This window comes from Lepidochelys kempii, chromosome 6 (assembly GCF_965140265.1).
Source record: "Lepidochelys kempii isolate rLepKem1 chromosome 6, rLepKem1.hap2, whole genome shotgun sequence".
Lineage (NCBI taxonomy): Eukaryota > Metazoa > Chordata > Testudines > Cheloniidae > Lepidochelys > Lepidochelys kempii.
This window is the reverse complement of record NC_133261.1, coordinates 73479585-73550467: the sequence shown is the minus strand read 5'-3', so window position 1 is coordinate 73550467 and position 70883 is coordinate 73479585. Positions and strand designations below refer to the sequence as shown.

Here is a 70883-nt window from a genome sequence, read left to right as displayed (position 1 = left end):
GAGGGATGACCTCTCTGGGTAAGAATCTAATTCAGACTCCAGAGACCATGTTGCGAAATAACTGCCTAGGAAGGAGTACTGCGGAAAGGGATCTGGGGATCATAGTGGACCACAAGCTAAATATGAGTCACAGTGTAATGCTGTTGCAAAAAAAGCAAACATCATTCTAGGATGTATAAGCAGGAGTATTGTAAGCAAGACACGACAAGTAATTCTTCCTCCTCAACTGGAGTATGGTGTTTGGTTCTGGGCGCCACATTTTAGGAAAGATGTGGACAAATTGGAGAGAGTCTAGGGAAGAGCAACAAAAATTATTAAAGGTCTAGAAAACGTGACCTACAAGGGAAGATTGAAAAAACTGGGTTTGTTTAGTCTGGAGAAGAGAAGACTGAGAGTGGACATAACTTTTCAAGTACATAAAAGGTTGTTACAACGAGGAGGGAGAAAAATTGTTCTTCTTAACCTCTAAGGATAGGACAAGAAGCAAGGGGCTTAATTTGCAGCAAGGGCAGTTTAGGTTGGACATTAGGAAAAACTTCCTAACTGTCAGAGTGGTTAAGCACTGGAATAAATTGCCTAGGGAGGTTGTGGAATCTCCATCATTGGGGATTTTTAAGAGCAGGTTGGACAAACACCTGTCAGTGATGGTCTAGATAATACTTAGTCCTGCCTTGAGTCAGGGGACTGGACTAGATGACTTTTCAAGGTCTCTTCCAGTTCTATGATTCTATGTTCTCTTGCTTGACTCCACTCCCTTTCCTCCACTCCTGCAGCACCAGTGCAATGGAAAGCTCCTATATCTGCCCATCTGGAGATCCATTGGGACTTTAGCTAGCTGGTGTAAGTTATGACAGCCCATGAGTTACTCTGCTGGGCCAGGGCTGGCTTAGAAAATCAGGGAGATGCAACCAGTTCCCTGACATCCCTGTGTGCATCTTGGTGCAGGAGAGAATCAGGGTGCAGGCCCATTCAGTTGTCAGCACTCTATTGATTCACCCAATGTGAATGCCAATTGTGAAAGCATTTTTGTGATAGGCATTCTGGTGTACATGAATGAAAAATAATGGTGAATGTTTTCTGTGCCCCTGTTTTGGCCAGCTGTGGGCCCCAGCAAACCCATACATGCAGCTTCTTTGTACCAGAAGCACGCGTAATCCAAATGAAGGAGGATGCAGTGGCCAGTGACAGACATGAAAAGTCTGTACTAAAATATGCAGATCAGGGATGCCCTCAGACCTTGAGCCCTGTCCTGCAACACCCCTCTTGAGAGGATGTGTAGAAGGCCTGTGTAGCACGAATGGTACAGGTCTGGGAGGAGATGAGAATCAGGGCAAAAGAGATGCACCTGTGTTTCTTTTCTGTTGTTCCATCCTTGAATTCCTATTGCCACTTTTAATTTCTATTACTACCAAGTAGACAACCTTTAAAAAAACAAAAGAGAAAACTTTTGGGGCTATACTTCAGCCCATCTTCCGTTAGGACCAAATCATCACCCCCGCACCCACCTCAAGGAGCTGAGCTGTGTGCTGGGAGGATGGGTAGAGGGAAGTGGGTGAGGCCTCCATTGAACTTGCATTAGCTCCATGCCAGAAGTAGCCATGCCCTTCCCTACCATGGCTCTATTGTGAAAAGAGAGCTGGAGGGTCCATATAGTAGCAAATCCTTGCACAGCGTGCAGCATGGAGGACAATTGTGAGTGGAGACTGTGTGGGTGCAAGAAAGGTTAAGCACTAAGATTCGTCTGTAACACCTGGAAATGAATCTCCATTCCCTTGTACAACTTCATCACTCCAAAGAGATTCTGCACAGGGTAAAAACAGGCTAGGATATGGACAGAGGAGGATTATTTCTGAGAAGATGTGGGCATAAGAGGATCCTCAGCATGAAATCACTCCCTGCTTTGGCCATTCTCGTACTACTAGGCATGAGGAGCTTGCTGGCCGTGCAGCAGCATTGCCCTTAATGCAAGATCAGGTTTCCCTGCACTCTTTATTCTGATCATCATTTTTTTTATCTTGCATTTCCACACGCAGTGCACATGTGTTGTCCAGCGTGCAGCAGACATTCGGAGCAGGTAGATTAACAGATGCGGCGCATGCTGTAAGTGCTGCCACTGGAGAGCTAGCTATGTTTATTACCATTCCTCACCCCTGCTGAGGGGAAGCTGAACACTGTATGTGACATTCCCTATAATGGAAGGCTAAAGTGGCCCTACCTTTGGGGATCTATATTGAGTCACTTCAGGAAATAAAAATAGTAATGGACTGAGTGGTTTTTTTGCTCTCACCTTCACAAATCATACATTGTATTGAATTCTAACCACTCCAGATTAACACATTTCCATTTTTAAAGCTGTAGGGAAGGAGTTCAGATCATACAAGAGGAAAAAACATTTCAGAACATTTTTTAAATGTTCGCAAAACATAGGAAAAGTTGTCAACACTTGAAATATGTGCAAAGTCTAGTGACTAATCCCCAGTAACAATCATAAAGCTTTAGGAGCCACAATTTGCTAGAGCCTGCCTATTCTTTTCTTTTGAGATGTGTGTGGATTCATTGATCAAGCTTCATTTTCTTATTTATCTTCCCTCTCTCCCTTTTCAGTCACCTCTCATTTGGTCCAAACTTAGCTCCTCTCTGGCAGATGAGAAATAAACAGCTTTGTCACCCAGGCTTTCATTTGTGAAGCAACTTTCACTCTTTTCTAACATTTTCAAGGAAGAAGAGGTAATCTGTGATGGTCATGCAGTTTGCTGGTGTGTGGCTAAAGATTTTTAGAAATGTGTGGGTTTAGCCGGAATTAACTCAGATTATCCCTAATGAGAATTAAAGCAATTTAGTTATTCAACATGATTAAAGAGAGGCACAGACCTCTTCTGCTGCATTGATTTCAGTTGTTTGCAAAGGTAAATCTAATCTTAAACCTTGATTGGGCATTGAATGGTTGCTGAATGATAATATTAATGCCACTGATTGTGCTAATTAGTCTCTTTCATTAAATTACACGTTGTTAAAACAAATGTGGTGGTAATGGGAGATGAAATGCAACCAGGGCATAACTGGTCTCTTGACCTGAAGGATGGACTTATGCTAAGGTACTGCAGAGTCCTCAGTTGTGCACTGACTGTGACTGATCCAAGGCCAAATTGTTTGTGTATGTGTTTGGGATTGGGGTTGTCCTGAAGAATGGCTAGTGTTTCTGAATAACTGCTAAGTAGCCGTGGCCAGATCACTGGCTACCCCAGAGAAGAGAGATCACGCTTGCACTCCCCCCAAATCTGGGCTAAAAGAGCAGATAGGAGCTAGGCAGGGACTCTCCCCTTCCCTACAGACCCTGGATGATGCTGTGGCAGATCTTTGCTGCCCTGGGAAGAATCCCCACACACAGGCACTTCATAGGACTACCCTAGCTTGGCCTCCAGAGGCCTCTTGCAGGTGCCCATGTAGGATGAATACTAGGTGTCAGAGGAAGTGAGACAGTAGCACAAGTGCTATAGAGATTCTGGAGCAGCTCTGGGTTTCAGAGTTGCCCATAAACAGCCTTGATAGGGTTGGTGTAACTTTGAGCAGCTCTCTGGATTGCCTAAATTATGCTGTTACCTAACAGTCCAGAATCCAAAGGGCCCTTTCTCCTCTTGGCCTGTTCCTGTGTGTGCTGAATTTCTTGGAAACCCAAAGCACAATCTTACCCCTAACTTTTAAGATCCTATTGGAAAGACCCATGATCTGCAAATTGCATGGAACTCAGTTTATTTACTTCAGAAGGATGATGGGATGAGTTGTTTGGTGGAATTTAAAATTGGGGTTTCAGGAAGTCTATTGCTGAAATCATGGCCCCACTGAAGTATATGGGAGTTTTGATGCCAGGATTTCACCCCTAGACTCCCTGGAACCACAAATTTAAATTCCACCATACTCTTTCTGATATAGGAAACAATTTTTAAGTACCTCTACATGTACCACATCATATTCTCCCATTATATTGGTTACATCATAAGATTTAGAAAGTTATCAGCAACAATTAATGACTTGCCTGGCTGATATTCTAATTTTAAGTTATACAAGTACAACTGAAAAAATAAGCTTTGTATCTGAGGTGGTATGTTTGTCATATTCCTTTTGAAAAAAGAAAAGGAGTACTTGTGGCACCTTAGAGACTAACCAATTTATTTGAGCATAAGCTTTCGTGAGCTACAGCTCACTTCATTGGATGCATACTGTGGAAAATACAGAAGATGTTTGTTTTTATACACCCAAATCATGGGAAAAATGGGTGTTTATCACTACAAAAGGTTTTCTCTCCCCTCACCCCACTCTCCTGCTGGTAATAGCTTATGTAAAGTGATCACTCTCCTTACAATGTATATGATAATGAAGGTGGGCCATTTCCAGCACAAATCCAGGTGAAAATATTAACTAATGGTTTATGACCTGTTTCTGCCAGTACAGATCTACCAGATGTAAATATGTGAAATTTTTTTGCATGCAAAAACTAATGCCAAAGCCTCTTTTTCTATTTAAACATACTGAAATTCCATTTTTTACGTAGCTTGAGATGTATAAGCAACAGGTTTCCTTGGATCACCATACTTTTTAATCAAACTGCTCCTGGGCCTTGTTTGGATGCATCTGAAGACAATTTTGTAAGTCTGTTACTATAAAATATTTTAATACTGGAGGTGTTTTTATTAGTTAGTTAAGCTGCTTAAATTCTTGTTGATGTTGACAGTCCCATTTCCACTGATTATTTTTACAAAGTAAAGCCCTTTAATTTTTTTTTTGCTAGTTTAGGTATGTGTTTTTTCCTACAAAATTAACCAGAGCCAAAAATTTCTGTAATGACATCTGTATACAGTGTTGTTATAGACGTGTTAGTCCCAGGATATTAGAGAGACAAGGTGGATGAAATAATCTTTTATTGGACCATCTTCTGTTGGTGAGAGAGACCAGCTTTTGAGCTACATGGAGCTCTTTAGGTCTGCAAGACATGTATGTTCTGGGAGACCTGAAGAAGAGCTCTGTGTAAGCTTGAAAACTTGTCTTTCTCACCAACAGAAGTTGTTACAGTAAAAGATATGACCTCACCCTTTTTGTCTCCATAACAACTCCTTATCTTTTGGGTAAGCAATATTATCAATGGTTTGTATTCATTATTGATCACTCTGCAATCCCTGTCTAGTCAGTTTTTCTCCTAGAAACATTAATTCTTGCACTCTAAATTTACATTTATTTTTGTTAAGTTTCAGTCCTGCTTCTTTAGCTCTAGATAATGCTTCAGTTAATCTTATATCATGCTTTTCTAAAGTTCTTCCCCATATTATTATGTCATCTGTGTGCACTTGGGCGCCATCTAGATTTTCAAAATTCTTTTGTATTGCTCTATGAAACACCTCTAGAGCTGTACATAATCCAAAAGGTAATCTTTTAAAACACAAACATCCAAAAGTTGTGCTAAACTTACACAGCAATTGACTTTCTTGCTCAAATGGCATTTGCCAAAATCCATTTGAAGCATCTAAAGTAGAAGAGTGCTTTGCTCCTGACATTTGTCCAAGTATTTCTTCCCTGGTAAGTATTTTTAAATGTTCCCTATTAATATACTTATTTAAGTCTTTTGGATCTAAACAGAAATGCAAGGATCTATCTTCCTTTTCTATTGTTACTAATGAATTCACCCCACTTAGGCCTGGTCTACACTACAAACTTAGGTAGACAGAAGCTGCCTTATGTTGACCTGATAATGTAAGCATCTACACTACCAGGTCCATTCTGCTGACCTAACTCACCTGTTACATGTACTTAATTACTCCACCTCCACGAGAGGCATAGTGCTTAATTTGATCTTCATGGGTCAACAGAGACAGTGTAGATGCAGTGTTGTGCAAGTTGACTGAATTGGCCTCTAGGAGGTATCCCACAATGCTCCGCTGTGACTGCTCTGGAGATCATTTTCAACTCTGTTTCTGAGCAGCCAGGTACACAGGAAACAGCCCCTCTCCTGTAAAAGCCCCAGGAACTTTTGATTTCCCATTTCCTGTTTGATCAGTGTGGAGAGCTCTCCAGCACAGCTGATTATGGCAACTCGGTGCCCCAAACGTGCCGGGAGTACATAGGAGGGGGTGGGCCTTATTGGTGTGTGGGGAGAAGAGTCTGCACAGGCACAGCTCTGACCCAGTAGAAGAAACACCGACCTCTACGAGGAGATCACACAGGGCATGGGGAAGAAGGACTACAGTAGGGACATGCAGTAGTGCCGTGTGAAAATCAAAGAAGTTCAGCAGGCATACCAGAAGACAAGGGAGGAGAACACTGGTTTTGGTTCTGCACCACAGACATGCTACTTCTACAATGAGCTGCATGTAATTCTCAGCAGCGACCCCCACCACTACCCCCCAAATGCAGTGTGAACACCTCCCAGGAGTCTGATTCCTAGGCCACCTGAGGCAACAATGAGGAGGACATTCTGGACAAGGAAGAGAATGGGAGACCGGTGAACAGTGGATCCATTCTCCCCAAGAGCTGTTTTTAACTCTGGAGCCCAGTCAGGTGCAGGACAGCATGATGCCAAGGAAGGCACCTCTGGTGAATATGCAATCCCAATCAAACTGTAGGGGTTACATGCTATTATAGTGTATGTATAATCTGAAGAAAATGTGAGATGCAGTGTGTATCTGCTTCCCAGTGGCCACTCCAGCTACTCAGAGGCTGCCCCCTGGAAAAGACTGTTTATGTGCACAGGGATGGCTTGGGAATCTTCCCTGGAGATCAGTAGGAAGCTTTCATGGAGGTACTCTGCAATCCTTTGCAAAAAGTTTCTGGGGAGGGCTGCCCATTTCTTCTACCACCGTAGGACACTTTCCCACGCCACTCCAGTATATTAACTCTTCTGGCATCATTACAGCACACAGCATGGTAGCATAAGGACCAGGTCTGTACCCAGAACCTTGCAGCACCTGTTCCCTTACCACTTCTGTTATCAGTCTCCAGAGGCTATCACATAGCATCACCTAGGGGAAACAGGAAATTTTCATTACAAGTGCTCATACCAGAAACAATAGAGTCTTTGATCTCCCACCCATGGTGACTTCTAGGTCTCTCAACCATGCTTTCCCTAACATGCTGGTGGTTTGGTTGGCATGGATTGGCATTGACCACAGATTCTGCAAGTCCAGGGTGACTATTACCAGCAGCGTTAAGGGAAGGAGGTGGATGGGCTTCCTGTGTTCTTTTGTAGCCGCAAACCCCACCTCCTGGAGTCACCTGGGACAAAGACCACAATTTGGGAGTCTTAACGCTGGTCCGTGGTCTCAAAGCAACGTATTGCTAGGGGGAGGGGGCATTGTCCACCTATGCTCCCAATGCAGATTTCCCCAAGTTGTCCACCATGGCTGGAACAGCAAACCTGTTAGTTGAATAGCTTAGGAGTCTGATTATGGCCTGGCTTGCACTTTAGTGTAATAAGGGGAATATTTTTTAAATAGGAACCTTGCACTAGACCCAGGGTATGTGCTGACAATGGTTGCCTTGTGCTTTGCATGCCTTACAGTGGAAACCTTGTCCTTCAGCACATCCTTCACGCCAGCACAGAGGTTTTCGCAGATTAGAAGATAGGGAAAAAAAGGACAAGTGGTGACATATTCAGCAAGATAATGAACACCTCTTGGACAGCTGAGACGAAGCTAAGAGCCTGGAGGATTTCATTGTCTGAAAAACTGGATATGGACGTGGAAAGCAGGAGAGCATCCCAGGAACATGAGATGCTGTGGAATATGAAGGACCAGTCAGACATGTTGAGCTTCAAGAAAATACACTTGAGGCTAGACTCCCTCTGCAGCTCCTGCAGAACTGCCAACAAGCATCATCCTGTTCCAAATTCCCCTCCCCTAAACATTCCAGGAGGTGGGGGAGAAGTTCAGCATCCTTTCCACTCAACACCAGGGGAGGGTACCAAGAACAAAAGGCAGCCATTTGAAGGCGATTGATGGTCAAGACTACTCTGCTGTCACAGACAAGCTGACTTGGTTTCTCCCCTCCCAATTTTATCACACCATTTGCCCCAGGTTAAATTATTTTAGTGTTCTTTAAGTTTCTTTGTGTGTGCAATAAAAGTAAATGTTTCAAGAATGAAATGCTTTCTTTATTCCAATCAAGGGGATTTGGGTGTGGGGAGGAGGTATAGGGAAACTGATGTAACTGAGGGGATGGTATGGGAAGGCACAACACAGATAAGGGGCGCACGTTACTGTGGTGGCCGGCGTACAGCTTCATGAGTCATGGGAGCAAGGGGAAAGCTGGGTCTCCCAGGATCATGATTGGCATGTCAACATCATCAATAGTTATTTTGCAGTCTGGAAAGCAAGTCCCAGATTGTGGCTTTCTGAACAGACCAGTGTTCCTAAAGATACCCGCGTTGTGCACCTTTCCTGTCCATCCCATGTTGATGTCTGTAAAATGCCCCCTGTGATCTGTTAAGGAAAAGTTGGCACATGTGACTCCATTTTGGTTTGGGGCCCACTATTGTCTAAAAGCAAGCACATCATGCACCAGGAGGAGTGTTCCTTAGATACTGCAGTCCTGTGAAAATCCTCCTCCTCCTTGTCTCCAGCCTGCCTTGACTCCCGGTATCTGTTCTTTGTCAGTCCCTAAACTCCCTATCTCCTGGCCTTTGATGTGAGGCCTCCCATCCTGATAATAAAAGTTACTGATGCATGGCTTTAGGACCATGCTGTGTAATTAACATACTAGTTTAGCACCGAGGAATGCACCAAGCAGGGATAGGTGGTAGATAAGAAAAGGGTTTGTTTATTGGCTAAGGTTTCCGATGCACGAGGGCAACATGCTTTGCTAAAAAGTATATAACCTTTGTATAATCTGTATTCGGGGTCCCCTCCTGGCTAGCAGGGGGGGCACCACGCTCGAGCGTAATAAACTTAGTATTTTTTGGGAACTCTGCAGTTGTGGACTTTGTTTATGTGCCTCAGGGTATGTCTACACTATGGAATAAGGTCGAATTTATAGAAGTCGGTTTTTTATAAATCGGTTTTATATATTCAAGTGTGTGTGTGTCCCCACAGAAAATGCTCTAAGTGCATTAACTCGGCGGAGTGCTTCCACAGTACCGAGGCTAGAGTCGACTTCCGGAGTATTGCACTGTGGATAGCTATCCCACAGTTCCCACAGTCTCCGCTGCCCATTGGAAGTCTGGGTTGAGATCCCAATGCCTGATGGGGCTAAAACATTGTCACGGGTGGTTCTGGGTATATATCGTCAGGCCCCCGTTCCCTCCCTCCCTCCGTGAAAGCAAGGGCAGACAATCATTTCGCGCCTTTTTTCCTGAGTTACCTGTGCAGACGCCATACCACAGCAAGCATGGAGCCCGCTCAGGTAACCATCACCCTATGTCTCCTGGGTGCTGGCAGACGCGGTACGGCATTGCTACACAGTAGCAGCAACCCCTTGCCTTGTGGCAGCAGACGGTACAGTACGACTGGTAGCCATCATCGTCATGTCCCAGGTGCTCCTGGCCACGTCGGATGGGAGCGCCTGGGCAGACATGGGCGCAGGGACTAAATTTGGAGTGACTTGACCAGGTCATTCTCTTTAGTCCTGCAGTCAGTCCTATTGAACCATCTTATGGTGAGCAGGCAGGCGATACGGATTGCTAGCAGTCGTACTGTACCATCTTCTGCCGAGCAGCCATGAGATGTGGATGGCATGCAGTCCTTCTGCACCGTCTGCTGCCAGCCAAAGATGTAAAAGATAGATGAAGTGGATCAAAACAAGAAATAGACCAGATTTGTTCTGTATTCATTTGCTTCCCCTCCTCCCCCTCTAGGGGACTCATTCCTCTAGGTCACACTGCAGTCACTCACAGAGAAGGTGCAGCGAAGTAAATCTAGCCATGTATCAATCAGAGGCCAGGCTAACCTCCTTGTTCCAATAAGAACAATAACTTAGGTGCACCATTTCTTACTGGAACCCTCCGTGAAGTCCTGCCTGAAATACTCCTTGATGTAAAGACACCCCCTTTGTTGATTTTAGCTCCCTGAAGCCAACCCTGTAAGCAGTGTCCTCAGTCACCCCTCCCTGCGTCAGAGCAACGGCAAACAATCGTGCATCTGAGAGTGCTGTCCAGAGCAGTCACAATGGAGCACTCTGATGGGGCTAAAACATTGTCGCGGGTGGTTCTGGGTACATATCGTCAGGCCCCCGTTCCCTCCCTCCCTCCGTGAAAGCAAGGGCAGACAATCATTTCGCGCCTTTTTTCCTGAGTTACCTGTGCAGACGCCATACCACGGCAAGCATGGAGCTCGCTCAGCTCACCGTCACCCTATGTCTCCTGGGTGCTGGCAGACGCGGTACGGCATTGCTACACAGTAGCAGCAACCCCTTGCCTTGTGGCAGCAGATGGTACAGTACAACTGGTAGCCGTCCTTGTCGTCTCCGAGGTGCTCCTGGCCACGTCGGCTGGGAGCGCCTGGGCAGACATTGGCGCAGGGACTAACAAGAAGAGTTTCTTCAGGTATGTTGGCAACAAGAAGAAAACCAAGGAATGTGTGGGCCCCTTACTGAATGAGGGAGGCAACCTAGTGACAGAGGATGTGGAAAAAGCTAATGTACTCAATGCTTTTTTTGCCTCTGTCTTCACTAACAAGGTCAGCTCCCAGACTGCTGCGCTGGGCATCACAACATGGGGAATAGATGGCCAGCCCTCTGTGGAGAAAGAGGTGGTTAGGGACTATTTAGAAAAGCTGGACGTACACAAGTCCATGGGGCTGGACGAGTTGCATCCGAGAGTGCTAAAGGAACTGGCGGCTGTGATTGCAGAGCCATTGGCCATGATCTTTGAAAACTCGTGGCGAACGGGGGAAGTCCCGGATGACTGGAAAAAGGCTACTGTAGTGCCAATCTTTAAAAAAGGGAAGAAAGAGGATCCTGGGAACTACAGGCCAGTCAGCCTCACTTCAGTCCCTGGAAAAATCATAAAAAGAAAAGGAGTACTTGTGGCACCTTAGAGACTAACCAATTTATTAGAGCATAAGCTTTCGTGAGCTACAGCTCACTTCATCAGATGCATATCGTGGAAACTGCAGCAGACTTTATATATACACAGAGAATATGAAACAATACCTCCTCCCACCCCACTGTCCTGCTGGTAATAGCTTATCTAAAGTGATCATCAGGTGGGCCATTTCCAGCACAAATCCAGGTTTTCTCACCCTCCACCCACACCCCCCCCCCCCCCCACAAATTCACTCTCCTGCTGGTGATAGCCCATCCAAAGTGACAACTCTTTACACAATGTGCATGACAATCAAGTTGGGCTATTTCCTGCACAAATCCAGGTTTTCTCACATCCCCCCCACCCCCATACACACACAAACTCACTCTCCTGCTGGTAATAGCTCATCCAAACTGACCACTCTTCAAGTTTAAATCCAAGTTAAACCAGAACATCTGGGGGGGGGGTAGGAAAAAACAAGAGGAAACAGGCTACCTTGCATAATGACTTAGCCACTCCCAGTCTCTATTTAAGCCTAAATTAATAGTATCCAATTTGCAAATGAATTCCAATTTAGCAGTTTCTCGCTGGAGTCTGGATTTGAAGTGCTAATAAACAATGGTCACATAAACACCACCCTATACTGGAAACCTACTGACCGCTATTCCTACCTGCATGCCTCCAGCTTTCACCCTGACCACACCACACGATCCATCGTCTACAGCCAAGCTCTGCGATACAACCGCATTTGCTCCAACCCCTCAGACAGAGACAAACACCTACAAGATCTCTGTCAAGCTTTCTTACAACTACAATACCCACCTGCTGAAGTAAAGAAACAGATTGATAGAGCCAGAAGAGTTCCCAGCAGTTACCTACTACAGGACAGGCCTAACAAAGAAAATAACAGAACGCCACTAGCCGTCACCTTCAGCCCCCAACTAAAACCCCTCCAACGCATTATTAAGGATCTACAACCTATCCTAAAGGATGACCCAACACTCTCACAAATCTTGGGAGACAGGCCAGTCCTTGCCTACAGACAGCCCCGCAACCTGAAGCAAATACTCACCAACAACCACATACCACACAACAGAACCACTAACCCAGGAACTTATCCTTGCAACAAAGCCCGTTGCCAATTGTGCCCACATATCTATTCAGGGGACACCATCACAGGGCCTAATAACATCAGCCACACGATCAGAGGCTCGTTCACCTGCACATCCACCAATGTGATATATGCCATCATGTGCCAGCAATGCCCCTCTGCCATATACATTGGTCAAACTGGACAGTCTCTACGTAAAAGAATAAATGGACACAAATCAGATGTCAAGAATTATAACATTCATAAACCAGTCAGAGAACACTTCAATCTCTCTGGTCACGCAATCACAGACATGAAGGTCGCTATCTTAAAACAAAAAAACTTCAAATCCAGACTCCAGCGAGAAACTGCTGAATTGGAATTCATTTGCAAATTGGATACTATTAATTTAGGCTTAAATAGAGACTGGGAGTGGCTAAGTCATTATGCAAGGTAGCCTGTTTCCTCTTGTTTTTTCCTACCCCCCCCCCCAGATGTTCTGGTTTAACTTGGATTTAAACTTGAAGAGTGGTCAGTTTGGATGAGCTATTACCAGCAGGAGAGTGAGTTTGTGTGTGTATGGGGGTGGGGGGGATGTGAGAAAACCTGGATTTGTGCAGGAAATAGCCCAACTTGATTGTCATGCACATTGTGTAAAGAGTTATCACTTTGGATGGGCTATCACCAGCAGGAGAGTGAATTTGTGGGGGGGGGTGGGTGGGTGGAGGGTGAGAAAACCTGGATTTGTGCTGGAAATGGCCCACCTGATGATCACTTTAGATAAGCTATTACCAGCAGGACAGTGGGGTGGGAGGAGGTATTGTTTCATATTCTCTGTGTATATATAAAGTCTGCTGCAGTTTCCACGATATGCATCTGATGAAGTGAGCTGTAGCTCACGAAAGCTTATGCTCTAATAAATTGGTTAGTCTCTAAGGTGCCACAAGTACTCCTTTTCTTTTTGCGAATACAGACTAACATGGCTGTTACTCTGAAACCTGGAAAAATCATGGAGCAGGTCCTCAAAGAATCAATCCTGAAGCACTTACATGAGAGGAAAGTGATCAGGAACAGTCTGCATGGATTCACCAAGGGAAGGTCATGCCTGACTAATCTAATCGCCTTCTATGATGAGATTACTGGTTCTGTGGATGAAGGGTAAGCAGTGGATGTATTGTTTCTTGACTTTAGCAAAGCTTTTAACACGGTCTCCCACAGTATTCTTGTCAGCAAGTTAAAGAAGTACGGGCTGGATGAATGCACTATAAGGTGGGTAGAAAGTTGGCTAGATTGTCGGACTCAACGGGTAGTGATCAATGGCTCCATGTCTAGTTGGCAGCCGGTGTCAAGTGGAGTGCCCCAGGGGTCGTTCTTGGGGCCGGTTTTGTTCAATATCTTCATAAATGATCTGGAGGATGGTGTGGATTGCACTCTCAGCAAATTTGCGGATGATACTAAACTGGGAGGAGTGGTAGATACGCTGGAGGGGAGGGATAGGATACAGAGGGACCTAGACAAATTGGAGGATTGGGCCAAAAGAAATCTGATGAGGTTCAATAAGGATAAGTGCAGGGTCCTGCACTTAGGACGGAAGAACCCAATGCACAGCTACAGACTAGGGACCGAATGGCTAGGCAGCAGTTCTGCGGAAAAGGACCTAGGGGTGACAGTGGACGAGAAGCTGGATATGAGTCAGCAGTGTGCCCTTGTTGCCAAGAAGGCCAATGGCATTTTGGGATGTATAAGTAGGGGCATAGCGAGCAGATCGAGGGACGTGATTGTTCCCCTCTATTCGACATTGGTGAGGCCTCATCAGGAGTACTGTGTCCAGTTTTGGGCCCCACACTACAAGAAGGATGTGGATAAATTGGAAAGAGTCCAGCGAAGGGCAACAAAAATGATTAGGGGTCTGGAACACATGACTTATGAGGAGAGGCTGAGGGAACTGGGATTGTTTAGTCTGCAGAAGAGAAGAATGAGGGGGGATTTGATAGCTGCTTTCAACTACCTGAGAGGTGGTTCCAGAGAGGATGGTTCTAGACTATCCTCAGTGGTAGAAGAGGACAGGACAAGGAGTAATGGTCTCAAGTTGCAGTGGGGGAGGTTTAGGTTGGATATTATGAAAAACTTTTTCACTAGGAGGGTGGTGAAACACTGGAATGCGTTGCCTAGGGAGGTGGTGGAATCTCCTTCCTTAGAAGTTTTTAAGGTCAGGCTTGACAAAGCCCTGGCTGGGATGATTTAATTGGGGATTGGTCCTGCTTTTGAGCAGGGGGTTGGACTAGATGACCTCCTGAGGTCCCTTCCAACCCTGATATTCTACGATTCTATGACTAAATTTGGAGTGACTTGACCAGGTCATTCTCTTTAGTCCTGCAGTCAGTCCTATTGAACAGTCTTATGGCGAGCAGGCAGGCGATACGGATTGCTAGCAGTCGTACTGTACCATCTTCTGCCGGGCAGGCAAGAGATGAGGATTGCTAGCAGTCGTATTGTACCATCTTCTGCCAGGCAGGCAAGAGATGAGGATGGCTAGCAGTCGTACTGTACCATCTTCTGCCGAGCAGCCATGAGATGTGGATGGCATGCAGTCCTTCTGCACCGTCTACTGCCAGCCAAAGATGTAAAAGATAGATGAAGTGGATCAAAACAAGAAATAGACCAGATTTGTTTTGTACTCATTTGCCTCCTCCCCTGACTAGGGGACTCATTCCTCTAGGTCACACTGCAGTCACTCACAGAGAAGGTGCAGCGAAGTAAATCTAGCCATGTATCAATCAGAGGCCAGGCTAACCTCCTTGTTCCAAAAAGAACAATAACTTAGGTGCACCATTTCTTATTGGAACCCTCCGTGAAGTCCTGCCTGAAATACTCCTTGATGTAAAGACACCCCCTTTGTTGATTTTAGCTCCCTGAAGCCAACCCTGTAAGCCGTGTCGTCAGTCGCCCCTCCCTCCGTCACAGCAACGGCAGACAATCATTCCGCGCCTTTTTTCTGTGCGGACGCCATACCAAGGCAAGCATGGAGGCCACTCAGCTCACTTTGGCAATTAGGAGCACATTAAACACCACACGCATTATCCAGCAGTATATGCAGCACCAGAACCTAGCAAAGCGATACCGGGCGAGGAGGCGACGTCAGCGCGGTCACGTGAGTGATCAGGACATGGACACAGATTTCTCTGAAAGCATGGGCCCTGCCAATGCATGCATCATGGTGCTAATGGGGCAGGTTCATGCTGTGGAACGCCGATTCTGGGCTCGGGAAACAAGCACAGACTGGTGGGACCGCATAGTGTTGCAGGTCTGGGACGATTCCCAGTGGCTGCGAAACTTTCGCATGCATAAGGGCACTTTCATGGAACTTTGTGACTTGCTTTCCCCTGCCCTGAGGCGCATGAATACCAAGATGAGAGCAGCCCTCACAGTTGAGAAGCGAGTGGCGATAGCCCTGTGGACGCTTGCAATGCCAGACAGCTACCGGTCAGTTGGGAATCAATTTGGAGTGGGCAAATCTACTGTGGGGGCTGCTGTGATGCAAGTAGCCCACGCAATCAAAGATCTGCTGATATCAAGGGTAGTGACCCTGGGAAATGTGCAGGTCATAGTGGATGGCTTTGCTGCAATGGGATTCCCTAACTGTGGTGGGGCTATAGACGGAACCCATATCCCTATCTTGGCACCAGAGCACCAAGCCGCCGAGTACATAAACCGCAAGGGGTACTTTTCGATAGTGCTGCAAGCTCTGGTGGATCACAAGGGACGTTTCACCAACATCAACATGGATTGGCCGGGAAAGGTACATGACGCTCGCATCTTCAGGAACTCTGGTCTGTTTCAAAAGCTGCAGGAAGGGACTTTATTCCCAGACCAGAAAATAACTGTTGGGGATGTTGAAATGCCTATATGTATCCTTGGGGACCCAGCCTACCCCTTAATGCCATGGCTCATGAAGCCGTACACAGGCAGCCTGGACAGTAGTCAGGAGCTGTTCAACTACAGGCTGAGCAAGTGTAGAATGGTGGTAGAATGTGCATTTGGACATTTAAAGGCGCGCTGGCGCAGTTTACTGACTCGCTTAGACCTCAGCTAAACCAATATTCCCACTGTTATTACTGCTTGCTGTGTGCTCCACAATATCTGTGAGAGTAAGGGGGAGACGTTTATGGCGGGGTGGGAGGTTGAGGCAAATCTCCTGGCTGCTGGTTACGCGCAGCCAGACACCAGGGCGGTTAGAAGAGCACAGGAGGGCGCGGTACGCATCAGAGAAGCTTTGAAAACCAGTTTCATGACTGGCCAGGCTATGGTGTGAAAGTTCTGTTTGTTTCTCCTTGATGAAACCCCCCGCCCCTTGGTTCACTCTACTTCCCTGTAAGCTAACCACCCGCCCCTCCTCCCTTCAATCACCGCTTGCAGAGGCAATAAAGTCATTGTTGCTTCACATTCATGCATTCTTTATTCATTAAATAGGGGGATGACTACCAAGGTAGCCCAGGAGAGGTGGTGGAGGAGGGAAGGAAAATGCCACACAGCACTTTAAAAGTTTACAACTTTAAAATTTATTGAATGACAGCCTTCTTTTTTTGGGCAATCCTCTGTGGTGGAGTGGCTGGTTGGCCGGAGGCCCCCCCCACCGCGTTCTTGGGCGTCTGGGTGTGGAGGCTATGGAACTTGGGGAGGAGGGCGGTTGGTTACACAGGGGCTGTAGTGGTAGTCTGTGCTCCAGCTGCCTTTGCTGCAGCTCAACCATGCTCCAGTGTATGGTTGAGCTGCAGCAAAGGCAGCTGGAGCACAGACTGGTTTGGTCCTCCAGCAGCCTCAGCATTGAATCCTGCCTCCTCTCATCACGCTGCCGCCACATTTGAGCTTCAGCCCTCTCTTCAGCCTGCCACTTACTCTCTTCAGCCCACCACCTCTCCTCCCGGTCATTTTGTGCTTTCCTGCACTCTGACATTATTTGCCTCCACGCATTCGTCTGTGCTCTGTCAGTGTGGGAGGACAGCATGAGCTTGGAGAACATTTCATCGCGAGTGCGTTTTTTTTTCTTTCTAAGCTTCACTAGCCTCTGGGAAGGAGAAGATCCTGTGATCATTGAAACACATGCAGCTGGTGGAGAAAAAAAAAGGGACAGCTGTATTTAAAAAGACACATTTTATAAAACAGTGGCTACACTCTTTCAGGGTAAACCTTGCTGTTAACATTACATACATAGCACATGTGCTTTCGTTACAAGGTCGCATTTTGCCTCCCCCCACCGCGTGGCTACCCCCTCAACCTTCCCCCCTCCCTGTGGCTAACAACGGGGAACTAATTGGAGCACCCATGGGGAAAAAATGGTGGGTGCTGAGCACCCACTGGCAGCCAGCTTCCCCACCCGCCCAGCATCTCCTTCCTGCCAGCGGCCCCGCCAATCAGCACCTTCCCCTCCCTCCCAGGGCCTCCCGAAGCTGTGATCAGCTGTTCTGCTGCATGTAGGAGGTGCTGGAGGGGCAGGAGTAAGGGTGGGGTGAGCTCAGGGGAGGGGGTAGAAAGAGGTGGAGTGGGGGTATGGTGGGAAGAGGCGGGGTGGGGATGCGGGCTTGAGGGAAGGGATAGAGTGGGGTGGGGCAGAGTGAGGGTGGGAAGAGGTGGGGCGAGGGTTTGGGGAAGGGATGGAGTGGGGGTGGGGGTCTGGTGCATAGCCAGGACGGGTTAAGCACCCACCACCAACAGATTAGAAAATCAGTGCCGCTGTTTCTTGCAGCTATGACAGGTTTGACCGTATCCTGGACGTTGTTTAGGTTGGTGCCTCCTTCCACTTCTAGAACATTCTTTCACATGATCATATGTTTTAACTTTAGTAGTTTCATTCTATTTTTCTCCAGAGACTTGTTTTTTTTTATTTTTTCTTATTAAGTCTATATTCACATCAGTTTGTTTTCTTTCTAAAATGTTCAATCATTGTTGATTAAGTTCAGCAGTTTGGCAAATTCTCACTGTTTATTCTAGATTTAGATCTGGCTTTTCAAACAGTCTATTACACTGATATCTTTTTTTATGTCCATCACAATTTGATCTTTTATCATTAACTCGGATTCTGGACTTCTTATCTTTAGATCTCAAAAGTCTCATTCTCCATCTGACTTCTTGAGTGAAAATGAAATCTTTCAAATGTTACTTTTCCTTTTGATAAACAGAATTCCTCTTTTTTTTTTTAGACAAACTCATAGTCAGCTCATTCTCTAACATTAAATGCCGATGCATTATATGCTGAAATTGTTTCATTACCTGCAATATTCAAAAAAAAATAGGAATCTTTTATTCATTTTCCTTATGAGTAGATCCTGATGGCCTCAAAAATAAATCAAATTCTTGTTTAAACCTTTTCCAATTTTCTGCAGCATTTCTCAACATTTTTGGAAATGTAGGAACTCTTTATTGATCCATCTTATTACATTCAAACTTGCTTTTCACTTCTGAGTAACTTTTACTTCAAGTTTTCTTCTGGGGTTTGGTTTTGTTTTTTTAACTTCTTCCTTCGCTCCTGGTACTACTTGTTGTTTTATATTCAAGTAATCCACTAGTCTTAATAATATTTCAGTGCTAGTAATTTAACAATCTTTATTAGATACATAGTTAACATATATACAGAGCATCTTAATTCAGGTCAATCTTTCAGTCTTATCTAAAACCAACTGCCTGCTCCCACTGTCAGCTCCCACACCCTGGAGACTCTGTTCGTTCTCTGAATGCCACAGAAACACCACACCTAGTACAATGCCAGATCTGAATCAGCAGCATGGAGTCAGCCCAGGTGGCCAACATGGCAACTTCACTTTTTCTCTCCAGCCTGCACCCCTCTCTCAACAGGGTGTCAGTGACAGTAATACAGTATTTCCACTGAATAAGAGAAATCGTGGTTTCAGGCAGAGGGAAAGCTGAGAGAAGCAAAGCTGGAAATGCTGTTAAGTGCAGAAGAAATGTATTTCCGGCAAGACAGTACAGTTGAATTTCCAGAGGACTTTATGGGGGTTTTATCATTTCTTTTAAATCAGTGGATCATTAATAGTGTGCACATCCCTAAGGAATCCATTTAAAACTTTCACCACACAAACCTACCTCCTGGTAGACTTCCAAGTCCCAGGCTGAGAGAGCAGGCAAAGCCACGTGAGAATGAGAAAACACCATCTCTGACCAGTTCCCGAGAATACTAAATTCAGACGTTATTCCACGAACTCTCAATCAACAGGAGTTCTTTGTTCTGTTATTTAAACTAAATACAAACAGTACCACTGGCAGAGGCACCAACACATAGAAATCTGTTGTGGATTTGCATCTGGTCTTATGTTGTCTGTATAGTTGGCTTCAGAAATAATCCAAACAAACAACCAAAGCACACATTTCAGTTAAATAAGTACACGGTGTAACCTTTGCTGTTAACAGTCACCATGGCAATCAATAAATTTGAAAAGCTCTCAGCCTTTCAAAGATATGCCATCAGACAGAAATGTCAGATTATTGCCCTGGACTTGTTCTTCCCCATGAAATTCAAGAGTTTTTCTCATTTTGATTTTGCTTTGCAGAAAAAACAAATCCTTGTTTCTCTTTGGGATTCACTTTGAAGCAAGTTCTATTAACTACTGAACAAGTCACTAGTTGATATTTAACTGGATCTGTGCTGAGTCATCTTCTGCAACAGGAGTTTCTTGACATTGGTGTCATTGTCCATCAGCAGCCTTGTAATGACATCAGCCTCAAGATACCAGGAGACGTCCTTCTCTCCAACCAAAACCATCCAAAACATGGAATGGCCACCTACATCAGGCTGAAACTAAAAGACATAGCCAAAGCACTGCCAACAACGGACAACAGTTTTGTGATCAGTATCGAGTTGGTGAGCTGACAATAAATAATGTGTATAAGCTGCTCAAGTGGCAGTGGCCCTTCCCAGCCCTATCAAAATCACAACACCCATCCATGAACATAGAAACAGCAATACAGAGGGGTCAAGGGACTTGCCCAAGCTCACGCAGAGCAGGTAAGTGGCAAAGCAAAGATCAGAACATAGTCTCCTAACTCCATGTCCCATCTATTAAGACACAGTGCCGCCCTAATCAGAGAGCAGGTTAGCTGGATGGATAAAAGCTGAATGATTTATGACATGTTTCCTAAGCCCTATGCTGCTAACAGAGGGTCTCCCTAGATACTGTCATCACAGGCTGTGATTGCTGCTCAAGCAGACATATCAACCTAGTGCTAATTTAGTTAGCTCAGATCCCAGAGCAGTAAAGCTACCAGCAGCATGTGTGTCAGTACAAGCTGTATGAGCCCACCCAGAGCCCAGGGTAATTACTCATGGTGCAAGGCTGCCATGAAGCACCCACTGCCACAGCCTCACTACTCAAGGCCCTGAGCTAGCTGGACAAAAGTTAATTCAGAGGTGTCTACTCTAGCTGCAGTCACTCCCTGTGATTACAAAAAGACCCAGAGACTCTCCAGTAGGGGCCTTTGCTTTTGTAGGAAGATTGGAGTTCTATCCTGACTGCAAAGGCGGAGTTTGGGGCTGGGGAGAGCATTGCCCCCCTCTCCCCCAACTGCAAGCTTCAGGCAGGCAGCCTGAGTGTGCAATGTAATGAGTTCTGCAGAGGACAGGAGAATGCTGCTTCCAGCTTGCACCCCTGAGGCAGGGAGTCCGAATTTTGTTTCTAAACAGAGTGATTAACAGGTGGTTAAGATAAGAAAGGGCTGTTAGGATGTTTCCTAAAGTTAAATGATCTGTTCCAAGCTTGGTGAGCTGCAAAAAGTAAGTAGCTTAAAAGATAGAGAGTATTTGTAGATTTTTTTTACAATTGTTTCAATTGTTGTATTCAAGAGGTAATAACAAAGTTATTAATATCTTTCTTTGCAAAGATAACTGATTTTTTAGACAAAAGAAATGCAGTAGATCTAATCTGCCTGGATGCTAGTGAGGCATTTGATACAGTTCTACATGAGAAATTATTAGTTAACTTGGAAAAGATGGGGATTAATATGAGAACTGAAAGGTGGATAAGGAACTGGTTAAAGGGGAGACTGTCAGGCTAGAGTGAGGTTACCAGTGGAGTTCCTCAGGGATCAGTCTTGGGACCAATCTTACTTAACATTTTTATTACTGACCTTGGCACAAAAAGTGGGAGTGTGCTAATAACATTTGCAGATGACACAAAGTTGAGAGGTATTGCCAGTATGGAGGAGGACCAGAATATCATAGAAGAACTGAAGGACCTTGAAAATGGAAGTAATAGAAATGGAATGAAATTTAATACTGCAAAGTCCAAAGTCATACATTTAGGGACTGTGACAGGGTCAGGCCAGATGGCTACAGGAGAGTGGTAGAAGGCAGATATATTAGCCCCAGGTTAAGTAGGTCCCTTTTCCCTGTAAGGTAACAGGGAAGGTTCCAGAACAATCAGGAACCTTCTGGAGACAATTAAGACAGACAGGCTGATTAGAACACCTGCAGCCAATCAAGAAGCTTCGAGAATCAATTAAGGCAGGCTAATCAGGGCACTTGGGTTTAAAAAGGAGCTCACTTCAGTTTGTGGTGTGCATGTAAGGAGCTGGGAGCAAGAGGCGCTAGGAGCTGAGAGTGAGAACACGGACTGTTGGAGGACTGAGGAGTACAAGCATTATCAGACACCAGGATGAAGGTCCTATGGTGAGTATAAAGAAGGTTTTGGGAGGAGGCCATGGGGCAGTAGCCCAGGGAGTTATAGCTGTCGCACAGCTGTTCCAGGAGGCATTCTAGACAGCTGCATTCCACAGGGCCCTGGGCTGGAACCCGGAGTAGAGGGTGGGCCCGGGTTCCCCCAAACCTCCCAACTCCTGGTCAGACACAGGAGGAGTTGACCTGGACTGTGGGTTCATGAAAACAGCCAAACTGAGGGCTGCCGTGAAGCTCCAAGGTGAGAAAATCCGTCAATAAGCGCAAGACCCACCAAGGTAGAGGAGGAACTTTGTCACAGGACTAACCATAAGAATTTTTGCTATAAGCTGGGGACTTATCAGTTCCAAGTGACAGAGGAGGAGGAAGATCTGGATTTACTGGTTGATCACAGGATGACTATGAGTCATCAATGTGATGCAGCTGTGAAAAAGGCTAACGCGGTCCTGGGGTGCATCAGGCAAGGTATTTCCAGTAGAGACAGGGAACTGTTACTACCATTATACAAGGCATTGGTGAGACCTCATCTAGAATACTGTGTGAAGTTCTGGTCTCCCATCTTTAAGTTGTTCAAAGAGTTGTTCAAACTGGAACAGGTTCAGAGAAGGGCAACCTAGATGATCTGAGGAATGGAAAACCTACCTTTTGAGAGGAGACTCAAAGAGCTTGGCTTGTTTAGCCTAACCAAAAGAAGGCTGAGGGGAGATATGATTGCTCTCCATAAATACATCAGAGGGATAAATACCAGAGACGGAGAGAAGTTATTTAAGTTAAGCACCAATGCGGACCCCAGAACAAATGGATATAAACTGGCCATCAACAAATTTAAGCTCGCAATTAGGCGAAGGTTTCTAACCATCAGAGGAGTGAAATTCTGGAGCAGCCTCCCAAGGGGAGTAGTGGGGGCAAAAAAAACCTAACTGGCTTCAAGACTGAGCTCGATAAGTTTATGGAAGAGATGGTATGATAGGACTGCCTACAATGGCATGTGGCCCATCGACGACTGCCAGTAGCAAAAATCCCCAATGGTTGGAGATGGGACACTAGATTGGGAGGGCTCTGAGTTACTCCAGATAATTCTTTCCCAGGTATCTGCCTGTTGGGTCTTGCCCACATGTTCAGGATCTAACTGATTTGGGGTCAGTAAGGAATTTTCCCCTGTGTCAGATTGGCAGAGACCCAGTGGGGTGGGGGTTTGCCTTCTTCTGCAGCATGGGGCATGAGTCACGTGCATGTTTAAACTAGTGTAAATGATGGATTCTCTGTAACTTAAAGTCTTTACATCATGATTTGAGGACTTCAGTAACTCAGCCAGAGGTTAGTGATCTAATACAGGAGTGGGTGGGTGAGGTTGTGTGGCCTGCATTGTGCAGGAGAATAGCCTAGATGATCACAATGGCCCCTTCTGACTTTAGTAAGAGTATCTGAGTAAGAATATACATTACAATTTAAACCTAACCAGTGTCCCTTAAGTGACTTGCCACAAGATGTCAGAACATGTTAGTATTAGAGCTGAGTGGGTCTAATATTTATTTAATTTTCTTTCTTGATGTAGGAATTAGATACAATGCTCCTATCAGATAATTACTAAGATATTATCTGAATTTGCCCCCCACAGGCGTAGCCCTGCCCCCCCAAATATAGAAGTCAAATTATGCCTATGCCTTACTGTTGCTGTGAAGTGTTTGGATCTCTATCATGTGCAGCACAGATGACAATCAAGAAGGCCCAGGTTGCTGTGGATTTGTTACAGTATGTCTCTATGCATCAGACCTGCAACAGGATAACAGAGGAAGATCAGAACAATTCGGGCCAAAATTTTCACACATGGCCTCTGCTTCTGGAGCGATGTGAGTGCTCAGCAACTCTGAAAATCAGATCCAAAGTGTCTCAAGTTGGGCACCTAAAGTCAGAGGTCACGTCTGAAAGCATTGTCCCTGAATCTCTGCATACCTCAGTTTTTCCAGCCACCAAATGACAATAATAATTATTTACCTCACAATCAAGTGTAACGCTTCATTCCTTAATATTGGTAAAGCCCATCAAGAGTCTCAGATGAAAGAACATATAGAAGTGCAAGCTTTATGATCATCATTATTATATACTGTTGCCAGTCCATGCATTAATTATACTGATTTGGGCTATTTAAATACACGGTAGCTATCTTCTTTTCATTTCTTGGTGGATAAGCATTTAGTTTGTTTGTTTGTTTGTTTAAGAAAATAGAATCATCACTGGAAACCTGCAAGTATTCTAAGAGCACGTACATGGCATGCTAATAGTACAGTTCATTTATCAACAGGGATCCTAGTTTTCTGTGATTTAAAAAAAAAACAAATTTCTCTTATAAACAAATATCTACATATTTCCATGATTAAAATGAAACAATGAACTTTAGTTTCCCTCGCTACAATATATATAGGTATCAGCTGAACACAGCGTTTTACTGATATACAGTAGAACCCTATTTATCTGAGCCTCTTTTATCCAGCTCTCCATATTAACCAAACCACCAGCGGCCTGGGGATGACTGCGGCGGGGGCTCAGGCAGACCACCCCAGGTTGCGGGGACTCAGCAGGCTGTCCTGGGTGGCAGGGACTCAAGCAGACCACGCCAGCCATGCCACTATCAGATCCGGGCTGTTGGTGGTTAAGTTAGTACAGAGAGATGGATAATGGAGGCTCGGGTAAATAGGGTTCTACTGTACATGTTTTTATTTTTTCACAAAATGTACCCAATTTTATTGTGTGCAGCTCCACTGCTCGAGAGATCACTTTCCCCCACCTATCCCCCAATTAGTTTTTATGTAGAAGTCAGAGACAGACGCTGTGTTGTGCTAATTTGTTTTTAGTCAAACACCGCTTTGCCTCCTACTTATGTTTAAAAAATTCTCATCAAATAAAGCAAATTAATTTAGAAAGGATTGTTGAATAATGAATCACGTTAGCTTTGTAAATATGACCACCTCTGCCATGAAGCCATTCATTTGTCTTTAAGCGTGATGTATTGTTGTATAAGCTTTTCTGTATGCATGCCCTTTGCCAACAACCTAGTGCTTTGCCAACAACCTTCCTGTTTACCAGCCATAGATTATATTTTGCTTGACTGTTGTTTTCTCTTGGTTATTATTACAGTTCTAGGGATGTTTGAGAATGTGAGCAGGCTAGTAAGCAAGCTACTTATTCACTGGCAATACGTCTCTTTGACAGTTAACATGGACTAGGCATGTCACATTAGTAAATGAAGTGCCATAGCCAACTGCAGTTTACCCCACTGGGCCTGATCTTCCCCTCACACTGGTTTTACACTGGTGTAACTGCACTGATTTCAATAGAATTACTTCTTATACTGTTGTGTGAGAGAGCAGAAACAGACCCAGTGCAGGAATTCATCTTTGGTGCTGGAGGCAACGGGGCCAAAGGCAGGAATAAGCACACTCAGAGATTTGTCCCTGAACAGAACACCATCACTCTGTTCAGAACAGGCTCTGCCAGCTCTGTTCCCCCTGCAAAGCCCCCTGGAGCAGGGGGCAAGAGAGATGTCAGAAGTAGATCTGAGTGGGCCGGAGGAGGCAAGAAGAGGCATTGCTGTGCCAATCTTACACCCTGATGATTCCCACCGCGGGGGCCATGGCAGTGATGAGGAGGGAGCGTTTACAAATTAGAGCACCCCTGAGGGCTGCTCTAGCCTGCCCCAGGGGCTGAACCAACTAGCAATCCCTGAAAAGAGGTGGAACAAATTACCTCCCCTCAGTTGGTGTGTCAGCCTATGGAGGACCCTCAGCCAGTAGGGAAAGAAGGCTGAATATTCCAAGGTGAGTTCCCAAAAGAAGTCTGGATGTTACGAGCAGCCCAAAATGATGCTCCTACAGAACATTCCAAATGACTCAGAGGACCAGGGTCAGGGATGCCTTGTGTTCCTTTCTGTAGGCCAGGGTGTACTAGTGGTACAGCAATGTACTGTAACAAGGAAATGAATGAAATGTGGGTTCATAAACACTTTGATAGTATGAGGGAAAATGTATTTTGAGATCAGGGTGTAGTGGTGTCTTGTAACCAAAGTAAGAAATGAAATGTGCTGATGAAAACACTTTATGAGGAACTGATGTGATTGAGGGGAGTTGTACTGCAGTGACATTTTTTCAGATGAATTTTGCATCATAAAAACTTTCATTGATTCAACATAAGAGTGCAAACTTCAGATTAGTGGAGCTGTGGCAGAACATGTTAAGTTAGTACATGTTTGCACTGATGGGCTCACAAAAATGGGTAGGTGGAGGGTCAAAACTGTTCTCCTTATCCTGGGGTAGAGGGGGCAGTTGAATGGTGTAGAAGGGCCTGATATTTGAGGGAGAGTGAGGGGGCTCCAAGTATCCTGTGTTCTCCACAAGTGCATGACATGGCTATTGGGGGCAGAGCATGAACATGTTCTCCAGCAGAATTGTTGGCCTCTGCATCCTGTCCTGCATGTCCTTTTCTTTGTCCAGGTGCTCCCTTTCTGTGTCCCAGGTGCTCCCTTCAGAGCTTCTCAGACTGCTAAGGGAAACCTTCCCTCTGCCCATCTGCTTCCTCGACTGCTGAGGTACACTCACAAAGTCAGCAAACATCTTTTCCCTGTCTTCTTTTGCTTCCCTTGGACTTTTGTCAGATGCAGACCACCTATATGGGCAGCCCAGGGAAGGCTGCATTGCTTCGCAATGTGTGTGCCAAAATAGAGCATTCTCTTTGCCTTACATTCTCTTTTTTTTATAACTCCTACAGATCAGCTCAAAGTGCACTGCAAAATAAAGAGACTTTTGCAATAATTACTTTGAACCCAAAGAGTAAACGAGCCTGTGAGGAGCTGATTCAAAATAGCCATGAATGCCTGATAATCTCTATTTCAAAATGTCTCTGTAGCCTAATTTTGGCAACTTACCTATAAAATGTAAAAGTAGCTAACGCTTCAGGGCACTGGTCAAACTGTGAGCCAAAGTACCTTTTCAATTGCTTTTTCTGTGTCTGCGGTTATGATAAACATGCCTGCTATGCAGTGTGTTTGATTTTTAACCCCCACGGTGCCACCATCTTGAATGGAGGGACAGAGGGACACAGACAAGGAGAGGGAGACTTATGCGGCATGGGAAGTGGGGTGGGAGGGTGGCACATGTGGCCAGTGGTTGTAAGATTTGATACTTTAAGGAGAGAAATCCAGTGGAGCTTAAGATCTCTGGTGTGGACTTTTGAGCATACTAAGTGCAGGGGAGCAGGTGGACGGAGCTCATCGCTCACATCCGTCCAACATGGCAGTGCTCAGCAGGCAGCCAGAAGAAAGTTGTTTAAATCTCCCTATACAGTTGTATTGTAATACAGCACATAATACTTAGTAGTAGTAACACTCCCCACAGCAGTTTCCTCCTGGTCTGGGTCTGGGTTTGTATAGGTGCCTTACATGTTCAACTCCAAACTACCCAGCACCTCATGTCAGGTTTTGGTGGTGACCTCCCTTGCAAAAAGCCGGTCCAGTTCCTCATAGTTTGGGCAGGTTATGGGAGCGTTAACGGAGGTCATGTTCTTGTCCCTCAGATTCTTGTAGTTCTGCTGGAGCTCTTTTGCTTTGAAGCTGGATTGGTCCTTGTCCCAGAAGTGCTCCTTCTCCTGCCTTTGCTCTACCAGCAACTTGCAGCTCTTTATTTTCCAGTGACTGCTGTTCAAATGGAATTGGACATGCTCCTCTCCCCAGAGGGCAAGGAAGGTCAGGGCCTCCTGACAGGACCACACAGAAGCACTGGGTATGGCTACAATCATGGGTATGTGATTCTGGGCGTATGGACTTGCTACAAGCTGGAACTGCAAAGGCGTGCACCTGGCTGGGCTCCAGCATTTAAACAGGGTGGTGACTCTGTGTCAAGATATATAAATGGACGGGCCGATCCAGACATAAGGCAGAGTGGCGCGCAACTGCAGTAGGAGGACTGCCAGAAGCAGAATAACTAATCTGCACTACAGAACTTCACCCTGAAAAAAATGGTTCCAAACTAATAATTTCACTTCCAAAGTGGATTAATTAAAACACCGCCAGCGGCGCTACTGCTGATCCCTGTAGTACCCCTTCACCTGCATTCCCCCAGGCAATCTGCTCGTGGATGTCCAAGTTTCTGTGACTGCTTTGTAGCTGTGCCTGCACAGCGTTTTCTCCACACAGGCCCAGGAGACCCAATACCTCCAGGCAGAAGCATGTCTGGAGCATATAGCCAGAAAGAAAACACACAACAGAGGAGGAGCGGCAGAGGAGCCAGCAAACAGACCTGAAACCTGGCAAGTTTGAGTGGGAGTTCTGTTGGAGAAGAAAGGAGGAGGCTAGCTCCTGTTCCTGAGGGGCAATGAGTGAATTCTCAACAGTTTGTTTCCTTGCTAACTGGTTTGTGTTTGTTTTGTTGTGGTGTTCTTTTCTTCACTTTGCAGAGGCTGGAAAGGGGCAGTGTGCCACAAGAGAAGAAGAGCCTTTGATCACAGCAGAGCCCTGATTAGGGGACAGGGCTTCTCTGATTAGGGGCCTATAAACATAGTGAAGCAGCCAGGAAACAGCTGAAAATAGGGGAGTTTGAGTGGAAGTTTGTAAGGTGAGTTTGGTGGAGGAGTGTTCTGTTTTTGTTTTGTTTTTTCCTTGACAGGAGGTGAGGCAGGAAGACTTATGACCGATATAGAGGCAATAGTTGTAGTGACCCAAGGAATGGAAGAGACAATGAAGATGACCGGATGTGGAAACTGCAAGATGTACATTATCCTGGAGCAGGTACCCAAAAAGAGCTTTATTTGTATGAAGTGCTACCTGATAGAGCTGATGGAAGAGAATATCCAAGTTTTGGAGATGCAGGTGCAAACAATGATTGAGTTTTGGAGGGGATTCAAGCAGATAATGGAGGGAAGGTGAGAGAAGACAGAAGGGAAAACTCAAGACTCACAGATACAAGCTGGACTAGAGAACTGTGAGAGTAGACAGCTGGATGAGGAAAGTGGCCAGTGGAAGCATGTGACTATGCAAACTAGGCAGAGGAAAAGTCTGGCTAGAGAAGGAGAAATAAAGCTGAGCAACAGGTTTGCTGAGTTGGTAAATGAAGAAGGGGCACAGCAAGCAGTAACAGAAGATGGGAGGGCAAGGAAGAAGAGAAGAGCGGGTAATCCTACAAGAAGAGGGGAAGAGTCAATGGAGATAGCCAGAGTGTTAAGCCCCAGGAGGACAGAGGATGACTTGCAGAAGATTGCAAGGGAGAACAAAAGACAAGAGAACTTGCAGTCAGCAAGAACAGGAAGAAGGCCAGAGAATCACACAACACGAGGAAGAGGCAGGTCAATGTGATTGGTGACTCCCTACTAAGAAGAACAGACAGGCCTGTCACCAGAGATCATCTGGAGAACAGAAGAGTGTGCTGTCTGACGAGATCTAAGATATGGTATGTGGACCTGAGGCTGAAGAGGTTCCAAATTGGAGCAGGAAAGAATCCACTGATTGTCCTTCACATGGGAACAAATGATAGCACTAGATTATCAATGGAATGTATCAAGGGAGACTATGCCAGGCTGGGAAGACTCTTAAAGAAATGGAAGCCCAGGTGATCTGCAGTGGGATTCTATCTATCCCTAGAGGAGGAGAATGAAGGAGAGACAAGATTATGATGATCAACAGATGGCTCAGGCAGTGGTGCTATAAGGAGGGCTTTGGGATGTTCAACCACTGGGAGGCATTCATAGACAGAGGACTGTTCTCATAGGATGGACTCCTTCTGAGTAGGGAGGGAAATAAACATCTGGGAGAGAGGTTGACACACGTGATTAAAAGAGCTTTAAACTAGGAATCTGGGGATGTTTGGGAGATGCTCATGTAATCTCCATGTCCGATTCTAATATTGACCAGGAGGAAAATCAAGAAAGAGAGAATACAGCAATGGAGAAAGGAACAGCAGTGTGTAGGAGAATGGACGTTAAGAGAAAAGATTGTGCCAAACCAATGACATCAACAGTCAGGTAGGCAATATTGGCAGTAGAATGATTTTATCTAATTGGGTGAGGAATCTGGGCAAAGTCAAGCAGAAACAACTAAGAGGTTTGTACATTAATGTAAGAAGCCTGGATAACAGAATGGAGGAACTAGAACTCCTGCTACAGGAAGTGAAACCAGATCTTATAGGGAGAATAGAAATATGGTGGGATCATAGTCATGACTGAAGTACAGGTATTAAAGGGTATGTGCTGTTCAGGAAAGACCGAAATAAAGGTAAAGGTCGTGGAGTGGTGTTGTATATTAATGATGAGATAGACTGTAAAGAAATTAAAAGTTTTATGGAATAGATAAAACAGACTCTGTTTGGGTCAAAATCACTTTGGGGAAGAAAGACACAAAGTTCAATCTTGTAGATGCTAGGGGTTGGCAACCTATGGCACACGTGCCAAAGACAGCATGCGAGCCAGTTTTTAATGGAACGCTGCTGTCTGCCAGACCCCAGCAGACAGCAGCGTGCCATTAAAATTCCTGCCCGGCCCGGCCCGCTCTTTTCTGCCCCCCGCCCACCACTCTCTCCTTGCAGGGCAGGCAAGCTTCCCCCTCCCCCGCCTCTTCCCCCAACACGCTGGGTTCCTGCCCCTCCTCCTCTCCCTCCCTGCTGCCGATCAGCTGACGGCCCTTGCTACAGTGGGGGAGAGGGAAAACGCAGCACGGTCTCTGCTCCAGGGGCCTTGGGAAAGGGGGTGGAATCGGGCACATCCCTTCCAGCCCCCTGCCGTGAGCCACTCAGGGCAGGGGGCTGGGAGCACGCCCACACCCCCAGCCCTCACCCCCACATCCTCCCCCACACCCCAGCCCCATGCCCTGACCCCTGCACCCCCCCACAACCCCAGTCCTGACTCTGGCACCCCCCACACATACCCAGCCCCCTGCCCTGAGCACCAAACGGGACCTCCTGCACACACACACACACCCCACATTCCCACCTGCACCCCTCACACCAAATGGGAACAGCCCAAGTAAGCGCTCCACACCCAAACCTCTTGCCCCAACCCTGAGCCCCCTCCCTCATGCTAGCTCCTGGCCAGACCCTGCACCCCAACCTGCTCCTTCACCCCCAGCCCTGGTCTCTGTGCTCTCTCACCCTCATCTCAGTGCAGAGAGAGGAAGAGAATGGCTAGAACCAGGGAGAAGGTAGGTACCTACTCTACATGGACAGGTCCAGGACCCCAAACCAGCAGCCGGCTGAGCGGGGCCAGCAGCCGGGACCCTGGCAGGCAGAAGCCGGCAGACGGAACCCCAGACCAGACAATCTTGGTTTGAGTGATCATGAGCTAATTCTATTAAAACTAAATGGAAGGATAAACAAAAATAGATCTGCAACTAGGGTCCTTGATCTCAAAAGAGAAAACTTTAAAAGTTAAGAGAAATAGGGATGTAAACTGGAATGAGGAACTTAAGGATCTGAATGTGAAGGAGGGAATTACTTTAAGTCAAAGTTGTGGAAACTATCTGAAGCCTACATCCCAAGCAAGGGGGAAAAAATTATAGGGCAGGGTTGCAGATCACGCTGGGTGAGTAAGCATCTCAAACAGATTATTTAGAGAATGTGGAAAGCCTAAAAGGAATGAAAAATGTGACTGATCAGCAAGCAAAGCTACCTCTTGGAGGTCAGAAAGTGCAAGGAAAAAGTGAGAACTTCCAAAAGCCAAGCAGAGTTGGATCTTGCAAAGAAAATTAAAACCAATAGTAAAAGCTTCACCAGCCATATAAATAAAAAGAAAACAAGGAAAGAAATGGGACTGCTAAACACAAAGGATTGGGGGGAGATTAAAAATAATCTAGGCACGGCCCAACATCATCACAAATATTTTGCCTCAGTTTTTAATAAGGGTAATGAGGACCTTAGGGGTAGTGGCAGGGTGACTAATGGAAATGAGGATATGGAAGTAAAAATTACCACATCCAAGATAGAAGTCAAACTCAAACAGCTTAATGGGACCAAATCAGGCCCCCTGATTATCTCCATCCAAGAATATTAGAGAAAGTGGCACTTGAAATTACAAGACTAAGGGCAAGGATTTTTAATGAATCCATAAACTCAGGGGTCATACCCTATGACTGGAGGATTGCTAATATAGTCCACTGGACCCTCGCTAGAACGCGGGATTTGGGATCCATGCGCAGTACCGCGTTAACGCGGGGACCTCGTTAAAATGAATTCCAGTTAAAGTAATTAAATTTGGGATCCATGGCCACGACTGCGTTATATGCGAATTCATGTTATATAGACGCGCGTTCTAGTGAGGGTCCGGTGTACCTATTTTTAAGAAGGGGGGAAAAAAAGTGATCCGGGAAACTACAAGCCTGTTAGTTTGACCTCAATTGTATGCAAGATCTTGCAACAACTTTTGAAAGAGAAAGTAGTTAAGGTTATAGATATAAATGGTAATTGGGATAAAATACAACAACGTATTACAAAAGGTAAATCATGCCAAACCAACCTGATCTCTTTCTCTGGGACAATAACTGATTTTTTTAGACAAAGGAAACGCAGTATATCTAATCTAACCTGGATTTCAGTAAAGCATTTGATACAGTTCCACATGGGAAATTATTAGTTAAATTGGAGAAGATGGGGGATTAATATGAGAATTGAAAGATGCATAAGGAACTGGTGAAAGGGAAGCGGGTCATACTGAAAGGTGAACTGTCAGGCTGGAGGGAGGTTACTAGTGGAGTTCCTCAGGGATCTGTCTTGGGACCAATCTTAACACTTTTATTAATGACCTTGGCACAAAAAATGCAAGTGTACTAATAAAATTTGTAGATGACACAAAATTGGGAGGTATTGCCAACATGGAGGAGGACCAGAATACCATACAAGATCTGGATGACCCAGAAAACTGGAGAAATAGAAATGGGATGAAATTTAATAGTGCAAAGTGCAAGGTCATTCACTTAGGGACTAACAATAATTTTTGCTATAAACTGGAGATTTATCAGTTGGAAGCGACAGAGGAGGAGAAAGACCTGGGTGTATTGGTTGATCACAGAATGACTATAAGCCACCAATGTGATGCAATCCTAGGATGCATCAGGCAAAGTATTTCCAGTAGAGATATGGAAATGTTAGTACTATTATACAAGGCACTGGTGAGATCTCATATGGAATACTGTGTGCAGTCATGGTCTCTCATTTTTAAGAAAGATGAATTCAAACTGGAACAGGGGCAGAGAAGGGCTACTAGGAGGATCAGGGAATGGAAACCCTACCTCATGACAGAGGACTCAAAGAGATTGGCTTGTTTAGCCTAACCAAAAGAAGGCTCTGGGGAGATATGATTGCTCTCTGTAAATACAACATAGGGATAAATAACAGGGAGGGAGAGAAGTTATTTAAGTTAAGCACCAGTGTTGACACAAGAACAAATGCATATAAAACTGGCCATCAACAAGTTTAGGGTTGAAATTAAATGAAGGTTTCTAATCATCAGAGGAATGAAGTTCTGGAACCGTCTTCCAAGGGGAGCAGTGCGGGCAAAAAACCTAACTGGCTTCAAAAAGGAGCTTGATAAGTTTATGGAGAGTTGATAAGTTTATGGTATGATGAAACTGCCTACAATGGCATGTAGGCAATCTGCAACTGCTAGTAGCAAATATCTCCAATGGCCAGTGATGGGACGCTAGAAGGGGAGGGCTCTGTGTTACTACAGAGAATTCTTTCCCAGATGTCCACTGTTGTGTCCTGCAGAAAAGCTCAGGTCTAAATGACCACCATATTTGGGTTCAGGAAAGAAGTTTCCCCCAGGATCAGATTGACAGAGACCCTAAGATTTTTCACCATCCTATGGAATATGAATCACTTGCAGGTTTAAACTAGAGTAAATGGTGGATTTTCTGTAACTTGAAGCCTTTAAATAATGATTTGAAAACTTCAGTAACTCAGCCAGAGGTTATGGGTCTCTTACATGATTGGGAGGGTTAGGTTCTATGGCCTGCAATGTGCAGGAAGTCAGATGAGATGATCATGATGGTCCCTTCTGGCCTTAAAGCCTATAAGTCTATGAGAGCTGCTAGCTATGCTTGCCAAACTGGGCAAGTCAGGAAAAGGCATTTCAAAAATATGTGGGGGTTTCAAAAGTGGAGGTGGGAGGTGGCTTCCAGTTCCATGATCCCTGGACAGAAGAGGTCACAGTTTTGACCAGACCAGTCAGTGTCAGGCATTGTCTCCAGATCACAGGCCCTGGTTCTAATGGGGGACTTCAATCACCCTGACATTTTCTGGGAGAGCAATACAGCAGTGCACAGACAATTCAGGAAGTTTTTGGAGGGTGTTGAGGACAACTTCCTGGTACGAGTGCTCCTCCTGACCTGCTGCTTACAAACAGGGAAGAACTGGTAGGGGAAGTAGAAATGGGTGGCATCCTAAGCAGCAGTGACCATGAGATGGTTGAGTTCAGAATACTGACAAAAAGAAGAAAGGAGAGTAGCAAAATACGGACCCTGGACTTCAGAAAAGCAGACTTAGAGTCCCTTAGGGAACTGATGGGCAGGATCCCCTGGGAGGCTAATATGAGGGGGCAAGGAGCCCAGGAGAGCTGACTATGTTTTAAAGAAGCCTTATTGAGGGCACAGGAACAAACCATCCCAAAGTGCAGAAAGCATAGCCAGTATGGCAGGTGACCAGCTTGGCTTAACAGTGAAATCTTTGGTGAGCTTAAATTCAAAAAGGAAGCTTACAAGAAGTGGAAATTTGGATAGATGCCTAGGGAGGAGTATAAAAATATTGCTAGAGCATGCAGGGGTGTAATCAGGAAGGCCAAGGCACAACTGGAGTTGCAGCTGGCAAGAGATGTGAAGGGTAACAAGAAGAGTTTCTACTGGTATGTTAGCAACAAGAAGGTGGTCAGGGAACGTGTGGGACCCTTACTGAACATAGTGACAGATGTGGAAAAAGCTGAAGTACTCAATGCTTTCTTTGCCTTTGGTTTTCACAGACAAGGGCAGCTCCCAGACTGTTGCACTGGGCAACACAGCATGGGGAATAGGTGAGCAACCCTCAATGGTGAAAGAACAGGTTAAGGACTATTGAGAAAAGCTGGACATGCACAGGTCCATGGGTCCAGATCTAATGCATCCAAGGGTGCTGAGAGAGTTGGCTGATGTGATTGCAGAGCCATTGGCCATTATCTTTGAAAATTCATGGTGATTGGGGGAGGTCCCAGACGATTGGAAAAAGGCAAATATGGTGCCCATATTTTAAAAAGGGAAGAAAGAGAACCCGGCGAACTATAGACCGGTCAACCTCACTTCAGTCCCAGCAAAATCATGGAGCAGGTCCTCAGGGAATCCATTTTGAAGCACTTGAAGGAAAGGAAGGTGATCAGGAACAGTCAACATGGATTCACCAAGGGCAAGTCATGCCTGACCAACCTGATTGCCTTCTATGATGAGACAACTGGCTCTGTGGATATGGGGAAAGCAGTGGTTGTGATATATCTTGACTTTAGCAAAGCTTTTGATATCTCCCACAGTATTCTTGCCAGCAAGTTAAAAAAGTATGGATTGGATGAATGGCCTATAAGGTAGATAGAAAGCTGGCTAGATTGTTGGGCTCAACGGGTAGTGATCAACGGCTCAATGTCTAGTTGGCAGCCAGCATCAAGCGGAGTGCCCCAGGGGTCAGTCCTGTTGCCGGTTCTGTTCAACATCTTTATTAATTATCTGGATGATGGGATTAATTGCACCCTCAGCAAGTTCGCAGATGACACTAAGCTGGGGAGAGAAGTAGATATGCTGGAGGGTAGGGATAGGGTCCAGAATGACCTGGACAAATTGGAGGATTGGGCCAAAAGAAATCTGAGGTTCAACAAGGACAAGTGCAGACTTCTGCATTTAGGAAGGAAGAATCCCATGCACCGCTACAGGTTGGGGACCGACTGGCTAAGCATCAGTTCTTCAGAAAAGGACCTGGGGATTACAGCAGACGAGAAGCTGGATATGAGTCCGCAGTGTGCCCTTGTTGCCAAGAAGGCCAATGGCATATTGGGGTGTATTAGTAGGAGCATTGCCAGCAGACTGAGGGAAGTGATTATTCCCCTCTATTTGGCATTGGTGAGGCCACACCTAGAGTACTGCGTCCAGTTTTGGTCCCCCCACTACAGAAGGGATGTGGACAAATTGGAGAGAGTCCAGCGGAGGGCAACGAAAATTATTAGGGGGCTGGGGCTCATGATTTACGAGGAGAGACTAAGGGAATTGGGGTTATTTAGTCTGCAGAAGTGAAGAGTAAGGGGGGATTTGATAGCAGCCTTCAACTACCTGAAGGGGGGTTCCAAAGAGGCTGGAGCTCGGCTGTTCTCAGTGGTGGCAGATGACAGAACAACAAGCAATGGTCTCAAGTTGCAGTGGGGGAGGTCTAGGTTAGATATTAGGAAACACTATTTCACTAGGAGGGTGGTGAAGCACTGGAATGAGGTGGTGGAATCTCCATCCCTAGAGGTTTTTAAGGCCCGGCTTGACAAAGCCATGGCTGGGATGATTTAGTTGGTGTTGGTCCTGCTTTGAGCAGCGGATTGGACTAATGACCTCCTTAGGTCTCTTCCAACCCTAATATTCTATGATTGTGGAACAGCTGCTGGAGGACTGGTAAGGTAAACATAGGCCACACAGTGTCTACGCTCGCACTGGGTCCAGCAATCACTCACACCCCCAATTACCGTCCTTTGTTCCAGTTTCTTTCAGGCATTTTTGGGGGATGGAGAGGCCATCTCTTAAGCCAACTGAAGACAAAATGGAGGGGTTTCCAAGGCCTTTTATATTCTCTCTCTTGTGAGCAGAAACCTCTTTGTTCTTCTGTGCAAAGTCACAGCAACGAGATGGAGTTTGTAGCTACCAGGCAAGTCAAATGTTCATGAATGATTCAGTTTTTTGCAGGCCGACACCACTGTTTACTTGTTAGCTTGAACGTTCCCAGGAAAGCTCAGATGTGGATTGGCGTCTCCCAAAGTCCATTGTCAGTTAAGTGTTTCTTAATTGGGCACTTACTGAGAATAGTCCTTTCTCAAGAAGCTGACCAAATGCTTCACTGAGTCTACTTAGAATCAAACACTTTGAGATACAAGTACATAGCCAATATTCATAACTTCAAATACAAAAATGATACGCACATACAGAGTGCATAATCATAACCAGCAAACTACAACCTTTCTATAAACACCCCACTTGACCTCCTCTGTACAAGACCTGGTGTAACCATAGGACCCTGACTGCAACAATGATCTATATGATCTGAATGCATCTGATGAAGTGAGCTGTAGCTCATGAAAGCTTATGCTCAAATAAATGGGTTAGTCTCTAAGGTGCCAAAAGTCCTCCTGTTCTTTTTGCGGATACAGACTAACACGGCTGCTCCTGAGACCTGTCAATAGAATAATAGATACTGATTATACTATAGATACTTCATCAGATGCATTCAGTGGAAAATACAATGGGGAGATTTATGTACATAGAGAACATGAAACAATGGGTGTTACCATACACACTGTAAGGAGAGTGATCAGGTAAGGTAAACAATCCTTGATGATGCGTTGGAGAGGTTTTAGTTGGGGGCTGAAGGTGATGGCTAGTGGCGTTCTGTTATTTTCTTTGTTGGGCCTGTCCTGTAGTAGGTAACTTCTGGATACTCTTCTGGCTCTGTCAATCTATTTCTTCACTTCAGCAGGTGGGTATTGTAGTTGTAAGAACACTTGATAGAGATCTTGTAGGTGTTTGTCTCTGTCTGAGGGGTTGGAGCAAATGCGGTTGTATCGTAGAGCTTGACTGTTGACAATGGATCATGTGGTGTGGTCTGGATGAAAGCTGGAGGCATGTAGGTAGGCATAGCGGTCAGTAGGTTTCCAGTATAGGATGGTGTTTATGTGACCATCGCTTATTCAGGAAGTGTTCAGGAAGTAGATCTTTTGTGTGGACTGGTCCAGGCTGAGGTCGATGGTGGGATGGAAATTGTTGAAATCATGGTGGAATTCCTCAAGGGCTTCTTTTCCATGGGTCCAGATGATGAAGATGTCATCAGTGTAGCGCAAGTAGAGTAGGGGCATTAGGGGACGAGAGCTGAGGAAGCATTGTTCTAAGTCAGCCATAAAAATGTTGGCATACTGTGGGGCCATGTGGGTACCCATAGCTGTGCCGCTGATTTGAAGGTATACATTGTCCCCAGTTATGGGTGAGGACAAAGTCACAAAGTTCAGCCACCAGGTTTGCCGTGACATTATCTGGGATACTGTTCCTGACAGCTTGTAGTCCATCTTTGTGTGGAATGTTGGTGTAGAGGGCTTCTAGATCCATAGTGGCTAGGATGGTGTTTTCAGGAAGATCACCGATGGATTGTAGTTTCCTCAGGAAGTCAGTGGTGTCTCGAAGATAACTGGGAGTGCTGGTAGCGTAGGGCCTGAGGAGAGTTTACATAGCCAGACAATCCTGCTGTCAGGGTGCCAATGCCTGAGATGATGGGGCATCCAGGATTTCCAGGTTTATGGATCTTGGGTAGCAGATAGAATACCCCTGGTGGGGGTTCCAGGGGAGTGTCTATGCGGATTTGTTCTTGTGCTTTATTCTATTGTTCAGTATCCTGAAGCATATTAGATTCAAACTTGATTCTTATACAGCTCATTCATTTTCACTTTCCCACGGATGCACTGGGGTAAAATTCAAGTAGGTTTATGGGGTGGTATTTTCTCCAGTTTGGATTTGTTTTTGTTTGATTTCCTGAAAGCACTTGTTTTGGACATTTTTGGAAGTTGTTCATGGTGCACGCTAGCTTTCGTTCCTTGGTGGTTGTGTTTTCCCCCTAGCTGCAAGAAAGTCATATTTTATCACTTGTATAAAAGTGTGTATAGTAGTTTTGGTGTTCCTCTATTTATCCATGTTGTCCAGTCAAAGTACAATTTCTGTGAGTTACTGTATACACACATACATTTTTACTCAGCTGTAGTGCATCTAAATTTTTCTGTACTTTGTTTAACATATTACTGTGCCATATCAGTTTCAATGTTGATATATCAACCAATTTCCCTTGTTTCTCTGTTTATTCTCAGAAGTGGCATATTAGCCTTTCTGCCACACTGTATATGTCCGGATCAAGTCAGATGTAGAGATAAGCCTGAGACAGAGACTTTGGATTGAGGTTTTACCAACATTGGGAGGGTTGGATCTGGTGTTTTATCCGAGTCTGATCTCCAGTTAAAAGCCATTTAATAGAGAGGCTTTAAGTTTTGATAGTTTTAATTCTCTGTTGTGAAGATGTGGAGAGTTTTGTGGGCCTGATTCATCATTATCCTGAATCTTGTACACCCATTTACCTCCCTGACAATCTCGTACAGGTATGTTTTTATAAGTTTTTCTGCATTTTGTTTAGAGTTAAATTATAGCAAAGACATATTTCACACTGTCCTGCAAAAGGCTTAGTACACTAGTCAGTGGGCCTGATCCTGCACCCTTTGAAGCCAATAAACACTCCCATTGATATTATTGCATGTGGGACTCAGCTGAGTGGGACCTGAAGGTACTCTGCCCCTCACACAACTGGCTTCACTGGTAGAATTGAATGGAACTATTTACAGACTACAACGGCCCACTTCCCCTTTCAGTTTTCCCATCTCTGAGGTACCAAGATTGGCTCAAAAGGACATAGGACTACATGTCCATAGTTCAGTGTGTAATCTACACCACCTTACTAATGTACACTGTTCAGGGCAGTGACATCCAGTGGGGATGCTATGTGACTGGTGGCACATCAGTGTAAACAGGAAGAGCTCAGTTGCTAATGATGTATTCAGACAACAAAGCTTTATCCACCAATCCTCCTTTTCCTTGGGGATCTCGATACTTTTTAAAATGGAAAGATCAAAAACCAAAATTGCTTGCTCTAAGCTTCCCCCTCTGGAAAAACAGAAGAGTCAATTCATATATTTAGCTTCATTTTATTATACTTAAAATTTAACTCATAGAAACTGGTTTATTTTTGCACGAGATTACCTCAGTTACTCATTCTGTAGGTTCAAATATTTAAATTTTGTTGAAACTTCAACTTAGTTTGAGACTTTCTGATTCCAGGTGTATAATCTCCTTACTAGCAGCTTTAAAGGGAAACTACAGTGTAGCATAAAATATCCTAACCACAATCTCTGATTACAAAAAAGAGGAAATCATTTACATGTTCTTGTGAACAGTATCAAATAGGAAGTCACCCTCATTATAGTCTGACAACATAGTTTCAGCTACAGAATAGAAACTCAGTATCAATGTATAATAAAGCAAGAGATTTTTAAATTTACACTTATTCTATTTTTAAATAGCATTTTAAAATTTGGGGAGTTAAATAGTGGAAATTTAATTTTAAAAACCCACATCTTATAAATCTCCTGTCCTTAATGTTGAGATGGTGCTGAATTATGAATTACTGTGGTTGACCTGGGTCTGGTACAGCTTAGTAAATATGAATTTGCTAGGGGATTTTGGGAGCAGCATTCCCTTAGCATCCGACAAGTGGTATCAAAAGTTACTGAGTGAGAGTGTTGAAACTGCATTTGTATGCTGACACAACTATGTACTTTGGATGTTTACTTGGGGCTCTGTGTATCTGTGCTGATCTGGAAGAACTGTCACGGTCAGTCAATGGTCAGACCACCTAGAAAACAGGCAGAAAACATACAGATGGTGGACTTGGTACTAACTGACTTGCATCAACTGACTCCTTAGGACAGCACAACAAAAAGAGCTCAGGTGAATGACTGATGAAAAGGTAAATGTTAGTCGGCCTTCAGTCTGTGCCTGTAGTCCCTTCCGAAAATATTAAGCAGGAAAAAAAACAAGTCATGAAATGCCAACAGGGCATATTTCGAGGACATATGACTCCCTGGAGATAAGTGTATAAGTACTGCAGAATAATCCTATGTGCCACTGCCACCCCAACTAATATCTAAGGAGGCTTGTGATGCTGTAGGACGGCCACTATAGCCAACACCCTTCTGCGAGAGATTTTTAGGTCACAGGGTTTCAGGGTAGCCAACACGCTGCCCTGGGGACATTTGACAGACCAAGTGCTTGAGAAGAAAAGGAAAAGAAGTCTTCATCTAGAACTGGTAGCTATACCTGCTTTATTTGCCAATCAGGATAATGCGTAGGGCCAGCATAGTTACTAAGAGAGTTTATGCTTGGGGAATTGAGGCTTATTAGGAAAAAGCATTGTATAACCTTTTTGCTGCTTGTCGGATTCTTTCAAATAAATAGCTTTGCACTGAAGAAAACTTAAGTCCAGGTTTTCACTGGCACTAATACTGTAAATTCTTCCCAGCTGTGTGGGCCAATAAAAGACCCAACTCTGTATGTTCAAATGATGAGCTGTATTTCTCATGACTACACAGGAAAATTTACTGACAGCACCAGACCAGTATAGTTATACTGGGAAAATTTCCCATGTAGACACTTATTCTGGAATAAGTGTGTTCATGCAGGGACTTATACTGCCATAACTATACCAGTATAGTTCTGCAGGTAAATTTCCCCATTTAGACAAGTCCCAAGTCATCCTACTGGACTTCCTGCTCACAAGTAGCAGTAAAACTATGGCTCGCTTCAAAACAAACAATAGCACTACTCAATTATGGAGACATAGAAACGGGTAGGTATTTCAAGAAGCTGTTTTGCAAGTGCATTTTCACAGATCCATATTTGCTACATAACGTCTATATCGGTATAAAGTATTAGAACTAATCACTACAGTTTTAAGTACTGTCCCCAGCAGAAGATGTAAGCCATTGCTCTCTATTGCCCTATGCTGTTGATACCATATAAGAAACTGCAGCTATACAATAATTATAAGAGTCAGTCTCATACAAAGGTCAGGATTACAGACCCTTTGAGTAATGATGGGGGACGGGGACAACTTGCTGTAGATAAAACAGATCAAGTATCTATAGAAACAGGCTTAATGTAAGACTCACAAGGAATTATTTAACATGAAAATAATCCATTGATCGGTTGTCACTGCCACTGATTTAGAATCTATCATTTAGATTTAGAATCTAACCTGCCCCTCTTGGGGGAGGGGGGGAGTGGGAAACAAATCAAACAGAAGAAAAAGGTAGAGAAACACCTCTTTTCATACAAGACTGTCTGAAGGTCCAATAAATGTGATATTCCAGGCTGGTACATTATAAAGAGAAGAATTTTAAACAGGCTTTGATAATTATCATTGGAGAGTAGAATCCCATTTAGTTTGCACCAAAACCAAACAGAGCAAATGTTTCTCATCTCTCCAGGATACCGTTTAGAGCCAACTCAAGCACAAATTGTGGAGTTTTACAGATAACTTTACAGCGGAATTGTTGTAACAGATCAACAAATAACGCCTGTGAAGCTAACAACAGGAAAGATATAGCCACAAAGAGAGGGTACAAGAAAGGAGGAAGAAATGACTCAGTCTTTTGAGTTATTAGCTGCACTACTCAAGGATATCACCTTTTTTGACCAGCTTCTTTTTGTTCAGTAATCATTTCAGTGAATTATAAAACTTTTTTTTTTTTAAACTGGAATGACTGGTTTACTACAAGATGGGAAACCACGTAGCTAAAAACAAGATTTAAGTCCAGCATGCACAAAGTTGCAGGACACTTCACTCCTGTCGATAACAAATGCAATTTTATCCTCTGGATGTCCATAGCTCTTTCCCTTGCTGACCAAAAATTGGCAATTTCCTCACCCTACCCTTTTATTACTGCCACTGAATGCAGCTCTGTCAGTCCTTGGACAGCAGCTTTGCATGGTTGGAGTGCATTTCATTGTTCTGCTGCTGGAGACTCTTCTTCAGTTTCTTGCTTCTCTATATGGAACTCTGGGGGAATCAGGTACTGTACCTCTTCAGTACTGATTGCCACTTTATCAGGCTGCAGCCACCGCTTTAAATGTTCCAGGGTGCTGAGGGAAAGAAGTAAGAAGTTAAATATAAGGCAGCAGTAAAAGCCAGTACTGAATTATAAAATCTGGTGGTGTTAACCCTCCACAGGCCTTTCTTCCATTTTATAGGCTCTCCTATGGGTACAGGAAGGATCTATTAACTGACTAATCTGTGTGCCAGAGAAGAAACAGGAATCCACTGTGCTCAAGAAGATGAATGTTTGGTTCCTGACATCCCCACATGATGTTTTAATGGCATCTGTAACACAAGTCAGGACACTGTCTCTAAGGGACTGCAGTTCAATATATAGAAAATGGCATCTTTCAGGAGATGGAACTAGGACCTTTGTGCTATGGAGGAGAACATGCAGTTCAAGCCAGAACAATTTCTGTTTCCTTTATCTGACCTACCTAATGAGGATGCTAATACTTAGCACTTATATAAAACTTTATTTTCAAGGGAGAGAGCTCACAGGAGCACTACAGACTAAGCATAGAAACAGAAGCCAGGAACTCAAGAGTTCTAATCTGAGCTCTGACACCAAGTCCTGCCCGGACCTGATCTTACAAGAAGTTCCTCACAGGTATCTCTCTTGCTGGAGCAGTGTGGACTTCAGTGGGGCTCTGCACAGAATCAGGAGCTGGCCTGCATGGAGCTTCTCACTCTAGGATTAGACCTAAATTTTTAGATATTTCCAAACGGAGACATATTCGGCCATATTTTCAGCATGCCTGAGCACCCACCATTCTAAATAAAGCAATTGAAGTCACAGCACCTATGAAAAGCAGGCGCAACATGTGTCAAGTTGGACACCCCAAAATTGAGCCACCCAAAATTAGTGGACTTTTAAAAATTCAGGCCTTACCCTCTTTGCCACAGTCATCCTATGTATAAGGTGGAGATATGGCTACTTTCCTGTCTCACTGAAATGCTGTAATAATATCAGTGAATTGCTCGGAAGAGGCAAAGCATTAAGTAACAATATTACTGTAATGCTGTAATTCCCACACACACACACTTCACTAGAAATCTCCAACAATTTTATTTTACTCTTTTAAAAGAAAGCTCTGCTCTATTTGCTAATGGTAATCCCTGAATCAGTCTGACTGGCGTTTCCTCATCACGTTTGTTACCTCTCTTCAGATTCATGTCCCTCCACATAAAATTCGGACTCAAACTTTTCCTGCAGGAACCTATCCCAGCATTCCTTCTTTGCTTGGGCCAGAGTATGCAGCATATCCTTGGAGGTCACTTCCTGAGACAAACCCTTAATTCTCATCAGTCTTCTCTCTGGGCGGAAGAAAAAGAAGTTTTACTGAAGAAAGAGAAAAAACAGGAGGTTATGGTGAGAGAGTTTAAATCCAAAGGGTTAGATTAACTCTACATGATTAAATGATATTTAAAAGTTAACTATTTTACTACTACTTGAAATCTGGAGGAGTGCATTCTTTTGTTTAAATCAATAGGGTTGTTTTTTAAAAATTCCATTATTGTGGATTTCTTCTTTATTTGGCTCATGTATTAACTTGTGCTCACTGTAGTTTTGACAGAGAACAACGTCATAGGAAGGAGTCAAATTGGGCCAGCTTGTGGTGGCATAACAGGCCAGTATTTCTTTTTGGAGGCTGTCATCTTGTGCTCCAGATGCTAAGTTGTCGTTTTAAGACATAAGTCTCTAGCCCTTGTGGTTGCAAAAATTGTGAAACCTTGCAACTCTGCACACAGGCTGAAACCGTAACTGTGAGGTACAAAGAGTTCCTATTAGCTGCAACAAGGTACTGACTCCGAAGCCTAGTCATAAGAACTTAAGTGTCAACTAACTATTTGACACCTGATCAAAGCACAAGAGAAGAACTGATGTCAGGACATGTAAAGTGTGCAAGAAAGAAGAGAGATAATCACATTATGAAGATCTGCGCAACTACTGTGAGTGACTTCTTTTTTTGGTCTCTTTAGTGTGCAGGACTTAGGAAAGTACCACTGGTATCTGTTTTAAGTTTTTCTCCCCCAAGCTGGACAGTGGTCACAGATCAAGAGTAAACTGCATTTCTCTCCATAAGCACACAACATATTTAACAGAATGATTAGAAGTGTCCCAAAATGTTTCACAAAGCAACAAATTAGATATGGGTAATTCAGAACACATTCCCCATTCATAGTTAAATGCAGTGGAAACTATTTTTAGAGGAGGAACAGTGGTTAACTCTGAATTATTTTTGAAAGAAGGTGTGGGATCTTTAATTCACCCATAGAAATACCCAGAAATGTGTAGAAAGGGCCTCAGTTTTAACCGTCCAGCTGAAGCTCAACCAAGCTAATTTTGCAGCTCCTCAGATTGCCAGTACTTCAGTGCACTATCAACATTGGGTACAAGTCAAATCCTCATGGGAGCCTGAGTCCAGAGTCTTTTAATTCAAAGGGATGAGTGTCATCCCCTGAGTTACAATTACATTAACAGAGATACAGAAGCCCTCACCATTCTCTCAACTTACTTTCTGACTGAAGCAAACTCAGAAATCAGAATTTTAATATCTACTCACCTAGCGATGCTAAATATGTCTCTGAATCTTTCAGAGGTGCCCAGGGCTTCAGATTTGCTTGGAAAGAACCATCTGGTTCTTCATCCTGGCTTTCTCTACTGATGTAAGAATCTGTGAAGCAATCTGTAAAAGCATCACTAAAGTCTTCTTTCTGATCTGGATCTGGCAGACAGGAACAGATTTCAGCCCAGAGGTCCTGGCTTGACCTAGTTACTACAGAGTCAACATTCTCAATCATTTTCATTATGCAGAAATCCTGAAAAAATACATGTGATGAATTGTAAGCGTCACCTGTAAAACAATGTTTCCATCTACACATGATTTTTTCCCCAGCCTTAAGTCTAAATAGATTTTAGATTTCTAGAAAGCTCCTTTCAGAAAATCACAAAGTCTTGTTTCTCACTTTCCATAAAGGGAAATTTGTACTAACAGATTGTATTTGCATACTGGGATTATGTGATCTATGCTGTATGAGTCATAATAGAATGATTCAGAAAAGCTTGCACCTCCGTCAGTTTCAAATAATCTCCAGTTTACACTATATTTTGTAAAGAGCCACGCTGATTTTGATAGGTCCATCCTGTGATTTACAGGCCATTCAGCTAAACCTGAAATTTTCAAACCAAACACTACTTCATAATGCAGCAATTCTGCCACAGTGAACAAAGTCTCAGGTTTGCCAGAGCCTAGTCACATGGACCAAAAAGGCATGATTACAAAAATCTTGTTGCTCAGGTTATGTAAATCCCAAAAAGCCAAGTGTGGCTTTTGCACACTTCATGCACATTTTATGCACATCCCCTTTCAGAGAGAGTCTAGGGCTGAGTAAATAACTGGGGGGAGGCTGCCCATCTTCCATGCAGGGCACATATTTTGCCTCGGGGGCATGGGCCAGGCATAAAAATAAAGGCTCAAAATCTCAGCAGGGTCAAGTCCAAAGGATGGTGGAGCCGCCAATGGCCTCATCATGGAGGCCCATCAGCCTCGGGGAGCTGCTACCACCTCTTGGGGGAACAGCCTCCCAGACCTTTCCCCAGCTGAAGCCAGAGGTGCGGTGACAGCCCCTCCCGGCACAGAGGCAGCAGCGACACCCCAATACCCGCAGAGCCCAAGACCCCCACCTACCTGAGTCCCTCACTGCTGCCCCCTCTTCCTTCCAGGGTAGGACGAATGGGGACGTACTGAGGTTTCTCTGACGTGTAGCCTGACCAATCAGCGAATGGAAGGGCAGCCCTGCCGTGCCAGCCATTGGCTACAGGAAAGTGCCTATTACTCCTCCTTCTGGAGAGAAGGGGCGGGAAACGTTGCGCGGTTCTTGGCATGACGCCATCTTGAAACCGGGCGGAACTTGTCCTCTTCTCATAACAAACGGAGCGCGGGAGGGCAAGTCGTTGTTACACATAGCACAGGGGTCGTGAAAGTGGGTCTGTCTGCGGTATGAGGGCTAGGGGGAGGCCCTAGTGCGCCTGCGCAGGTGAGGCTGATGCACTGACCCACTCCACTTCCGCAGGGGCAGCGCGGGGTCCTGGTCGGGTATGCTAGGGAGGGACGTAGCGTTGTCCGCCCCCTCCCCCGCCCTAAGTGGCCGTTCCCCGCGGGCTCGGTGGGCACCGGAGTCCCTGCTCCGCTGGGCGGGGCTGAGCTGCGCCGCGCCCTGCCGCCCATTGGAGAGCTCCCTTCCGCGGCCTCCCGCGGCGCCACCTGCCCGCCTCGATCCGAGCCCGGGGGGGGCGCCTCAGCTTCCTTCGCCCAGCTCTGGGGCCTCCAGCCAGTCCGGGGCGAGGGCTGCCAGCGCCGGCCGGTTCCCGCAGGCTCGAGCGGTGGGAGGGTTTGTTTTGTTTGCCTCCGATTTTAACTCGCTGGCACCGGAGTCAGAGGCTTGATTTTACAAACCCTGGTTAGTCGCTGTCTGCTGAGCGCACAGCCCGGGACCTGCCCCAGGCTGCGCGCCCGCTCCTGGGTGCAAGCGCGAAGGGAGGGAGGGAGGGAGGGAGAGAGCTGGAAACTGTCTAGCCCTCTCAGGGCCTTGCACGTTCCCTTGGCCAGTGAGACATGTGTGTTGTTTCCCAACGGGATGTTTTTATACCCCAGTGACGTGTTGCCTTGCACTGTGCTGCAGCTGCTAATCGCTGGTGGGAAAGGTCGCGGGGGGACCAAACCTCTTCGGAGAAGTGAAGGGGCAGAAGCTGTAACACATCCGCGAGCAGCGTTTACAGCTCACTTTGAAGAGTGAATCTTTAAAAGGCCCCTGGTGTAGCTAACTTTTACACTAGGGCCTCAGCCTTACAAACACCTCGGGAGTGGAGGCTGCTCCTAACTCTGAACAAACCCTTATGGTGGTTCTTCCAGAAGTTTACAGCTGACTATTGACTCAATACAGCTCTGAAACTTTATTAGGTAGAAGAAAAGTGCTGCTTTCCCTTTATGTTTAACACAGTACTGTGCTGTATTTGTTTTTTTTTTCTTTTTTTTTTTAATCTCTGCTGCTGCCTGGTTGCATACTTCCGGTTCCAAATGCAGTGTGTCCTTGACTAGTCAGTTCCTAACGCTGGTATTCCTACTGGTTCTACTGTAATAACTTGCCACTGATCATGCTCTGATTCTTATATGCGTAAACTGATTGTGTAATTAAGCAACCTGTAGTTAGGTGGAGAACGCTGTAAGTAATAATCAGCAATATTCTCAGGGGGAATCTTCTGACAAATTAGTATGTTACATAACATCTTGAATCCCTGCTGTTGCTTTCACTTATCCCATTCCAGTGTTGCCATGTGTTCTCCAGGTGCACCCTTTAAAACTAACAAACTTTTGATTAATATTAAAGAGTGGGGTTTTTTTTAGTTATTTTAAGTTCTGTAAAGAGATGGAAAAACATTTTTATCACTTAAGTATGGAGTAGTTTGTCACACATGCACCCTTGCCTTAAGGCTTTCTCTTTTAGGAAAATTCCCACAGTCCATTAATTCTCAGCTCCACAACGCAATAGCATCTATAGTTATGCAAGTTAAAATAAGTGAGGTACTGACATAGTTTGTGATCTGAAGATTCATTGCTTGTAGGGGTATAGAAGGCATTTCCTCCTCTGCCCCTAATGCACAGCACAGCACAATTGATTGGGGTGCATTTAAGGGGCCTTGTCTTGAAGAAACCAGTTTTGGCCATTGCTGCTGGTCAGATACCAGATCAGATGGAGTCAGTGGACTGATCTTATTCCTATCTAGGGAGTGGTTGCTTTTTCACATTGACTTCAAATAAACCACAGTCATAGAATCATAGAATATCAGGGTTGGAAGGGACCTCAGGAGGTCATCTAGTCCAACCCCCTGCTCAAAGCAGGACCAATCCCCAATTTTTGCCCCAGATCCCTAAATGGCCCCCTCAAGGATTGAACTCGCAACCCTGGGTTTAGCAGGCCAATGCTCAAACCACTGAGCTATCCCTCCCCTTACCACGATTTGAGGACTTCAGTAGCTCAGACATAGGTGAGAGGTTTTTCGCAGGAGTGGGTGGGTGAGATTCTGTGGCCTGCGTTGTGCGGGGGTCAGACTAGATGATCATAATGGTCCCTTCTGATCTTAATATCTATGAATCTATAATTGTACATCAGAATTAAGGATTCATTCCCAGTACATGTCACAGTGGGACTGCCTTCAGTCTTCTCCCATCTGATTTTCTTTAACATCTTTTAAAACCAGTGGGGCAGGGGAGAGGAAATCTCTCAGCTGAACAAATGCTAGTCAACTTTCATATTGCAAGTAAAGTTTTAAAACTGAAAATAAATAATCCACCTCACCCTTGTAATATTAACTGACATCACATTTATACCATTTCAGCGCTGCATTCTGCACCATGGAGATCTGTACTTTAATCACAAAATATTATATGTTAAAGCATTAATTTCACTACTATTCAATATTAAGCTCCACTTGTGATTTCTACAGAATGAGTAAAATCTTTATGGCAAAAGGAATAACTGAAAAAATTAATAATCTCTAGAAATCCTGTATGGGTATCGATATTATTTTGTTATGAGTTTCGGGCAGAGGTAACCTGGAGTTAGCCAGATATAATAAGTCACAAAAGTAATTCTTTCTTTTACTTGCCTGTGATAAATCCTAGAGCTAGGTTATAAGATTTCATTTAAAACAACTCATGATTTGTGTGAGACTGTTCTTTCTGTAGGGGAAAAAAATGGTCTGAAAAAAGAGTTTGATGTTCTGTGAGTGAATTTGACCCTAAAGATGTCCTTGGAAGAAAGGCTATAGACGTGCAAAATATCCTCTGCCTATGGCCGTGAGCCTGGAGTTTTGGGTCACCCTTCTGCCAATCATGGTACAACCTGGAGAGAGTAATGGTCTCTCTTTTGAGGTGAGAAGGGAATTCCTCACTCTCACTTTTTTGAGAGGAAGGTGTCCTTGAAAACTAAACTTGTCTCTGGGTGGTCAATAAAGTATGTCAAGGAACAGGTAGCGGACATGGAGAACTTGTTACTAGCTCAACGCTATTTGTAATTTTCAGTTTTAACAGGATCCTGCAGTAAGCCCTGGTGGGGATGAGGGCAGAGTTGGGCATTCCCCTTGCCTTTCCCAGCATTCTGGGTCAGACCAAGGCAGAAAGCCATGTTTTAGCCTTCTCTTTGCTTTTTCCATCTCTTACTTGACTGCATGTCGCTTCCTTTTCATCATTGTTTGCATATGTAGATCACACTGGTCATGAAAGTTGAGTAATTATAGAGACCCTATGGTTTAATTCTAATTTCCCTTTGCTTTGAGGGCAGGGGATGGGAATGACTGACCAGTACAGAAGGCTGTATGTAACTGTGATTGAGAAGTACAAAGATTTAAAGGTTATTCCCCCTTACTAAATGTACAGATAGCAGAAGGTTCAGAGATATGAAAATCCACCCTGGCAAAGACTCTACATCTACCTAGCAGCCATCTATAAAGTAAAATTTGGACTCTCAAAGCTGCAATCTTTAATGGCTTCCATCAGTCCACACATCAAGAGCATTAAATCCACTTAAAGTAAAAGCTGGACAACTGATATTCTGCAAACTGTTGTGGCATGTGGGAGAAAAAAGTCAAAATCAGGATGATGTGGTGGTATTTTAGTGAAAATAGGTGTTTGAGCTCCAGTACCCTGGCCAAACTCCTATTTATCTCGCTTATGTCTTTTCTGCTTAGGTTCCCTCTGTAGCTTTGGTTGGATTCATTCTTTACTTCGTGTCCTAAATTGGTGTGTGGCTGTGACATTACACATGGTATAATCTGGACTGTTGAACAGCTGTGTCCCCTCAGTTCTCCAGCCTGAGGTGGCTTTTATACTGCTCTGCTGTGAAAGCAACCACTCTTGGTCTGGCCTCACATATATTCCCAGCTATATTATATGAGTGCCATGGCCAGCTATACTTGAATTACACTGCAGAGCAACGCCAGCAAATTCCCAGTCCCAGACTTTTCCCCAGAAATGTGCATCTTATACTGCCCAGCCCTCTCCTGGATAATACAAGCTCATATAAAATCTATCATTTTATTAATAGAAAATGATATGCAGAAATCCTTTTATCCCAAGTGAAGTTTCCTAAACACTTCAATCCAAGCATACTGATTTGAGTAAAACAACTTTATTAACTTCATGGGGGGGGATAGGTCAGTGGTTTGAGCATTGCCCTGCTAAACCAAGGGTTGTGAGTTCAATCCTTGAGGGGGCCATTTAGGGATCTGGGGCAAAAATTGGGGATTGGTCCTGCTTTGAGCAGGGGGTTGGATTAGATGACCTCCTGAGGTCCCTTCTAACCCTGATATTCTATGACTAAACTACAGAAAGATTTTAAGTGACTACAAGTAATGAGGCATAAAAATAATAATTGGATACAAATAATTTTTTATCCAATTATGACAAAATTTAGCACACTCTTGGAAAAAGGAATGAACATAAAAGTGCAGAGTGTCACAGTGGCATTGCTGTATATTGTTACACAGGGTGATAGGTTTAAGGTGTAGTTCTACTCTGAAAGGTTACTGAAATAACATTGTAGGTTTCTTGTTTGTCTTGATACTTCTGCATCAAATGTGCTTAATTTACAGGTCAGAGTCTCTTCCAACACCCAGTCCTGCAAACTCAGCGTAGGCTCTGACAATCAATCTGGGTTTTTACCATCTTGCACATCATCATTAGCAAAAATAGCTCTTCAGGCCAAATTAAGCTCAGTGACATCTGTGCACTACATTGAAGGGGAAGGGATTGCACAAGCATTGCTACCTCACAGACATCATTACAGCAGAATCTGAAGACAGTAGGTTGCACTGATATCACTGGCTGGAAGTTAGAAAAAAATTCTGGTGCATATCATGGAACAGGAACTGCAGCTCACTCTCCCATTGCTGTGTTGGCTTTGAGAGACTAAAAGGATTACAAGCTAATAAAAACTTATGTGCTGACTCTAATGTTAAAAAAAGTACAGTACAACTGACCACATATACACAAGGAGTAAGAAAATGCCATTACGCTCTTCAAAGCAGAACTGTACTTGAAGTAGCTCCCCAGTAATCAGGGGACTGTTATAAAGCCCTTAAATGACACAGATTCCTCCCCACTTCCTTGAATTTTGAGAAGCAATTTTTAGTTGCTGCAAAATATAGAAATGCAGGAGCTGTGTTTATGTGCTATAATAGTCTGTATACTTATAGACTTGTGTAGCAATAGTGTTTAGTTTTTTCCTTCTTTAGACATTCAAGTTGTGTTTGTAATGTTGGTTAATTTTTTAATTAAAGAAAATGAATTTAAGGGCTTATGTGAGTCCAGGGACATCTTCATATCTTCGGAATGGGTGAATCTTCAAAAACAGAGGTCACTGTTGGTCATAACACAGAGAAGTGCAAAAAAGTGATAACTGGATACAGAACCTTTTATTTCTATACTGCTAGTTAGAATCCAGCCCAGGTTAGTGGTGACAGAAAGCTGTTGCCATGTGTGTTTGGGCATTTAATTCCATATTCTCTGGGAATAAGTGTCCACATCATATGAACAATCATCAGTTAGCCCTAACTGACATCTCTGTTCCTAAACTGAAGTACCCTTTTATTCATGGAGGTGCTTTCTCTAGGTCCACATTAAGACGTGTTGGCAAAGAAATATGAGGAATTCTTGCATTGCAGCAATCCGTGCTCTGTCTGTTGTTTGGTCAGAGGGCTTGATTCTTCAGGGTTGGTAATGAGGCACATCATGTAACATAAATGTAGTGGTTGCTAAAATTGTTTAATGGCTATAGGATGTGTATATCATTTTAATCTTGGCCATTTGTGACTGGGAAGGATTTGAGTTTTGCTGGGTGTTATCCGAGCTTGTTTTAAAGTCTGTCTGTCTCTCTCTCTTGCTTTCTGCACCCTCTTCCCCCCCCTCCCCCAATGACTGGCATGCAAGGCCTGGGAGGCCACTGTGCATTTCTGAGACATGAGCCGTGTGCTGCAGTGTGCTATATTTACTGTGCTCATGGGACTGTTGCTCACAAGAACCATGGCCTGGACTTCAAGTGGGAAAACACATGCTGAGCTACTCAACAATCTTTACAGTGAGTACCACCAGCAGCCCCTCAGGGCTCACATTTAAAGCTGATAATGAAACTTCTCAGTACTTTAACAGTTGTAGGTTTGATTTTCACATTAGACTGAGTGGGATTGTAATCCATCATTCTAAAATGTCCTGCAGTAGTCTTGGCACTTTTATCTTCAGCCACTTCAGAATCTGGATGTCACAGCCTGAAACTGTTCTGTTTCTAATCCTAAACAGGACAGGATGCTAGGATTAGTAGGAAAAACTATCCAGACCCAAAGTCTCTCATATGTGTCACTTATTTGGGTATGTGCAAAACACCTCTTGTATGATTCTGAAATCAATTACATAGAGCATAGGGAGACTGAAGCTGATATAACTGACTTTTACAGTCAGTGCTCTATGCGGTTAACTCCAATGAGCTGTTCTGGGACTAGAATAGTTATTGGTATTCCCACTCCATTTTGGGCAAATGATTTGGGTTGTAACGGTAATAGCTTTGAATTCCCCTGTTGCTAGAGCCACACAGCTGTTCTCTCAGCGGGAGTTACTGCAGAGAAATTAGGAATGAAGGAACTGTGAACTTCTCTGCAGTCATTCTCCTTAACTTCATAATTTTACATCCTGCCAAGGTGCCTTAATATGACTTGAAGAAACCACGTAAGAGGGTCAGAGTGTAATTAAATCTGTCCATTTGGTCCTTTGCCTCTTTGCTGATACTGCCAAGTGTGTTGCTTGGTAATGCAGGCACTTGCCTGCTAGGAACTGACCTGAGATTGTCAACTTATTTGATGCAGGGCATCAAACTGCTATTGGAGGGTAGCTACTTTTACTCACTAGTTACCTGGGATAGATGTGAACCACAAACCTGGAGACATGCAAGTAGCTCTATTGCCTATCCCTCCCAAACCCTCCACTGCCTCTGTCCAAACCTGAATATGTTACAGTACTAAATAGCTGAAATCTTTCTTTCTGTGGTTTTTTTTATTTAAGAAAATGGAGTGATTAAATCTCAACGGGTCTTGGATGTGTTAATGGCCACAGATAGAGCCCACTACACCAAGTATTTCCCATACATGGATTCTCCTCAGTCAATAGGTAAGAAATTTGTAGCGGATTGACACTTTTATGGTGTGTGTAATGGCTGCACTAATCTCAGTGATTGAACAGTGGAGGGAAGACACAGGGTGAGTTTGTACGTCTTGGTTTACAACGCTAGCAAGTCTTGCCTATATGGAATAGTGTCAAGAATGGGAAAGAGGAACATTTCATGTGCACTCTTACTGCTGGCTCATCAAGAAGAGTATCAGCATGAGACTACTTGAGGGTTTCTTTGGGAGAAACAGAAAAAGGATCTGCCCTTTGGAGGCTGGGAATGCTCAGATGTGATCATGGGGCCACTATATTTAAAGAACAAAACTCTTTATGAAGCATAGGAAGATTAGCCCTGATGGTTGGTAGACCATTGTTTCTTGACACAAGGTATGTCTACATTTAGGGCAGTGTATGGTATACTGACACTTGCATGTCCCGCTGGCATGGGTGGGCAAGTAGAGTGCCCAGTATGTCTGAACTCTAGGCTATATACCTTACCAGCTCACGTCTACACGGCTGTTTTTAGCAGTGTAGTGTCCTGTTGTTGGAGCATTTCCCTGCTGTAGTGAAAGGCTCCGGCAGCTCCCCTCCACCCAAGCCTTTCTTTGCTGCCTCCCCGACTGCAGCCTTTCATTGCTGCATGTAGCTACACACTGTAGTGGCAAGTGTGGATACAGGCTGCAGTGAAAGCAGGCTGCAGCTACATGTGTAGTGAGTGTATGCTACACACTGCTCAAAAAGCCATTGGTGTGAATTTCAGAAGTGCCCACAAATCCAGTTGACTTCAGTAGGAGTTGTGTTGTGCATACTCAGTACCTTTGAGAATAGTCATTTGTGAGCCAGAAAAGAGGAAATCCTTAAAACATCTGTAGATCCAAAAATCAAATAGATAAATGCAAACAGTGTAAACTCAAAGGAGAAAATAGTAAACAGTATTTCTGTATGCCCTGAGTAAAGTATTTGGTGCTCTCAGGAACTGGATTGTGATACTTAGAGTGAAAGCCTCCTGGAAATAACTTTTTCCTTCCACATGCAAAGTCAGAAAATGGGATTTTTTTTTAAAAAAAAGGATAGCTCCAAGATAATAGGAAAAATCCTGACTCTGCAATAAAATCCATGGCACCTATCACCTTGAATCACAAGGCATGTTTGAATTGGGGGAGGGGATGTTAGGGAAAATAAAAAATTTGGGGTTAGGCTGTAGAATTCCTGCATTTGACGGATGAAGCCATTTTGTGACTTGCTCGTTCATGAATACAGGTGTCCGAGGGGTAGCCATATTAGTCTGTATCAGCAAAAACAACAAGGAGTCCTTGTGGAAAAATACAGTCCTACTGTATTTTTCCCTCCATGCACCTGATGAAGTGGGTTATAGCCCACGAAAACTTATGCCCAAATAAATTTGTTAGTCCCTAAGGTGCCACAAGGACTCCTCATTCATGAATGTCCACATTAACTGAATAGTTTCCATGAAAATATTATGAATGGTACATATAACTGATATGACTGCAGCTAAACACTACACCCACACTTTTGTTTTAGTATTACTCCGTTCTACGGGACAGGTCTTTTCCCTAAGTCACAAGGCATAGTAACCATACTTCACATTGATATTTCACCCATGCACACTCAGCCCTGAAAGCTTCCCTCGCAACGTGGTCTAAATCAACATTTTAAATAAACTGAAGCTGAAATCTCTCTCACTGCGGTATCACAGCACAGACATCTAAATTTCCTCCAGACACATACATCTGTAGCACGGGCAGATAGTGTTTGTAGCTTTTCCTCCTCCTTTCCTGAAATCTTGAGGGGTGAACCTTGAATTATTATTATCCATTCTGAGACTTCTCCCTGCTGCCTCCACTACCACCTCTCTGTTGATTTCTCAGACAACTTATTTTTCTACACCAAGCATATTGAAATATCTGTTTGATTTTTTTTTTTGGTCTTCTATTTTGAGCTTATCCACTTTGTGGCTTAATGCTAGACGATTTGTGGTATTACAGTACTTAACTATTTTTGGTGGCTATTACCTCCCCCCGCCCCTCCCCTTCCTTATGAACAAACTTGTAACAGGTCAATTCTGTGCTCAGAATTCTTATTGATTGGAGTGGTTGCAAAAGTGGGCTCTAAGCAACAGAACTGTGTTGGTTGTGAATGAGCCTGAAAAGTTGTGTTGATTGGAACACTTAGGTGGTGATTGGAACAGTCAGGACCTGAAATATTGTTTTGCTGTCATTAACACCCCCTAGAGGAGGTAGTTTAAGTCAGTACATGGTCTCAGATAGGAGGGAGAACAGAAAAGGTTTGCAATATTGAAAGAAAAATAAAAACAAACTGCTTTTAAAGTAGTTAATAGTAATTATTCAGACATGGTCATAATTTCATACTACTTGTGTTTAACTGTCAGTGGTTTCTTTTCAGGATATAAGGCTACAATCAGTGCACCCCATATGGTAAGATAAACTTTCCATTCTATTCATAGCTTTAATTTAAAGGTAGCTTTAATTTAAAAGATGTAATAGCAAGTTGACATAGGTCTTATATGCTTGAGCATTGGACACTGTCTTGTACCACATGTCATTTATTACTGGTGTCCTGTACAACTGTGTGAAATGCTTACAAACAGTTTTAAGGAAGGACAGTCAACCTTGAACAATTACTTTAAACAATAACTCTGTCTTATGAAGGCTAATAATTGAAGTTTTCTATTTTTTCAAGAGATCCTCTTCTTCACAAGCCAGATATTTTCTGCTAAACATTCCACTAGTGAAATCCATATCCCTAACAACTTTCGAAAGTGCTGTCATCAGAATGATTTTACAAACTCAACATTGGGACACCACTGCAAAATGAGTCATGGGAAGGAAAAAGTTCTGTTTTAAACATAATATGCTTGCACACTTAGCACAGTTCTGACTGGAAAAACTGGGGGAGGGGCATGAGAGAAATTAATATCTCTGTGTGAAAGTGTGCATCATGATATCATCTTGTTGGTGTTATCCCCATAGCATGCCCATGCTCTGGAGTTGCTGAAGGATCAGCTAGTGGAAGGAGCAAAGGCCCTGGATGTGGGATCAGGAAGTGGTTACCTCACAGCTTGCTTCGCTAGAATGGTGAGCAAAGTACAAGATTTGCTTCTTTGCTTGAGATAAATATGAAGAGAAGTAATCTGCTTCTTAAAGCAAGCTATTGTGGTTTTTCTCCCCAGATCAGCTTAAACAAGAGATAAATGTGATCCTTCCAGTCAGTTTGAGTATAAACAGATGGTGTATCTGCCAACAGAAGTATGATCTAGTAGACAGATTAACCCAGTATACACTGAAAAGGGAGTGAATTAAGTGCCATATACAGAAACGGTCACTTTCTGACTTTCACTTGCTTTGTTGAACTTAAGAAACATACTCTACAGAAAATGACTTAATGAAAAGAGTTTCTGAAAATAGACTCTTAGAGCACTAGAAGATTGCCCACGACACTCTCTTACCAGGGAATTGGTCACATTTTCAAAAAGAAATCCTGACAAGGAAGGCTTTTGGTTCCTCTTCCCAATCCACCTGTAGCGGATGCCTACATCTTTCCTAATGAATGCTGATTAGGAATCCCGATAGACTGGGCTAGTCATCTTTTGGGTAAGCGTGTGTGTGTGTACGTACGTGCACACATCATACACACACATACATGTTACCTGAAAGATGACAAGCCCAGTCTATGCGGATTCCTAATCAACAAGAAGCAATGGGCTTAAATTGCAGCAAGGAAGGTTTAGGATGGACATTAGGAAAAGCTTCCTAACTCTCAGGGTGGTTAAGCACTGGAATTGCCTAGGGAGGTTGTGGAATCTCCATCAGTGGAGATTTTTAAGAACAGGTTAGACAAACACCTGTCAGGAATGGTCTAGATAATACTTAGTCCTGCCATGAGTGCAGGGGACTAGACTAGATGACCTCTCAAGGTCCCTTCGAGTCCTATGATTCTGTAAACAGGATTACCCATCATTAAAACTAACTTAATACAGAATTTGCACCTCCTAATCCGATATTCCCCATAATAGACAAGTCCCTGGAAATTCTCTCTAATCCTTCCACTGCAACAGTAAAACACCCTGTAAAATGCACAATCTCTGTATGCACATAATGAAGCATCTGTCTGTTTTCAGGTGAGTCCCACAGGGAAAGCAGTAGGCATAGAACATATTGAAGAGCTGGTCCATGAATCCATTAGAAATGTCAGAGAAGATGATCCAACTCTGCTCACTTCTGGACGTGTGAAATTTCTTGGTGAGCTCTGTAGCCCATGACCTTGGTGTTTCATTTCTGTACCTGAATGCATTGTAGTCTGGCAGTGCTTAGCCCTTGCTGTTTCTGGAGACCTGCCTTTCTATGGTTGGCATAATTTTCTTAGTACTCAGGTACTGGTCACAGTAGTATTAATTAAGAAACTGTTTTTCTGTTGAATAACTAAATTTCCACATGTAAGTGCAAATTAAAGGTTAGGTGGCTAATAGCACTGACTGAAGCCATATATAATGTAGGCAGGTGCCCTTCAATTGATCCTTCTCCAAGCAGCTCTTTCAATACAACTTTGTCCTTATAGGTGTGCAACAACTCTTTTATGTCAGTACTAATCTTTTAAGTAAAGATTGCAGTTAATACCAATTAACTGGGTTTGGTTTTTGACTGTATCTCCATTGGAAACTACCAACTCTGATGTGATGGGCTATTAGATGGGGTGAGATCCGAGTTACCCAGGAAAGAATTTTCTGTAGTATCTGGCTGATGAATCTTGCCCATATGCTCAGGGTTTAGCTGATCGCAATATTTGGGGTCAGGAAGGAATTTTCCTCCAGGGCAGATTGGAAGAGGCCCTGGAGGTTTTTCGCCTTCCTCTGTAGCATGGGGCCCGGGTCACTTGCTGGAGGATTCTCTGCTCCTTGAAGTCTTTAAACTACGATTTGAGGACTTCAATAGCACAGATGTAGGTGTGAGGTTTTTTTGTAGGAGTGGTGGGTGAAATTCTGTGGCCTGCATTGTGCAGGAGGTCAGACTAGATGATCATAATGGTCCCTTCTGACCTAAATATCTCTGAATCTATAACCCATCAAATTTAAACCTATGTCTCTGGAGTCCTGTGTCTGCACTAACCTCCTTTGTCACGTAGGGTCCGTCCCAGCTTTGGTTCTTCCTTCCTCTAATGGTGTTGCCTGTTTCCAAAATCTATCTTCCTTTAAAAATTAACTTTATAGAGCAGCCTGTCTTAGTAGGCTTCTTGTAGAAATCCAAATTGCCAACACAACTGACATACAAAAGCCTTCCTCGCATACCTTTCAAGTGAAAGGAAAGATAGAGGGCTCTCTAGGTTGAGTTGCCACATGAACAAGCATCTTCATTGCACATTCCCTCTCTGCAGTTGGAGATGGCAGGCAGGGATACCCTGAAGAAGCACCTTATGATGCCATCCATGTTGGAGCAGCAGCAGACACTGTACCAAAGGAGGTAAGAATGAACAGACATGTCGTCTGTCTGCATTCATTCCCTCGCACCCGTGGCTGTAACAGAACTGGAATAGCTTCCTTTCTGTTCTGTGTGAAACTGGCAAACCTGTAAATGCCTTTGGTGGACATAGTAGACCTCATAATCAGCTTTACTTTTGTCTTTCTTTCCTTGTTTAAACTGTTTCGGGTCCTTGCTGATATTGACTCTTCTGTTTGCCAGTTGCTGAAACAGTTGAAGCCAGGTGGCCGGTTGATCTTGCCAGTTGGGCCTGCAGGTGCAAACCAGGTTCTGATGCAGTATGACAAAAACAGTGATGGGCAAATCGTGGAAACACAACTGATGGGCGTGATCTATGTTCCCCTGACAGATAAGGAGAAGCAGTGGTCTCGGTAAAAAATATGTTTCCCTGATTGTAATTTGTCTTTTGTTCCACTTGCCCTTATTACTGGCATGATGTTGACAGACGCTCATTCCTCCAGAATCCGCTGGCTGAAAGATCCATCCCCAGAATCCTAGCAGGTGCAGCCAGCAAGACGAACGGAAGGGGCATACATCCTCGGGCACAGCAAGAGAACTGTGTGCATTTCCTTGTATTTTAGAGACTAAAGAATAATGGAGATTGCTAGCTTCCATCACAATCTAGCCTTTTGTTTTCATAAATATTCTATTCATGTGCATTATCATTGTAAAGGAAGATTCTGAATTTATCCATAGCAGTAACACAGTTGCCTTTTTTTCCACCCATAGGGATGAAGTCTGACAGAGTGTCATTTACAAAAAGCTCATGAAACAGTTCCTGAAGAAGCAACTATAGATGTGTATGGCTTTGCTTTATAAATCAATTTTTTTTTTTAAAACTTGGACACATCACAGAGGCCTTTTTTTTTTTTTTTTTTTTTTAAAGAACTCAATACGGAGGAGTGAGAGAAGAATATTCCTCCAGATCAATCAGCACCCAGTTCCTAAGCTGTGGAGATTTTGTCTGATTTCCTCCTGGACTGAGTAAAACCAGATAAGCCCAGTTGTCCTCTTTGGTCGGCTCCACATGCAATATCTATGTAAATAAAGAATGGAGAATGTGCAATACTGTCTCAGATTTGAGAATTCATTTGTATTGTACTTGATTAAATGGTAGTGCATTATATTCATCACTTGCTCATCAGATGCTTGAAGAAAAATTACGATATGTATGTGATCTGTTTAATCTTAACATACAGAACTCCTCACTTAACGTTGTAGTTATGTTCCTGAAAAATGTGACTTTAAGTGAAACGATATTAAGTGAATCCAATTTCCCCATAAGAATTAATGTAAATGGGAGGGGGGGTTAGGTTCCAGGGAAATTTTTTTTTGCCAGACAAAAGGCATTATACACATTTTAAACAAGCAATTTAATACTACAATCATTGCTGAGTATGAAGCTTGGTTGAGGTGGTGGAGTCAGAGAATGGAAGAGGGTAGATTGTCTGGCTGCTCCTCTTGCTGAACTTTCTGAACTCGAAAAAACACATCTAGAGATTGTTGTTTTGCTTTCCTCTTTTTTTCTTGGTAAATTTTTTTTTGCAAGTCATTAGATGACCAACTCCCCTAATCACTTTGGATCTGCGTTCCCGGTCAGGATCGTCATCACTCAGGATTTGCAAGCCAGCTTCAATCATTTGGAAAGCTTCAGAAAGATGTTTGGCAGTCAAATTTCGATGGCTTGGTGGTTGTTCTACTTCTTGGCCCTCTTCTTCCATTGCTCTCATCACCTCTAGTTGCATCAGATCTTCACTGGTTAGCTCTTCTCCGTGTGATTGCAGAAATTGTGTAACATCAGCTTCTTCCACCTCATCAAAACCTGCTTTCTTGGCCAAGCCAAGGATATCTTTCTTCAGAGTGGGGACAATATCTTTGTCTCCAGTGACTTAACAGGATTTAATGAGGCAGGCAAGGAGGCTGAAGGTGCTGTACGCTAGGAGAAGCACGTTGCGCAGCAGCAGTGGCAGCTTCCCCTACTCTGCAAGCACCAGAGGTAGGGGGCTTAACCCTCAGCCCACCCACCCACCCCTTTCCCCCAAGTCCCCACCCTTGACCCGCCTCTTCTTCCCCTCCTCCCCCATCTACCTCATCCCCCTTTACTTCGTAGGCTGCTTCCTTGCTCCTACCCCCTGCCTCATAGGAGGCAGGGGAGGTAAAGGAAGCCTGCGCGCCCAGTCCTCCTGCCTCCTAAATACAGCAAGCCAGCTGATTGCCGCAGGGGGGGGGATGAGGGGAAAAGCGCTGCCGGGGCTGGGGAATGCTGTGAGGCGGGGGGGAGCATAGGGAGGCTGCCCGCTGTGGAAAAAGCGGGGAGTGTAGGGAGGCTGCCTACTGTGGAGAAAGCAGGCAGGTAAACAATGTAAGAGTGGAGCATTGCTCAACTTTAAATGTGCATGTTCCCTAATTGATCAACAATGTAACAACAAAACGATAACTGGGATGACTTTAAGCGAGGAGTTCCTGTATTCTTTTCTCATCCCCTTTTTGGTGAGCTAGTTAATCAGCTGTATCAACACACAATTCCCCTGATGAAGCCAGGACTTGATGTTACCAATCAAGTATGCTTACTCAGAATTGAGATACAGGCTCCTAAGACTCTCCTAAATGAGACACTTCTTTTCAATAGAGGAAAAAAATAGGTATTCTTCAAGATGAAACAGACAGGTCCCATGTTTCATATGATGCTGATTAGCACCATTGTTGTGGAATCTTTTCTGAAATTGAATTGTGCATGTTCTAGGAGCTGGAATTATTTTCTCTCCTCAAATTGGGCCCTGAAGGGTGATGATCGAATTAATAGGGCTGAAATAAGGAAGCTCCCACTAGCGCTGTAAAAGGTTAAATGGTAAGCATTCAGCTTACCGTTAACCGACCTTAACCGTTAACCCCCACAGGGACCCCAGCTTCCCCCCACTCCTGGCCCGGCCAACTCCAGCCTGGGTGTGCTGGCTGGAACAGGCCTTGGGCCCACCTAGAGGGACTTCGGTTAACCTATATAATTGTAATTGTTTAACCAGTTAACTTTTTAAACAATATTTACATCTCTAACTGCATCCACATGAGGGTTATTGCTCCCCTAAACAGATGAGAGGCTTGGGGAGGCATGTGGGGTCATGTGCCACTCCCTACCCCTGATTTTCTGTGAGGGCCAAGCAACAGGGGAGGGGAGCTCTAGCCATCCTATGCTGTGCTGCCTCCATCCCCGCACCCACCCCCGGGCCCCTGTCTGCGCAGTGGGGCCGGGCAGGGAGCAGGTTGCAGCATCTACTCCGGGTTGCTGTCTCTGCAGCTGGATGCTGCTACCTGGGTTCTAGAGCCCACCACATCCGATGAAGTGAGCTGTAGCTCACGAAAGCTCATGCTCAAATAAATTGGTTAGTCTCTACGGTGCCACAAGTCCTCCTTTTCTTTCCACCTATTTCCTGTACAACAGCTTGGGTTGCCAACTCTGCAGGATTGCCCTGGAGTCCCCTGAAGTTCAAAATTAATCTTTCATTATAGCTTCTCCTGTGATGAAACCTCTAGGAATATCTCACCAAAATCGGCACCCCTACAACTGAGTGTCCATGGGGTTGAGGGGGCAGGGGGGTCGGGGACAGTGGGGGGGGAATGGGCTAGGGAAGCAGCCACATCACCGCAGCTGCCAGTGCCAGAGCAGCAGGGTCTCGCCCCCGCCCCAGGAACTGGCTTCAGCGTAGAGGGGCCCCCAGGCTCCCCCCGCAAACTGCGCCTGTGGACTCAGGGGAGACGCGCGGCGCCGCTCTGCCCACGCTCCCCCCGCGAGCGGGCGGCGGCCGCGGCGCGGAAATGGCAGAGGGGCGGTGCCTAGTTCTCGGGGCGGAGAGTTTCGTGCCGCTTGTGTTCAACGTCACCGAGAGTGGGCAGGGGTGATTGGCTGGGCTGCCGGGGCGTCACGCGCCGGCGTATCCCAGTCCGAGGCCATGTGGGCGAGGCCGGCGGTGGCTGCCGAGCCGTGGCTGCTGCTCGCCGGCCCGAGAGTCCGCTGGTCGCTCGCCGCCCTAGCGCCCGTGGGCGGCCGCATGGAAGAGCCCGGCCCGGGGGACGCGCCCCCCGCGGCCAAGAGGCGGCGGCTGCTGGCCGGGGAGGAGAAGCGGCCGGGCCACGGCGAGCGCTACGTGCCGCCCCCGAGGAAGCGCAACCCCGGCGTGAGCTTCAGCGAGCCGCACTTCGCCGAGACCCGCTACTACTTCGAGGGCGGGCTGCGCAAGGTGCGGCCCTACCACTTCGACTTCCAGACCTACTGCAAGGGCCGCTGGGTGGGCAAGAGCCTGCTGCACGTCTTCAGCACCGAGTTCCGCGCCCAGCCCCTCGACTCCTACCGGGCCGCGGCCAGCGCCGGCCGCCTGCGCCTCAACGAGCAGCCCGTGCGGGACCTCAGCGTCGTGCTCAAGGCAGGTCCCCGGCGCCACCCCACCACTCGCCCGCCTGCGCCAGACCCCGGGTTACCTTCCCGCGGCTTGGCACCGGCGGGGGCGGCCGTAGGTTACCTCTCGGGGGGTGGGCGGAAGGAGCATCGATTTGCTAGTCTCAGAAACAAGCTCCCCACCCTTGGGGGGAGAGATCCGTTCCCGCGTGGAGCTCCCCTCTCCCCCACCTGGCCCCTCGTCTACTTCACACACTCCTTCCTGCTACCCAACTGGCCGCTCCTGGCTGCCTCCGTGGGGAGCAGCCCTGCCCTCTGGCCGGGTGGCTCTCTACAACAGTGACTGCAGTTGCGGGTTCATTGCCTGGCTCCGTGTGTGGAGGAAGGGGTATCATGTTTCCCACTCTAGAAGAAATCAAGAGCAGCTAGAGCCCCAAGACCCTATCTAGACTACAAAAAACTGATCATTAAAACAATATTTTGAAATGTGTGTAGCTAATTTGTGGTGACCTGGAGTGGGGAGGAGACTAGCCTACATAAAGAGAGCCTAGTTCTCTAACATGTCATGATGTTGTTTTTGTTCTTCTCTTCATATGGGAAAAGAAAATAATGTAATATATTTTGGCCACAACCACATTTAAACATAGTAGTTTGTATTGTGGTAGGACCCGAAGCTATGTGCAGTACAAACATCCAGGAAGAACTAGTCCTTCATCTGATGAGCACAGAGTAAGGCTTTCTCTGCCTGGGGATGCTTTTCAGCATAACTTAAGATGTGACTTTAAACCAAAAGTGCTGGATGTAATTTCATGACAGTATTTGAAGCTGTATTAGTTAAAATTGATCAAACTTTCAGGGCATAGGCTGTTCGCCTGCACGAGTCAGGAAGGCATTCATCTCCCTCAGACAGCATTGCACGCAAGTGACTTTTTGTATTGAGTTTTCCCCCTGCCTAAAGAATACTAGGCATGCGAGCAGTGCTTGAGCTAGGATTTGATAAACTAGTATGCTTAATGATTATAATACAGTCCTATTTCCTAGTATATATTTAGCTGGTTTCTTAATGTTGGGTCCCACTTTGTTCTTGACCTGTGCTTTCTGTCCCTTATTTCTCACAGATAGCTATTTGGGGAAATCCTATCTACTCTAATAATCTGTTTTGCTTGTAGAATAATGATTTTCTGAGGAATACAGTGCATCGCCATGAGCCTCCAGTCACTGCTCAGCCTATCCAGATTTTGGTGGAGAATGACGAGGTGGTTGTCGTGGACAAACCCTCGTCTTTACCCGTACACCCATGCGGCAGATTTCGACACAACACTGTCATCTTCATCTTGGGCAAAGAGCATAACCTGAAGGAGTTGCACACTATTCACCGGCTTGATCGCATGACTTCCGGTGTGCTCATGTTTGCCAAGACTGCAGAAGTGTCTAAGAGGATTGATGAGCAAGTTCGGCAGAGACAGGTGAGGGCTGAGGACTTAAGTGTTTTTTAAAGTACATCTTTAAAGAGCTTTCGAAGCAGGTTTGGTCCAAGTACAGACTGTTGGGCAAACACAAGTCCCAAAGTTTACAAGCAGCCTTCTTTAAGATGAAGACGGGTACAAATTACATGCACCCCTTGTGCTCCTGGTACAATGCTAATGTGGTGCTCCACTGAGCAGAATTTGGGTGCCTTAGTAGGTTGTATAGTGGATAAGTGTGCTAGTTTGTGAGACAATAATTGAGAGGTTATTGATGTTTTAATAAGTCTATTTCAATTTTGAAGGACTCAAATTTTCCTGTAAATGTTCTATGCAATATCCTGTTTTGACATTCCCCAGGGTGCATGCTGAATTGCTATGGCCCCTTAGCTCTCCAGCCTGGGATGCCTTTTACGTTGCTTTGCTAGTAAACAGCAAACCTCCGGGCTCTGATCACTCTCAGCCACCAGCATGCAAAGTCTCTCTCAGCTGAGTACATTAATGATATGCCCTGCCATCAATAACTAGATACAGGGAGACACCCGCATATCCCTGAGTCCCAGCTTTGTACCTTCAGCAGCCCACTGGACCGTACAAGCTCATAAACTAGTCCGTCATTCCTACAAAGCCTTTGTTGTCTCAAGTGAGACTTTCCAAACACACTGGTTTAGATAAAACAGTATCTTTCTTAGTTAATAAACTTGTTTTAGATTTTAAGTAGGGCTGTCTATTGATTGCAGTTAATGCATGCAATTAACGCAAAACAAATTAATTAGATTTAAAAAAAGTCACAATCGTGGTTTTAATCACACAGTTAAACAATAATAGAATACCAATTTAAATTTATTATATTTTTGATGTTTTTCTACATCTTCAAATGTATTGATTTCAGTTACAACACAGAACATAAAATGTACTATGCTCTCTTTATATTTTATTACAAATATTTGCACTGTAAAAAAGATAAAAGAAATAGTAATTTTCAATTCACCTCATACTAGTCCACTCAGTTCTTCTTGTTCAGCCAATCACTCAAGACAAACAAGTTTGTTAATATTTACGGGAGATATAATGCTGCCTGCTTCTTATTTACAGTGTCATTTGAAAGTAACAACAGGCTTTTGCATGGCACTGTTCTAGTCGGCAGTACAAGGTATTTGCGTGCCAGATATGCTAAACATTTGTATGCCCTTCATGCTTCGACTTGTAGGCTCTAAAGCTTTACATTTGTTTTGTTTTTGAGTTCAGTTATGTAAAAACAAAAAATAATAATTCTACCTTTGTAAGTTGCATTTTCATGATAGAGATTGTGCTACAGTACTTGTATGAAGTGAATTGAAATACTATTTTTTTACAGTGCAAATATTTTTACTCAAAAATAATAGAGAGCACTGTACACTTTGTTCTGTTGTAATTTAAAATCAATAGATTTGAAAATGTAGAAAAACATCCACAAATATTTATTATAAACTTAAATTGGTATTCTCTTGTTTAACAGTGCAATTAAAACGCAACTATTTTTAATCTTGCGATTGTGATTATTTTGTTAATTGTTTGATAGCCCTAATTTTAAGTGATTTACAAGTGATAAGACATAAAAGTCAGAGTTGGTTACAAAAGAAGAAAAAAGATAAACACGCAAGCAAATTCCTAAACTTTACCAAGGTTAATAAGTTTAAAAGCAAAAAGTTTGTCTCACCCAAAAACTTTCAGTAGTCTTACTGGCTGGAAAAACCTTCAGGCTAGGACCACTCTCCCTCATAGGTGCTGGAGCTGGGGGGTGTTTCTCTGAAAATATCCACTCAATGTGCAGCGGCAGTCAAAAAGGTGTTGGGACAGAATGTTGGGAAAACATTAAGAGACAGAATGTTGGGAATCATTAAGAAAGGGATAGATAATAAGACAGAAATCCATAGTAAGCGCACATCTTGAAGACTGCGTGCAGATGTGGTGCCTCATCTCAAAAGAGATATATTGGAATTGGGAAAGGTTCAGAAAAGGGCAACAGAAATGTTTAGGGGTCTGGCATGGCTTCCACATGAGGAGAGATGAATAAGACTGGGACTTTTCAGCTTGGAAAAAGACAACTAAGGGGGGATATGATAGAAGTCATCTATAAAAAATCATGACTGATGTGGAGAAAGTAAATAAGGAAACGTTCTTTACTCCTCAACACAAGAACTAGGAGTCACTAAATGAAATTAATAGGCACCAGGTTTAAAGAAACAAAAGGAAGTATTTTTCCACACAACGCACAGTCCATCTATGGAACTCATTGCCAGAGGATGTTGGGAAGGCCAAGACTATAACAGGGTTCAAAAAAGAACTAGATAAGTTCATGGAGGGTAGGTCCATCAATGGCTGTTAGCCAGGATAGGGAGGAATGGTGTCCCTAGCCTCTGTTTGCCAGAAGCTGGGAATGGGCGACAGGGGCTGGATCACTTGATGATTATCTGTTCTGTTCATTCCCTCTGGGGCACCTGGCATTGGCACCTGTTGAAAGACAGGATACTGGGCTAGATGAACCTTTGGTCTGACCCAGTATGGCCGTTCTTATGTTGAAGTGGTTTCCATTATATACAGGGTTAACAGCTTAGTTCAGTGACTCTCAGCACCCCCACTATAAAAATTGTTCCAGCACCCCTGCTCTCCTTAGTTTAGTGATGCACGTTTTGTCTTTCAAGTGATCTTCTGTGAGTAAAGATGGGCGAAAAGAGGTCTCTAGAGGCATTTTTTCTCCCTTCTTATACTCTGACTCTTTGTACTGGAAAAGTCTTTGCTGGGTCATGGTGTCGGCAGTTCCATGGCGTATGTGAACTGCCAACTGTCCTTCAGGTGAATTATCAATTTCTTGTTAACAACTTTCCTGCTGGTGTATCTCAGATTAAGCAGGTAATGGCCTTTTGGCACCTAGCTGGCGTGCCAGTGTGCCTTTGTCTTTGAGAAAATAGTGTGTGGGCATTACCCAGAACTACAGCATATTTCAGTAACAATCATAAAGTAAAATCTCAAAGCTCCATATACAATGTTGATACACAAATTTTGACAGGACAGTGTTCTGTAGATACCTCACAAGGCATGCTTTGTTCAAAATATATCATAACCATCTAAAAATGCTGAACGTCTGATACAGGGTGTCACACCCGCAACCTGCCAATCCCAGTGTGGGACTCTGGCTTTTAAGATTTGCAGCAAGGGCACAAAAGTAAGGGATATAACACAAATCTGAGAATAAATCTTGAAATAAATTTGGGTTTAATGTTAAAATAGTTTCCTAGGTCTTAGCTGAAATGTTGAATTATGAAGTTATCAAATTCCATTAATAAAGTACACCTGAATGGAACAGAAGCCACTGTAGGTCTAAATCGAAGACTTCACTTTGTAATGAGGTACACTTGAGATGCTTGTTTGCTTCTCCTGTTTAGCTGCAATCCTATAACTGAAATGTCTGAACTTCCCCACATATCTGTAAGTGGAGGGGAGGGCAGGAATGGTTAGTTTTAGCTTAATGTATTTGGAGCTCGAGAGCGATTTACATTGTCTGGATTGATGTGTTTCTGATATTCACTCTGTTTTCCCCCGTAGCTGGAAAAGGAGTACGTCTGCCGTGTGCTTGGGGAGTTTCCAGAAAATGAAGTGACCTGCGAGGAACCCATCCTGGTTGTTTCTTACAAAGTGGGGGTGTGTCGTGTGGACCCCAAAGGCAAATCCTGTAAAACTGTCTTCCAAAGGCTTAGTTATAATGGCAAGACCAGTGTGGTCAAGTGTTTTCCATACACAGGTCGCACTCACCAGATCCGGGTCCATTTGCAATTCCTGGGATATCCTATTGTCAATGACCCCATCTACAATATGGAAGCCTGGGGTCCTACTAAGGGTAAGGGTGGTGAGATTAATAAAACAGATGAGGAGCTTCTCAGGGCTTTAGTGGAAGAACATCGTTCCAAACAGAGCTTGAGCATCTTGGATGTTTCAGAGGAGGACCTGAAGCCCATTGTGGGAAGTAAAGAATGTGACCATTCAGGTTACTGTACTAAGCCAGTTGAGATTATGCCTATAAGCGCAGACTCCTGCAGAACTGAGGACTCTAAGGATCAGAAAGAAGCTGAAATACAGGCTTGTTTGCAGAATTCTGACACCAGACCAGAAACACATGAAGCAAATCCTGAAGGAGCTAGTTCAAGTGGGAATCAGGATGGACATACAGAAGAAAAGGACCCTCTGTGTGAGGAGTGTAAAATAGTGAGGCAGGACCCATCTCCTAGGGAGCTTGTGATGTACCTGCATGCCTTACGCTACAAGGGAGCAGAGTTTGAATACAATTCCAAGATGCCAGACTGGGCTCTAGAGGACTGGGATGAGAGCTAAGAATAGATACTGAGATTTTTTAGTTTCCTTCCAACAAAGCTAAAATGAAAGTATTTGGTAAAGTCCTGAACTTGTGTGCGGTAAAAATATCTCATTGGAGCTACTGCGATCTTCCATCATTATTTATTGTGTTGTGCCTGGATTGCTTGTGAATTTTGAGGAGGTGGGAAGAGTTCTTCCTGATTAGCGTTGAGAACTCTTTCCTAATAATGAACCTGCTGACAGCTACTGAAGGGAGAGATGGTTAATCCAAGACACTTTAACTATGTTTTCCTTTAAGATGGTAACAGTGATGGGTAAAAAATATTACTCAAAGGTGGGAAGCTTGGAACAATTGCTTCCTCTTCTCACCACATGGTGTTCAGGGTGCATCCTTGTTTGCAGATTGAATGCAGTTGCTTACTAAATGCATACAACTAAGACAATCAGCATCTTGGCCCTTTTCCTGTGTCTGTCATCTAACTCCCTTGTCTTTCTGGGTAAGGGTTGGGGAGATGTTAGTCAATCTAAAATACTTCAGGTGTCACACCCAGATCACTTTCAGTTATGTTCGTAGTTTTGTTTATACCAAGGCACTGTGCAGGCTGGTTCTTTTCCTGGCAGGTTAATCTTCATTCATTTTATTTGGAGTTCTGTTGCATTGTGCAGTTCTCATTAAGACGTTTCCATCCTTGTGTGTGTTTCCAGATTCCGTTTTTTGTTTGTTCTAGATGGAGTATAGTCTGTCCTTAAATCAGCTTTGCAAAATTCCTTGGAAAAGCATACTGCTCCAACTAAAAATTCAGTAGCCCAAAGAAATTGTCATCTTTGCTGTTAATGAGTCCATATCTGTAGGTACTCCCATCCAAAACAATCTCTACATATTTTAATCAGTCTCTGTTTCCTTTCCCTATATTTTTTAACTCCTCCCATATAGTTTCTCTCCTTATTACTTAACGCCCATTATGCCTTTTACTGTACATCTTGTACTGTGCATATCTTTTCTAACATATCTTAACCACCCCCTTCCATGTACCCACACACAGGGCTTAGAAAGTATGCCAAACATATAATAGCCAGAAAGCTAAGTCTGATATGGAAGGTGGCAGGGGCTTGCTGTTTCAGGGATGGCTCTACTCCACCCTCTTGACTTTTTGGTTGTTCTAAGTAGGGGTGTTTCTACTACCCTAGCCTTCATTTTGCAGCTCCCAGCCTCCGTAGAAGGAGTTTCAGTATCAGCCTCTGCTATTACTCAGAAACTTTGTGAGCTGCCG

At 44.4% G+C, this 70883-nt stretch overlaps 3 protein-coding genes across 6 annotated transcripts; 2 read left to right on the top strand and 1 right to left on the bottom strand.

The window, feature by feature from the left end:
- Window positions 1-39722: 39722 nt before the first annotated feature.
- CCDC32 (coiled-coil domain containing 32) lies at window positions 39723-46949 on the bottom strand. Its single transcript, XM_073348775.1, has 4 exons — window positions 46379-46949; window positions 45254-45509; window positions 43847-44003; window positions 39723-42733 (listed from the first exon to the last, which is right to left on the bottom strand). Exons 2-4 carry the CDS (start codon window positions 45495-45497, stop codon window positions 42595-42597), a joined length of 540 nt encoding a protein of 179 aa, XP_073204876.1. The 5' UTR covers window positions 45498-45509; window positions 46379-46949; the 3' UTR covers window positions 39723-42594.
- LOC140913078 (protein-L-isoaspartate(D-aspartate) O-methyltransferase-like) lies at window positions 46559-60478 on the top strand. 4 transcript variants are annotated; one of them, XM_073348771.1, is made up of 9 exons: window positions 46559-46727; window positions 52676-52823; window positions 53798-53902; window positions 56324-56355; window positions 56911-57015; window positions 58059-58179; window positions 59309-59394; window positions 59614-59783; window positions 60142-60478. In XM_073348771.1, the coding sequence occupies exons 2-9, from the start codon at window positions 52706-52708 to the stop codon at window positions 60152-60154; spliced, it is 750 nt and encodes a 249-aa protein (XP_073204872.1). In that variant the 5' UTR covers window positions 46559-46727; window positions 52676-52705; the 3' UTR covers window positions 60155-60478. The 4 variants fall into 4 exon arrangements, with proteins under 4 accessions (XP_073204872.1, XP_073204873.1, XP_073204874.1 ...); XM_073348772.1 differs by lacking the exon at window positions 46559-46727 and adding an exon at window positions 46779-47150; XM_073348773.1 differs by lacking the exon at window positions 46559-46727 and adding an exon at window positions 47308-47650.
- Window positions 60479-63356: 2878 nt separating this feature from the next.
- RPUSD2 (RNA pseudouridine synthase domain containing 2) lies at window positions 63357-70058 on the top strand. The gene is made up of 3 exons (XM_073348770.1): window positions 63357-63827; window positions 64969-65265; window positions 68848-70058. The coding sequence occupies exons 1-3, from the start codon at window positions 63357-63359 to the stop codon at window positions 69628-69630; spliced, it is 1551 nt and encodes a 516-aa protein (XP_073204871.1). The 3' UTR covers window positions 69631-70058.
- The last annotated feature ends 825 nt before the right edge of the window (window positions 70059-70883 follow it).

Excerpts from the sequence above, each read along its gene's own strand:
- CCDC32 (XM_073348775.1), bottom strand. The coding sequence starts at position 45,497 with ATGAAAATGATTGAGAATGTTGACTCTGTAGTAACTAGGTCAAGCCAG. Across the intron at positions 44,004-45,253 it reads GACATATTTAGCATCGCTAG|AGAGAAGACTGATGAGAATT; the intron begins GTGAGTAGATAT and ends TCTTCCGCCCAG. Across the intron at positions 42,734-43,846 it reads GGACATGAATCTGAAGAGAG|CACCCTGGAACATTTAAAGC; the intron begins GTAACAAACGTG and ends TCTTTCCCTCAG.
- LOC140913078 (XM_073348771.1), top strand. The coding sequence starts at position 52,706 with ATGAGCCGTGTGCTGCAGTGTGCTATATTTACTGTGCTCATGGGACTG. Across the intron at positions 56,356-56,910 it reads CAATCAGTGCACCCCATATG|CATGCCCATGCTCTGGAGTT; the intron begins GTAAGATAAACT and ends TTATCCCCATAG. Across the intron at positions 59,395-59,613 it reads CAGACACTGTACCAAAGGAG|TTGCTGAAACAGTTGAAGCC; the intron begins GTAAGAATGAAC and ends TCTGTTTGCCAG.
- RPUSD2 (XM_073348770.1), top strand. The coding sequence starts at position 63,357 with ATGTGGGCGAGGCCGGCGGTGGCTGCCGAGCCGTGGCTGCTGCTCGCC. Across the intron at positions 63,828-64,968 it reads ACCTCAGCGTCGTGCTCAAG|AATAATGATTTTCTGAGGAA; the intron begins GCAGGTCCCCGG and ends TTTTGCTTGTAG. Across the intron at positions 65,266-68,847 it reads AGCAAGTTCGGCAGAGACAG|CTGGAAAAGGAGTACGTCTG; the intron begins GTGAGGGCTGAG and ends TTTCCCCCGTAG.